The sequence below is a fragment of the Pteropus vampyrus genome, unplaced genomic scaffold (assembly GCF_000151845.1).
Source record: "Pteropus vampyrus isolate Shadow unplaced genomic scaffold, Pvam_2.0 Scaffold472, whole genome shotgun sequence".
Taxonomy (NCBI): Eukaryota; Metazoa; Chordata; class Mammalia; order Chiroptera; family Pteropodidae; genus Pteropus; species Pteropus vampyrus.
Window position 1 is genome coordinate 1766480 of NW_011889253.1, and position 72089 is coordinate 1838568.

At 40.9% G+C, this 72089-nt stretch overlaps 1 protein-coding gene and 2 pseudogenes across 2 annotated transcripts; 2 read left to right on the plus strand and 1 right to left on the minus strand.

Moving 5' to 3' along the window:
• Positions 1-7478: 7478 nt before the first annotated feature.
• On the plus strand, positions 7479-8021 carry LOC105307052 (annotated as a pseudogene).
• A 667-nt stretch (positions 8022-8688) lies between these two features.
• LOC111732601 lies at positions 8689-8807 on the minus strand (annotated as a pseudogene).
• Positions 8808-32943: 24136 nt separating this feature from the next.
• Positions 32944-44299, plus strand: ZIC3 (Zic family member 3). 2 transcript variants are annotated; one of them, XM_023524568.1, is made up of 3 exons: positions 32944-34561; positions 35688-35851; positions 43714-44299. In XM_023524568.1, the coding sequence occupies exons 1-3, from the start codon at positions 33496-33498 to the stop codon at positions 43861-43863; spliced, it is 1380 nt and encodes a 459-aa protein (XP_023380336.1). In that variant the 5' UTR covers positions 32944-33495; the 3' UTR covers positions 43864-44299. The 2 variants fall into 2 exon arrangements, with proteins under 2 accessions (XP_023380336.1, XP_011380726.1); XM_011382424.1 differs by lacking the exon at positions 43714-44299 and adding an exon at positions 36627-37567 and having other exon boundaries at positions 32997-34561.
• The last annotated feature ends 27790 nt before the right edge of the window (positions 44300-72089 follow it).

The following is a 72089-nucleotide window of genomic DNA, read 5'->3' on the forward strand; positions in this document are numbered from 1 at the left end:
GTACTTGTTCCTTGCCAATGACCCACTGCATATATTTCCACAGTAAGAAAGACAAAAGGTCTAGGGAGAAGCCAGTGTTGGTAAGAAGTTCTACTAGATAAATCATCTCTCTTGCCTCCAAATATCCAAGTGGTTGAAAATAAATAACACTACCTGCCACACCTATACCTAATACTGCACTCATCACTGGGTGTTCCCAAACACATCCTGTAGTAGCAAAGAGACCTGTTACAGACTGAATGCTTGTATCTCTTAAACTTCATATGTTGAAATCCTACCATCTCCCTAAAGGGATGGTATTAAGAGGTGGAAACTTTGAGAAGTAATTAGGTCTTGAGGGCAGAGCCTTCATGAATGACATTAGTACCCTTATAAAAGAGACCCCAGAGAAGTATTTGTAGGCAAACTGCTGCCATTAAAGGTAGAAAGTGGCAAGAAATGTATTACTTTTCCATGATGAGAAGGGAAACTATTCTTCTATCTTGATTCAATGTAGCTGGGCTTACCTGAACCTTCTTTCCATCAATGGTAGACTTTAGCTCAGCACTTACAAAGGTAATGTTTTTATGACAAATGACTCTTATCTACATATGTTATGAAGATTTGATCATTAAAGTATTTATGAGATTCTTTGAAGCTGTTTCTACATCTTTCTTACCCACTTCCCCCCACCTCCCCAAAAAGCAACCAGTTTGTTCAGTTAATTCAGAAGGGGAAAACTCAGACTGGCTATATTTTCGTTCAACATGCCAGGTGCTATTCTAAAAGCTTTACATATATCAGCTCATTTAATTTTCAATTCAAGCCATTGAGTTAGGTCCTGTTATCATATCCATTTCATAAATTAAAAATCCAAGGGTTTGAAAAGTTCTTACTTAATAAAAAACCAGACAAGCTGTCCTCTAGCTGTATCCTTCCCACAGGGCAAATAATCTACAGGGTGAAGAGAAAGTGTTCACCCAGAGCCTGACCTCCCTCCACCCTACTTCTAGGCCAAACAGGGAAAACGAGACCCCAGATTTTCCTAATTTATGTCTGGGACCCCAAACGACTCCAAACTCACTTCTGGGGCCTAAGAGGGACTCTTCTTTATGTCCATCCTCTCCAAGGTAAAACAACAATACTGCTAGTGTGAGTACCCCTAGGTCTGAGGAATGACCAAGGGGTGACTGTTGAAGTTTTTTGATAAATTTTGGAAATAAGGGTACTTGCATGTACATGAAGCCTCTGTTGTGAAGGGTGGAACCCAGGGTAGGAAGAGGAGAGGGTCAAGCTATAGGACAGGGGACTAGGTCTCTACATGTGGCCATGTTGTAACCCAGAATTCAGAGTAGAACAAGAAGTTTAAATTCCAACCCAACCTTCAGATTGTTATAAAGATAAATTTGTCCATATAGGAGGATAGAACATATTTTATTGGCCAATTTGCTAGTTTGTCCCAGTTAAATCTTGTCAAACCCTGTAAATTTTAAGGAAAGGCTTGTGCCCAGATATAAACTAGACACAGTCGAATTCTTCCCAGGGTCACCTCAAATACACCTTCTTCCAGGAATTTCTTCCGAAGGGCATGAACCAGAGCTGTTTTTCCTCTCTCCTCTTGTGCCAGCCTTTTCCCCAGCCTGCCTGGCCACACTGTCTAAGCTCCATCTGTCTTCTCTCATGAGACTGTAAACTAAGAACTAAAACTGGTCCATCTGCTTGCCCCTCAAAGCCCAGCACAGTGTCTTCCCGAAATAAGTGTCTGGAGACGTTTGCTGAATGAAAAGATAAAAAGGGAGAAAACGAGGCTATATTCCTTAGGGAGAAAGGAAAGAATATTAAAAAAATCAAGAAAGTCCTTGACATAAAGACAGGTGAACTGACAAGAGCTTCCCTTTTTGCAATGGAAAATACCCAACACATAAAAAAGTAGAGAGTAGTATAAAGAATATCCATGAGCCCTTCTCCAGCTAAAGCAATGAACTCATGGCCAATTCACTCACTCTCTCTACCCCAATCTTGGATTACTTTGAAGTGAGCCTCGAACAAATCATTTCAACTGTAAGTATTTCAGGATGAAAAGCAAGAGTTTGTTTATCAAGAATTTGGTATCACCATGCCCAGCTGAGCAACCACTGGAAAATGACATGACCTGAGTAGAATTAATTTTGGCAACTGCAGAGGTTTGTGACACAGGGACTCGTGTAAACTGATAACCTGTGTGTGAGCAGAGAAGACAGTTTCTTCTTCTTCCCACTGTGATTCTCAGAGGCAAGGAGCTGGGCCAGCATGGGGCCCATAGCTGTGGCTTCTCATTGAGCTGGTCATTTTTCTTTGCTCGTTGCAAACCCTATATTTACTGATTTTAGACACCTTTGTGCGCATCCATGCTGACTTGTCTTAATTCTGTCAAAGCCTTCTCCCTCTCCCCTGGAGCTGTCTGGGAATTCTGGTTCATTGTTACTGGTAGTTATTTACTTCCTTTGTGCTTAACTTGTTGAAATACAAAAAAGGAGTTGGACAGTGTTAGACAATATGGCCCCCGTCACGCCACATTTTACATTGAAATCATCTTTAAGCACTTTGCTCCTTGACACAGATGGTCTCCATATCCTAGGAGATAGTCTTTTGGCATGAAAATGAAAAAGCTGTGCCCCCTGTGAATCAAGAAACTTGGTGAGTTTATTCTGGCTCAAATCAAATGGACACTTCATTGTCTTGGGGCCTCTTAGTTTTTCCTCCTGTGGGAAGCATTTTTGACTCCTCTATTAAACACTCTTATGAGTTTGCACTCCTCTTTCCTACCTAGTAGTGGGCCCCCATTCACACTAAGGCTCCTCCCCTTTTCTAAGTTCCGAACTGGCTTTCCCTTTTAATATTGCCACATACAGGGTGACCTGCCTGAGTTCACTCCTCGCTTCCGCAGAGTTCTTCTAAGAAAGTCTGTGCTTCTTCCTCCCGTCTACATCTAGTCCATCCTTTCACAGCCTGCTGTTAATTGTTTTGTTCTTGCCCATTTTAGCTATACGACTGTCACCTCTTAGAAATCTCACTTTCTTCTTTAGTGACATTTTTGGTTTCTGCAGTAATTAATACCTCTCTTACAGTAAGAGAAGTAAGCAAATATATAATCGCTCTTTTAGTCTCTTTTCCTGACTTGTTTTATGCTTCACTGATTCTGAGTCTTATATAGCACATATTGTACTCATTCTATTTCCCCCTATTTAGGTCCTAGTAACTCTTTGCTTTCCATCTCTCTCTTATGGATTTTCCATCCCCTGGGCCAAACTGACATCAGCCACTTAATTCTCCTGAAAAAATTTCTTTCCACTTTGTTGATGCAGTCCATACTCTCCTTGGTAGCATATTTCCTATTGTAATGTATCCAGTGACTTCAGAACTAAATATTTAACTGCTGTTTCTTTCCTCCTCACTAATAAGCTCCAGGAGGGCAGGGATGGTACCTGGGTCATAATGGTCCTTGATAAATATTTGTTGAAAAGGAAATAGAATCAAAGAATGAATGAAAATTCTTGAATCAATTTCTTTTGGCATTTTTCTATTTGAAATTTGACCTTGAATTACTCTCTTTTAGTTTTATTTTATTTATTATTACAAATCAAACCGATTGTTCCTTGGGAAAAACTCCTCTTATTCTACAATTCCACATACTTTAAGTCAGACACTTCTTGTTTGTTTTTCAGCTATTATGTTTGTCTGGATACTGCTTCTTCTTATTATTATTTATTAGTTATTATTATTTATGCCTACAGTATCTGGTCTTCCTAGGTGGTCTCCCATCCAAGTACTAACCAGAACCGATGCTGCTTAGCTTCCAAGATCAGACATCGGGCTTGTTCAGGGTGGCATGACCGTAGACCGTGGCTCCCCTGGGTTATGAACCCAGGACCTTCTACACGTAAAGCAGACGTGCTAACCACTACACTATGGAACCACGTTCTGGATACTGCTTCTTAAATTCACAATTTTAGAGGAACAGTGGATTCTTGTTTTTATGGGGATATTTTTTTCATCCGACTTTAATAGCATAATTAATTGGATCAGGTATGCTACAAAGTAAAACACTTTATGTAAATTCACCATTCAATATTAACTACTTTTTAGTAATACCTATAACTCTCTAGGCTCTATTGTTTGGTGCCAGGAAATATCTAATTGTGTGTAGGTATGTTAGTGTTATATATATGTGAGTTCCACTTAAGAATTATGAAAAAGACAAACAAACCCAAGTTGTATGAACCTGAGAATAAACGATGTTTGAATTTCTCTCTTGCTACCTATCATGTTTTAAGATATTAAGTTAAACTTTCCAAGATTAAGAGATTCCAAGAGGAAGAATTCTGGTGATTTCAGAAGCAACTATTTCAAAGGCTTCTTCTTACTAATAAAGACTAAATATAGGTGAATGGAATCCAGCCACTGCATGTTATGTTCAAATGAAATCAGGCTTGAACACAAGGCAAAAAACAGCCAGATCTTAAGACCCAGAACTATCACAGTATCATTTTCTGTTTCATTTTATTGGTTAAATCAAGTCCCAGCTCCAGCCCCAGCCCAAATGCAAGAAGAGGGAAATACACACAGAACTGAATACTTAACTATTGCCTTATCCACCCAGTCTGGTGTCTCAAGAGAATAGAAGTGAGTCCTCTATACTAGCCCCCTGGGTCACTAAGAAAGACAGACTGCAGGCAGCACTAAGCAGAAACTTCAACCATCAGATCAACACTTGCCACTCCACATGCTCCCCCCACTTCACCCTAGGCTCATTGATCAATTCCTCTTGATTTATAAACTCTCAATTCTACATACATATATTGCACGATCATGGGTACTAAGTATTATGCTGTGTTTTGGAAATTCCAGATTGAATAGCAGTGGTTTGCATACTTGAGCATTTCATAGTGCAGCCAACAAAGAAGCGGAGTTAGTATCTATCTTCCCAGCTGACCTCATAAACTAAATCAAAAGCCGGGAGATATTCAGGCTAGATGACAGCCACGATAGCCACTTGACCTAACAGACTGAGCCCTTGGTCACAAAAGGACATCTGATTAGTTTAACAAGGCACAATTTTTATAAGGACATGAGGCCGTTACTAGTCTGTGGCTTTACTATTTAGATCAACATTGTCTAGATTCTGAAACTATAAACTAGTTACCTTTGCCTTGTAGGACCTGGTTCCATTTGCCTCATTTGTAACAGGTGCCAAACAAACATTTATTTTTAAGTCGAATTGAATTATTCAGTGATTTTTTTAATGTCTAAGAAATGCTGTTTACTACACGTGATACTTAGAACACTACTATTAAAAAATACTCAGTAAACTTCTCAAAACACATAGATACATACCTACATATACATATATGAAATAGCTATTAGTCCTACATTGTTTTATTTTGCTTTCAGGCAATTGCACTTTTTAAAGTTTCCAGACACTTCAAGAAGCCAATAGGCACCACTTATACTCTGCGGCTATTCATGTTTAATTCTTCCGGCAGTCATTTTGATAATATCAGACATAATGAAATTGCTTATCAGTAACATGGGTCTAATTCCCCCTATGCAAAATAGTCTATTTTAATTCATTTTTTGAATTCCTGACAAAGCTCTTGAGGCTGTTCTTTCTATAGGGTCATTATTGAAGGAAGCTTATTTTCATGCTAATAAATTCTTATACAAATGGATCTCATACAATAACACAGAATCCCAGCTAGTCTTTCTCAACAGTTGTCATGAGGAGTTATCATACTACATGTTACATGAGTGAACAAGAAGCTGGCAGTTTCTGAACTATACTAATGGGAGTTATGAAGATGACTCCTGGATCCCTGATAATCTGTCATTACAACAAGGATTTAGATTAAATAAAATCTTATTAAATCATATATGAATAAACTGAGGGCAGAACTGTCATTATCTCTAATATAAATAAAGTTTGGAGCATTTTTTTTCACTCTTTAAAGTGACATGAGCTTGGTTCATGGAAGAAAGATGAACCCCCAAGGATCCTCAACTAAAAGCATTACTTACAGGAGAAATCTGTCTTCTATTTGAGTTGGAGAAAATCAGCCAAAGAGAGATGCTGAAAGTCCAGGAAATGGAAAGTAAGTTGAAAAAAGGAAAATGGGAAGGGAATAAGTCAAAGCTATCTCCATGGTCTTGATCATTCTTCTTCATAATTGGATCCTTTCTCTTCTCCACACTCTTCCTTTCACATGTGGAGCCTGACAGCCTAAAATTGCAGGGAGAAGAGTGGCAGTACCATTAATAGCTAAAGGGAAGAAATGTCCAGTCTACTCTGTCTTTCAGCATAAAACTTGGAAAATAAAAGCTATTTTTCATAAGATCACCAGAATATCTTAAGGCATCCAAAGAGAAAAAAAGACCAACTGCAAGCTTAAACTTACTGTGAAAGTGTGCTTTATTCCATTTTCCTGTCTTGGTACATCTACATCCTTATAAAGGGATTTATGCTGTACCAACCACTATTCATGTTAGAATCCTTGGCTCAAATAAGTAGAAAAAGATTCAGCCCTAATTCTCTTGCATATTTTTGGTTGTGATTTAAGTCAACCAGATCTGCGATTCATTAACTGCTTGTCATGTTCGATATATGGATCAGGAATTGATCAACAGTTGGCAAATTTCAATAAAAGGAACTCATTTCTGAAGAAACGAGCTCATTGCCATGCCAACTATCGATCTTCCCTGATGGAGGCTCAGCAGTCAGTCACAAAATGGGCCCTATTAGGCAGGCCCTACTGTCTGTCCATAGGAAATCACCGAGTGCCAACCTCAAGTGAGTTCCTATAAACAACTTAAGGTTCACAGTGGAAAGAAGTGGGCTATACATGTTTGCAGGAAAGACTGCTTCACAATTGCACGGGACACATCCATTCCACTGAGCACTCAAGAATCATGTCATTATAGCTGATATGGAATGCAAAATTATTAAAATATAGCATTGCATTCTGCCTTGTGTAGTGCTTCACATATTATAGCCACAGAGAGAGAATGAACAGCTTAATCTATTTACCACTTCATATTTATAAAGTGTAAATGTAAATAAATCTGTTTACTGCATGTCATTATGTACTCACTTCTTAGGTGTGAGAAAGATTAATAGAGCATTTATCAAAGAGAAATCTAGGTCTGTACTGTGTTATAGAACATAAAGGCCAAGGGTTATTTAAAAAAAGAGAGAGAGAGAGAGAATAAAAATCAAATAACTTTTTGAACTTTTTTGAAATTCTGAAAATTCTTTTAAAGTTAAGAAGTTATCTGGCAGTGCCCTTAGCAGTCCCAAGGATCAGCAGTGTTTGGACAGAACAGACCCAGGGACACCCCTTTTCCAGCCTCCAACCACCCTCCAACCTCTTTTCCAGTAGCATCCTTTGGAACCTTCTCAGCCATTCTTGGCCTTGGCAACCAGCCAACATCATGTTTTGAGCTTAATTCCTTATTGCTGAGCAACCATGAGCTCTCAATTCCATCAAAATTACTCCACTGAGGTGGAGGCCTCCATCAACCACCAGGTCAATCTGCATCTGCGGGCCTCCTACACCTACCTCTCTCTGCACTTCTATTTTGACCTTAATGATGTAACTCTGGAAGGTGTGGGCCACTTATTCCGTGAGTTGGCCAAGGAGAAATGTAAGGGCACGGAGCATCTCTCAAAGATGCAAAACCAGAGTGTCAGCTGCGCCCTCTTTCAGGACCCGCAGAAGCCTTCCCAGGATGAATGCAGTAAAACTCATGATGCCACGGAAGTCGCCATGGCCCTGGAGAAGAACCTGAACCAGGCCCTTCTGGATCTTCATGCCCTGGGTTCTGCCTGTGCAGACCCCCATCTCTGTGACTTCCTGGCGAGCCACTTCCTAGAAGAGGAGGTTAAACTCATCAAGAAGATGGGCGACCACCTGACTAACCTCCGCAGGCTGGCCAGCCCCCAGGCTGGGCAGGGCAAGTATCTCTTTGAAAGGCTCACACTCAAGCATGACTAGGAGCCTTTGGAGCCCAGAGGTCTTTGAGGGGCCCCTCTGTATTCACCTGGTGTTGGCCTTGTGCCTGAGCCTCTTCCTGCAACCACTAGGCAGCCTTCTAATCACCCTGGAGCCCTCTTCCAGGCCTTGGACCAAATTGAAACAAAAAAGCTTTCTGCAGAAAAAAAAAAAACTTTTAAGAAGCCATTGGAATATTTGAAAATGTCACAGATTCTAGTTCGAGGAATTCCATTTGCTTTTATAGGAACTAAGACATCTTTAAATATAGAAATTGCATTTCACTATATTGTTACCAAGTAAATAAAGTGTTTTTACTATTTGTTCAACAAATACTTATTTGAGCACCCACAATGTAGAAGGTAAACTCATAACTGTAACTGCTACATGTTGAACATGTTTTTGGAATCAATCTCCCGTATATATTGAGATGAGAGGTAAAGTTGTCCTTTTTAAGCCTTGTTCAACAATCTTCAAGCCTTGTAGACATAATTTCTCCCTCTTCAGTCAACTAAACTCAGAAATCATTTCATGATGGTGAGAAAGGCCCACACCCAAAACAGCATCAACTCTCATATATGCGGTGAATTGATTTTTTTTTTAAGCAAGGCAATCCTTGGTTGACTTCACAGATTGCAAAGACCTTGTCAGCTTACGATCTCTTATTTATTTATTTACTTTTTTACTCCTACAGCACCTGGTCTTCCTAAGTAGTCTACCATCCAAGTACTACCCAGGCCCGACCCTGCTTAGCTTCCGAGATTAGACGGGATTGGACTTGTTCAGGGTGGCATGGCTGTAGACCCGTGGTGAATTGATTTTTGACTAGTGTCCCGAAACCATTTATTGGGAAAAGGACAGTCTTTGCAACCAATAGTGGTGAAGAAACTGGATATACACATACAAAAGACTAAAATTGAACCCTTACTTTACACCATATACAAAAATTAACTCAAAGTGGATCAAAGACCTAAATGTAAGACCTATAACTATAACACTTGGAAGAAATCACTGGAGAAAATCTTCATGCCGTCTGATTTGTCAATGACTTCATGGATGTGATACCAAAAGCATGGGCAAAAAAAGAAATAAATAAATTGGATTTCTTCAAAATTAAGAACTTGTGTGCATTAAAAGATACTATCAAAACAGCAAAAAGACAACCTACTAAATGGGAGTAAATATTTGCAAATCATATGTCTGATAAGGCACTAATATCCAGAATATGTAAAGAACTCCTACTATTCAACAACCAAAAACAAACAAACCAGCTCAAAAATCTGCAAATAATTGAATAGATATATTTCAAAAGTAGATATACGAATGGCCAATAAGCTTACGAAAAATACGTATTATTACCCATTAGAGAAATGCAAATTAAAGCCACAATAAGATACAACCTCACACATACTAGGATGGCTGTAATTTAAAAAAATAATAATAATAATTGTTGGTGAGGATATGAAGAAATTAGAACCCTCATGTGTTGCTGGTGGAAATGTTAAATGGTGCAGCCACTGTGGAAAGCAGTGTCGGTTTCTCAAAAGGTTTAACATAAAACTACCATATGACCTAGCAATTCCACTCCAAAAGAATCGAAATCAGGGACTCAAACAGATATTTGTACATAGGAGCATTATTCACAATAGCCAAAAGGTGGAAAGAGCCTAAGTGTCCATCAACAGATGAAATGGATAAGCAAAATGTAATATATACATACAGTGGAATATTGTTTAGCCATAAAAAGGAATGAAGTTTGTTAAATTGTTACAACATGGATGAACCTTGAGACATTATGCTAAGTAAAATAAGCAAGATACTAAAAGTAGAGTAGTATATGATTCTACTTATACAAGGTACCTAGAATAATCAGATTCATAGAGACAAAAAGTAGAATAGTGGTTATCAAGGGCTGAGGTAAGGGGGAGTGGCAAGTTATTGTTTAATGGGCACAGAGTTTCAGTTTGGGTTGATGAAAAAGTTCTGGAGATGGTTGGTGGTGATGGTTGTACATCAGTTTGAATGCACTTGATGTCATTAAATTGTATCCTTAAAAGTGATAAAAATGATAATTATTGCTATGCATATTTTACCACAATAAAAAATAAACTTCAGAGATTTCCTGATTTAAAAAAGAATCAGAACCCTCTACTAGGTATTTACCCTAAAGACTCGAAAACCCATATCCAAAAAGAGGAATACAATAGAATATTCCTTGCTCAGCATCTTCAAAGTGTGTTTAAATGATCTCATGGTCATCATGAATGTAGAGTTATACAAATAAATAGTAGTCTGTCCATGTTTTCAGGTGTTAGAGGGGAGGAAGTAGGAGATGGTAACGAGTCGAGGGGATACAACAGGGAAAATAATAAAAGCCCAAGAATTTTCCATATGAAAGGTATTAAAATAGCAGACAAAGGGGAAGAGAAAGAAAAAAATTAAAGAATCTGGGAAAGAGAAAACTCATGGACGTTTGTACCCTATCATCTAGAGGGAAGAAATTAACAGAGCATCACTTTTATTTAGAATCATAGTATTATGATGCTGCTCTCTCCCTCCCCTGTGATCTCCACCTTAAAAAATGTTTTTGAGTTTACTGGCTAGTTCCCCTTATAATTTTCAGTTTGAAAAGTCTAGGTTAAAAACAGTCCAATGAGTTGACTCCATTTTGCATCATCATCCCTGTCTTCTGAGTTCTATATTGAGATTTCCTGACTTTCTTTCAAAATATTACAAGATTGACTAGAACGCATGTTCATCCTAGAACATGCTTTACCATTAGGAACAATGAATTACTCCTTCCTGGCATCTGTGTTAGTGATGATTCTTCACCAACACCAGCACGCATACCATTGTGTGGTTTTGCCAGGGAACAGTTACAGTCAGCAGCACCGAAAATCAGAATCAACCAAATCTTGTAGCTCCTGGTTACATAGGGCTGTCAGCTGCATCTGCAAGCAGACCTGCATGGCATCCATTCTCCATGGCTGATCCTGCATGCCATCCACAGTCCAGTCAGGCCTCACAGGGACCCAGAATTTAGCTCCAGTGACAGGTTAAATCCTGCTAGAACAAACTGTATGAGCTGGTGCCAAATTCCTTTGCTATACAGGAACTCAGCTATAATAAATAGTCCTTGAAATTCAGCCATCAGTGGGACTTCCTGCCATATGGAGTTTTTGTGTGTATGTGATAGTATTTCTTGTAACACAAGTTGACCTACATCATTTGGGGCCCTGCAAGGCTTCCTTTCTAAGCATGAATGTTTGAAGGAGACTGGTTACTCAGATTATGGCTTTGAAAGGGCCCTTCCATTTTTAAATATTTGGTATAAAAAGTAGTGTTAAGATACACAAAAGTGGGGCATCTCAATTTTCACAAAGAAGAGGTCTGTAGGTATTTCTAATTACAAAAGGTAAAGAAGACTTCAATTTGTCAAATACACAAAAAAAAAGACAACAATGCTAAAACCTTTTGGAGACTTACAAAGAAATTGTACAAATTATATGTCTCAGTACAACCTCATCTTAACTGTAGACGCCTATTTCCAAATCTTTTTGCAGTTTTCGAGGAAAGGCAAATTCGAAATTTCTCCACATTCAGATGTGCCCCATTCATACAGTCTTTCAAGACGGCTTGCACCCATTGCTGCTCTACTCAGAATTTTCATATTCTATGAGACCTTGTCTTTGCTAGTTGCCATTTGGCACCTGAAATGAATCTATTGTGTCAACAAGAATAGCTCTTATATCATGAGTACAAGGCACACACTGAGCTATACTCTGAGGAGAAAGTAAGGAGAAAGGCACAGTTCTTATCCTTCCTTGAGGAGCTCACAGGCTAATGAGGAAGAGAGCCTAGGAATTATAATCCGTTGTGACTCATGGTGCAGAGAGGGGCACACAGTAGATACATGGAACTAGTCATCGGCTTATTTTCAGATACACAACCAAGCCAACAACAACAACAACAACAACAACAACAATAACAACAACAACAAAAACCAAACTACAGACTTTTTAAAAAATTTGTGTATCTACTCTACATTATTTCTTTAAAATGGGGTTGAATACTGGTAGGCTCCTACCTAGTAGTAATTTAAGCCAAAGCCTCTCCTGTGGTTTTAGTTTTTAATTTTAAATGTCTGAAGAGTTTTCTTATAGACACACAGAAAGATTTCTTTAAAAAGCTTTAAACATTTACTCAGCACTAACTAGGTGCCAGGCACTGTACTAACCCTTTATTCACCAACATAATTCTTTTTACAAATGGAGAAATCGAGCCTCCGGAAATTTAAATAACTTGCCAAATTAACACAGTTAGTAATTGGCAGGGCTGAAAAGGACTTTCCACTTCTTATGAGCATATAAGGGTTCCTCTTTTATATAAATGTTGAATTAACATGATTACAAACTACTGTTCTTCCTCCCATTACTGAGGCAGGATATCCCAGATTAAAATTTGAAATGCATTTTACCTAGGGAAATATATTATAGATGGTATTCAGGTGTGGTTGAAATGAAGTGGAAAAATAAGCAAGAAATTAAATCTCGGAGAAAAAGCAAAGTCAGAAACCACTGAACAATAAGGTGCCTCACACCCCTATACTAGCCACACAGATTTTTTTTTTTTTGATAAATCCAGCGGATTATCATCCCAGGTGTCAATGACTGTAAATATTGACCCTGGAAGTTTAAAGAACCCTGTTGCCTCTCTGAGCCAGTCAGAGACTATTAACAACAAAGTGCACTTCTCCAAAATTGTATTCAAAGCAACTGTCTGAACTTACGGAACACAAAGCCATGGACACTAGACTCACATGGCCAAAGCCACATAATTTTACTTGGTAGCGAGGGCAAAGTCGTGGTATTTTTAGAGCCTTTTACCCTAACCACATTGTTTCTTCTCCACGGAAAATCCAAAGCATAAGTCTAATACCAGAAACTAATATGAAAACAAAATTGGAAAAAAGAAAAAAAAATCCCAAACAGAGGAAAACTCAAGTGCGGATATATTCTTCCTGAACCCAATGAGGCCACCTATCTAAATACTCTACTGTTCAGTTTAACAGAAATATAAGCCAAACTACAATCACCTAATGCCAAAATAGTTTCCAATTTTCTTTCCTTTCCTCATACTCACATTGCGAATTTTTGGCATGAAGAAATATAACAGCTATTAAAACATGACTGAAAATGTGCTGTGACTCAAGTAGGATCACTTAAAATTACGGAGTCATTGATTCCAGAATGAGCTGTTTGAAGTGCATATTACAGAGGCTTAATAAGAACTTATGATACAAATGATACAAACTAAATCCAAATGTAAGGAGTACACAGAAATCTTTTTCTTAATTGAGAAATATTTTACATGATTCTTTACTTCTATGTTAAAAGAATATCCCTGTCAGATGGCTCTGAGATGTCCGGGAGACAGATGTGCCCTCCCTTGGAAAGAATAGAGAAAAAAGATCCCACCTGATTTTTAACCAATGAATTCTCTAGGGAACCAATACCACTCCCTAAAGTTAGTCTAACCAAGGCCAAGTAAAACCATAGGAGTTCAAAGTCTATATACCAGAAACTAATATGAAAAGCATAAGTCTATATACCAGAAGCATAAAATGCTGTCCAATATAGGTGCAGTTAAGGAATATAGACTCTTTGACTATGGTTGACAGATTCAGCTGGAATGTGGGATGTACACCAGGAAAGAGGTCAGGGCATTCTCTGCAAGCCACAGTAACCTGCCTCTATTTTCTCTGTTAGGCTGTACCTCCCTTTCCTCTCGATTTGTGAAGTAATGGATCATGGAGATTTCTTGCCTCTTAGGAAAAATCTTGTGCTCCGAAGTAATCCGCAGAGCCTAGAAATGCCATGACTCCCAGGCCCATTCTGGCTCCACCTGACCATTCTCTCAATGCTAACAAAATGGATCTTAGGAGTAGATGAGTTTGTAGAGATCATCCAGTCTAGCTATCTCAGATTTGCACATGAGTTCAATAGAAACCCAGATAGCTTAAGTGACTCGTCCAAGGTCACTTGGCTAGTTTAAGGTACCCCATTCAGGTGCCCAGTGTTGTCTCCCTTCACCACCTTCTTTGTCTTCAGATCACATTTCCAGTATGCTGCTACTGGCAAATCTCAGGCCCAGGGCTGACTCTAGGCTTTGTGAGTCGTTGTCATGCTTCTAGGTGCCTTATTAGGGGTGGGAGTTGAGCTGAACTGTTGATAATTAAAGAAAGAGAAACTGATGGGGTTGCAGGAGTTCCATACATTTTCCCAAATCCCACTATGGATATAGCTCAAGGCCAGCCCGATGGGTCCCCCTCCCCACCCTCTACTTCCAATTCTTTAGATTGCATTTTGTGACTCCTCTCACATGTTCTGGGCTGCTACTGATAATCCTGTCATCTTCACTTCATCTGAGAACACATTGAATGGAAATGAAGGAAGTGACAGTCTTTCTGTTAGTCCACATCCCCTTGGGGCAAGGTCTTTGGCTCCCCTGGGCAACCATAGGCAACTGGATCAGAGAAGATTTGCTCTATTATAGAGAGGGGATACAAGCTTTGCCCTAATTAGGTCTGTACTGATAAGGAGTCAGCTAGGGTATCTCCAGGTGGCAATGCAATTGCTCTTTAGGGATCTGAGAGACAAAAGTATCTGTCATCAGTTGGTATGATGGCAGGTAGGATAAGGTGCTATAATCATAGGTTCATGTTTGGAAGGGATTTTAAAAGTAACTTTATTTGACTTATTTCACTCAGCATAATAACTTCTAGGTCCATCCATGTTGCTGCAAATGCTATAATTTTATTTTTTTAATGGCTGAGTAATATTCCATTATATATATATATATATATATATATATATATATATATATATATAACCATAATTTATTTATCCAATCATCTGTTGATGGGCACTTAGGTCGCTTCCATATCTTAGCTATTGTAAATTGTGCTGCCATGAATATTGGAGTGCATAGATCTTTACGAATTATTGTTTTGGTTTTCTTTGGATACATACCCAGAGAAAGATAAATACCATATAATGTCACTTATATGCAGAATCTAAGGAACAAAAAGAACAAACTAATAAAAAACAGACTTACAAATATAGTGGACAATTTCGTGACGGACAGAGGGCAGAGGGGTTAGGGGATGGGAGAATGGGGTGAAGGGTTAAAGAAGTATAAATTAGTAGTTGATAGTTGGTCATGCGGATGGGGAGCACGACAGAGGGAATGTAGTTAGCATTAATATGATGGCTAGGTGGAGGGCTAGGGAAAGGAGGGAGCAACTGGGGGGATCGTTTTATGAACTATACAGATGTCTAACCAATGTACTTACTGTATACTTGAAACTAATTTAAATAAATAAATTTTTAAAAATTAAAAAAAATAAGTAACTTTATACAACATATTTTCCTCCAAGATTCCACAAATATGGTGAAGCACATTTACCCCTGCTAGCCACTTTCCCTGCTTTGACATTACAGAGAAAGACACTCTTATCAGAGATTATTCATATCAGTAGCTATCACTGAAAACCACTGTTGTGTGCCACTCACTCTATTTCATTTAATTCACCTGAAAACCCTAAAAATAGGTACCATTACTAACCTCCTTTCATAGATGTGAAACTAAGGTTTAGAGTTCTTAAGTCATTTGTTCCAGATCAAGAAGCTAGTTAGTGGTAAGATGTAGAGATTCAAACCTTCTTAAAACTGTTTGATCAAAGCCTGTGCACTGACCACTGAACTTTTGAGAAAGAGAATGAGCAAATGTATGAAGTGTGTGCATGGGAGGTGATTGTTGTGGAGTGGAGAGGTCAGACTGGATTTTCCATAATTCCAGCTTGCATAGAGGGGAGGAGTCAGTTAAAACTTCGTAAGAAATGGAACATTTTGAGGTGGATGAGATGGGGCACTGTTCCCCATGCCAGATGCACTAACAGCCAAAGCCACTGCTTCCCCCAGGGTGCCATTGAGTTCTTGTTCCAAAATCTCTCAGGACCTGAGACAGGCACACTTGTCAAGACTAGAGCCATATTTAATCACTTATTCACTCATTCCTCTGCACCATCCTGAGACGCTCCAGTATTCAAAAAAGCACCACACTTTTTCTACTTCTACCTTTCCAAAGCATAAAAACTGTGCTCATTTCCCCTCTCAGAGCCTAGGGGCCCTCAAGGACAGGTTGAATGCAGGCTGCTTGGTCAGAGAAACACCAGCACCATGGTACTATCATGCACACTGTAATTTCCTTCCTAATGCTCCCTGTGCACATCTTCTGGAACGTCTACAAGGAACTGAGTGTAGACACTCCTGTTTACACTTGATTTCCCAAACGTTGCAGACCCAAGCTGGATGTAGCCTCAGGTGAGTTTGAAACAGCAGCAGGGTAGCTGGGCTCTCTGGAGTACAAGGAATTTTCCAAACAACTGTGGTCACCAGAGGCGGTGATTCTCAGACCTCCAGGTGCACCTGTAACTCTCTCACAAACTCTCTGCATACCCCAGTGGGCTCCAAGACATTGTAGAGTCATGCTCCAGAGGCTGCTCTAGGAGAGGTCAAGGAACTTCCCAGCCTCGGAAGCAAAGGTTAGTGGGGGGACAACTAGCTGACATGGATAGAAGTAAAAAAAAAAAAATTACAAGCGCAAAAGACAGAAGTACCAGTCGGTGCACTGGGCAAACAAGGCTGAGCCAGCGGGTTGCTTTTTCATGGCCAGATTGGCAGAGAGGAGCCAAACTAGGGATGGTGGGAGAAGGGATGGTCGCGCCAGGGCCTTCGAGGGTCGTCAGGCCTCCTGTGCAGAGTACCAAGTGTTTACTCCAGGCGTGCTCGTTCCCGATGTTCGATCCGGGGAGAGCAAGGGACATGTTCCTCCCACCTGCCTCTTGGCCTGGGATGCAGTGCGCAGCACGGAAGCAGGGGAAAGCGAGAGGAGAAGACACCGGCTGGGAAACAGCGGCCCGGGGGAGGGGTGGAATGGCTGAGTAGTGGGAAGCACGCAGCACCGGACCAGCATCGCACCATGCGGGGGTTCAACAGACTGTTGGAATCTTCGCTTATCGCCAGTCTCCAGCGTGTGGGGCAGAAGAGGTCCCATCGAAGTAATGGTCACACGGCGCGAGAAAAGAGCTGTTTGTGTGAGGTGTTCTCCGCGGGTGCAGTTTTATAACCAGACAGAGATATCCGTCCGGCACTGGAGAGCGAGCTGGAGCGATGTGTCTGCAAGCTCTTGGCCCACCCGGAGCTGGTTGGGCCCAGGCTGAGATTGGCCTCGGATTTGTAGCAGGAGCTTGGATCGCCTTATTTGTATGATCCCTAAACATATAAAGCTCCCGGTTTTGAAGAGGTAGCCCAGGAGTAAAGTGGCCCTCTGTTCCCCAGAAAGGGGGTGCGGTCAGCCCTTTTAGGTCTAAGTCCCAGGAAGGCCTGGCACAGACAGATGGGACAAATGAGTCCCCACTCTACCCTACTGCCCCGGAGCGGCTATTCCTAGCCTTTGGAAACGCTGGTCGCTAATCTCAGGGTCTGAGGTGAGTGGCCCTGCACTGCCAAGTCCCCAGCAACCTCTGGCTGCTGCAGTGGAAAACTTCCCTCAGGCAGCGCTCTGGGAACAGAGAAGATAGTGGAAGATTAAATCCATTTAGAGGACAGATGAGCTCAAAGGAAGTTTTTAGAAGGCCTTGTGAGAGGGAAGTAAAGGGGATAAGCAGGAGTCTGTCCATTTGTTCATGTCTATGGCAAGATACCAGGCACTGGGCGGGATGTATTAGAAGGTCCCTTCTTTTTACTTTGGGAGAAATTGAGGCTTGGACAGGGGCCAGGATTAGCTTATAGGAGCCTACGTAAGACTGGAAGCCAGCTCCTAATTCCGATTTGAATGATGTCTGACACTGTCCTTTCTCTGAAAGTTTGACATCACTGCATCCTGTCACACCCACACTTTTCAACCCTCCAAGCGAGGAGCTAGATCAAAAGGGCAGAGGCCATCTCACTTGCTGGGTTAGCAGTAAATCTTCCCAGATCCGTGGCCTTGGGCCTTGATTGCCAGCCTCTCCTCTTGGTTTGGCCTAAGACAACAGCCAGCTCCGGGCAGTGGCGGTGCAGGTGGTCTCTGCGAGCCTGGGAGAGAGCGTGGCTGCCAGAGGTAAACGCAAGGGCGGCTGCTCGGGCAGGGGTATGGGTTCAGCCTGAGATTCCTAGCTTGACCCTGGAAGTCTGAGCAAGGACTGGTTGAGTACTCAAGCGGTAGTGTGGGGGCGGAAGGGGGGCTCATTCGGGTCCCTGGTAGCAGACAGCAGCGGCTCGGGAAAGACCCGGGGCTGGCTTTTCTTCCGGCTCTTCCTCCGAGGTTCGGGTAGCCACAAGGCTTCCCAGAGGACCGTGGCTTGTCGCCTGTGTGCATATGAGTGATCGTCTCCCTGTTATGGCTGTTGGCAAACTGCCTATTACAGCCGTGGAGTTCACACTTGAACTGCTTTATGCCTAGAAATAGAAACCAAAACGCTCGCCTCCATCCCTGGAGCCCGGGTGCAGTACTAAAGAAGGGTAATAACGTGTTCACTGGAGGCAACAAGTAATCCTCCCGCATCAAAAGAATCCATTATTTTCAGGATTTCTTTTTTATTTGGATATACCTATATACCGAGAATTCACCCCGCTCCCCCTTGCGTCCAGCATTTCAGAAATTTCCATGTGATTTGCCAGAGACTGACACCGCGTGGTCTGGTAGTCACAGCGAAATCCCAGTCCTGTCAACTTGCTAAACCAAGGCTGTATTCCATGGTGGATGGGCTTCTGTGGCCCCTGATGCTTACAATGGGGCTACTTTCTTACTTGCAAACTTTGTCAAAGGCTGTGGCAAAACTCCACCCTTTGCCTTACAAAATACAGAAGGGGAGCAAGCCCAGAAACAGGTTTCCCAGCAGGCTCCTCAGGCCTCTCCCGGTGCACCAGGCAGCAGCAACCATCCTCTTTACAGAGAAGGAGGCACCCCTCATCCTGCCGGTGGCCCTACGTGCATGAATTTGGGGAACTCTAAAGAAGCTACCGACCTACATTGCCAGCTCTCCACGAGTAGGGGCCGTGGATAGAAGATGAGGCAAGCTTCTGGGAGCCGTAAAGAGCCAGGCAGAGATGGGTGAGGATTCCAGCTCGTCAGAGTCCCAACTATCGTGTGGGCCCAGCCCCGGAGGCCGGGCTGTAAGGGGAGATGGGGATTTCTTCTTTCCTCATTTTAGAGTAAGCCTGAGGATCTAGTCGTCGCTGAGGAGACCCCTGGAAAGGACCGGAGCCGGCAGCGATTTTCTTTCCAACGAGAGAAAGCCTAGGGGTTGAGCAAAAATTGGGCGGAGCTGAGCTCTCTCCTCCCCTGGCCTTTGCCTCTTGGATGGACCCAGACCCCAAACAGTAAGTCCTTTGCAGAATGCTAGAGAACGAGACTGGCAGGTGAGGTAAATAGGTGTGCCTGGGCGTAGGAGTGGGGCGGTAGTCCCGTGGAAATCGAACAAGTGCACGTAGGGCGCATGTAATTGGAGACTAGGGGATATGTGTATTAGTGTGTGAAGAAGAGACAGAGGCACAGAAATAAGAGCAGAGGGACAGAATGAACGGATGGATCACATTGGATGCCTATTTCGAAATGCAGAGTTTGGTTTATTCTACAAACGCCTAAATCTAGTACAGCTTTTCACTTGTTCATTCCCCAAGACCTAAGCCAAATCACACTCTCCTGGTTCAAGTTCTAAATGGAACTGGAAACAAAAGCAGGCAAGGATCCTGGTGCTGCCGGAAAGGAGGACCACTGAGCCTCCTCCCCCGTCTCCCCTCCCGGAGCCTGGAAGCCAACGTGAAGATCAAAAGCTTCCACATCACCCCAGCGGGGCGCGCCCCCAGCCCTGAAAGAGGCTGACTAAAGAGAGGGGATGGAGGAGGGGATCCGTGAGACTCTGGAGCTGAGCGACTCCTGTTGACCTTTTTTTTTTGCATCCAGAGAAGATGCGGGTGTGGGCCTTTTCTCCCTTGGGTTCCCTGCAGCTGTTTAAGAGTTTATATTTGGCCTTTCAGGGCCACCCGCGCCTGCCCTGTGGCTCCGTGGGCCATTAGACCAGTAAGCATTCCGAATGGGGAGTTTGTAGGCTCTGCTCGGCCCGGGCCCACCATTTCGGTTCTACCGGTGGGTGTCTCTAACCGGGCCTCGCTTTCAGGGCTAGGGTTCTTGGAGCACAGCTGGGGTCTGCGTCGTGTCGTGGACCCTCTAGGGCGGTAACAGCCTTTCTCGGAAGACTGGGGAAGTCCCGCGAACCTCTGGGTATGATGAGTCAGGGAGAGGTGGGCAGAGAGGGGAAAACTGCAGTTTGCTAGAAACCAACTTCCTAGCCTAAGTCTGAGCAAGGCGAGACAGAGAGACCTCTTTCATGGGGGCGACTGTCCCTGACTCCTCCTCCTCCCACCAACTCGCCTGTCTCATAGCTCTGGAGAAGAGGCACATCCCAAGGGGCCCCACGACTCCCTGTGGTCGAGGGGAAGCATCAGGCTGCGACGGGTCTTGCTTTCACGGAGCAGACAGACCAGGAGGGCGGCTACTGAGCTGATCCAGGCCAGTGGCTGCCGGGTGGAAGCGATTGCGCGGCCATGATAAGCCGGGTCCCCAGCCTTGACCTGAGCTGACGTCGGAATACCCCTGCTAAGCGACTGACACGTGATAAAGCCGGGGCCACGCACAATGCGGCGGCGCCTGGTTAGGGCCGGGCGGACGCTCAGGGAGCCAGGCCTGCACTGTCCGCGGCCTCATCATTCATTTCCCTGGACGTGCTGGTAAAAATGCATCAAAACAGGCTGTGGAGCGCGGTATAAAAGCACAGCGGGATGAGCTGCTTTCCAAAAAGGATCTCGATGATTGGACCGGGCTCGGCGTGATTGACAAGAGCTTAGTTTGGTAAAGGGAAGACACGCAAGCTTTCACAGCGGGATCTCTTTTCTAAAATATATCACACTAGCCTTTGAAAAGCGCCGCACACTATAAGGAAATAGCGTTTCACGGCTCGCTTTATGGTGCGATGACATTTCTATAAAACACAGCGAAGATCAAACAAGAGAGAGAGAAATAAAATGTGTTGCAAACACAATGTTTTAATTAGTTTATTCTGCGCGTTGCTTTTATCTGAAGTATACATTGCGGGTTCCCCTTTAATTAAACAGCCCCTCTCAAGCGACGGCGGGCAAGGACAGGAGGCGAGGCGCTGCGCTCCTTCGTTCTCCTTAAGAAAAACGGAAGGGCTGGCCCGCCCCAGAGCGGAGCTCGCAGGCCCCTGTACCCTCTGGGCCAGGATCAGGCGGCTGAGGCTTTGAGGCTTGGGGAAACGGCGGGACCCGAGCACCCCACGGAGGCAGAGGGGAGGGAGGGGAAGGGGAGGAGGTTTCTCCCTCCAGAGAACTGAATGTACCGAAGGCCGTCGGAGTAGCTCGGCTCCGCGCCAATCTCCAATCCCTTCCCCCCGGGAGTCGCCTCCCTCCCTCCCCCCGCCCGCGGTCAGCAGCAGAAGTCCTTCCTCCTCCTCCTTCCCCTACCCTCGGCCCTCTCGGGTCTCCAGGTTGGGGGCAGGGAATATTAGGAACCATATCAGCTCTGGAGTCTCTGCCCACACCTCGGCTTTCGGGCTCCGACTTCCGCTACTTCACCCTCCCTAGGTCCCAAAGTAGCGGATTCTCTGATTTCTGACCAACAGGAAGAGACTTCGCAAGCATCTGCTTACTGAAAGCGCGCGGTGGCCTCAGGCGCTGTCATAAGTGGCGCCTGAAGAAAAGCGAGGGGGAAGCCAACTGTAGGATGTATTGTGAGCCTAAGCAAGGCTTGTTCTTGCACTCACACACACGCTACGCGCTTACTTCTTGGGATGCTCTACAGACTTCGGCTCCACCTAGAACCACCCTCTCCTTCCCACACATGCCGGTGGCCTGGTTTCGGTCTCAGCACAGCCCACCAGCCTAGCACAGCCCACCAGCCTGGCACAGAGCCAGCCCATGCAGCACTCTCAACAATATTAGCTGCTCAGGCTAGAAGGTAGTGATGGTAGGCCTGTTGTAGCCTTAAACACATAGAGCATTGTTTGTTCATTCTGCTGGTAAGAACACAAAACAAAATATAAATCTGTGGAGTCTGGTGAGGAGGAAGAATAAGAAGTGCAGATGTAGTTTTACAGACAAACCCCAGAACACAACCCAGTAAATTGATGGATTGGCCATAAGATCTCCTCTCCTGTCCAAATTTGTTCTTCTACTGAAACCTGGAATGGAAGTCAAGGTGTTTAGCCTGGAATTGGGAATGGGGATGAAGACAGCCACCACATGTCTGAAATGCCTTCTTTCCACCTTTTCTCAAAGGAAAATTTCCTTCTGGCACCTTTGCACTAACAGACGTGAGACAGAAAGCAGAGTGAGCTGTGGGATACCTCTGAAGCCTGTTTGACTAGGCAGAGGTCTGCAGTGTTGCCTCTCTTGAGAAAAGGGGAAGATCTATTACTTCTCCCACAAATATTTTTAAGTATTGAAATTAAAATATTGAGATTTGTGTAAATGTCTGAAATTTATGATCTTCAATATCAGGGACTCTTTTTTAAATTGTATATACTATTTCCATGTAATAATATAGATAAACAGCAAATGATATGTTTGGATGAAACTTTTAAACAACTGCAAAGATCATTTGATAACAACCAAAATAATTCATTTAACATGTGGTTTGAAATCAGAATTCAGAAAATTCAATATTACAGAGTATATGCACAATATGCTTCCTCCATTGTATTATCCTTTAAAGCTTCTTTTTCTTTCATTAAATGATATGTGATGACAGAGTGGTGCCAAGACAGCTTCTGGAGCAATTTGCCTCCAAACTTTTCTGAGCACTACACTCAAAATAATGATTTAAACCTACCACAGCTATAGAATAACAACATAGATCAAGAAATGAAGCTCATGTATGGAACTGAGCTATAAATCACTCTCCTATAGCTAGTCCGTCTGTCTGTCTGTCTCTCTCTCTCTCTCTCTCTCTCTCTCTGTATTTTGGGGAATTATGGAATCGTGAAACTAATAATAAGCCTCAAATTGTTACCAAGTGATCTTTAAAATTACTTTTAAGGGGCCATAATGTAAGCAGTATTAAATGGAGTCCTTGATTTAGAAGACTGTATATTGCAGAAGACAAAAGTAGAATATAATGGAAGAAGCCACTCTCCACACTGGGAAAATAATGAACTTAAGCTGATTTCTTTCTTACTCATGAAAACATAAACTCTTCTATAAAAGTTCCATTTGGGTATTCATCCTAGCAAACTCCAGTAACATATCTGAATTGGAAAAGACATAGCCAAGAGAGTCATGTTTTTAAAAATAATAATAAAGAAGCTCTGATAATTACCCCAAACATTCAAGTAACCAATATAGTGTTCATGAAAGATTTATTCTAAAACTTCAAATTGCATCATCTGTTTTCTGGGTATTAAAATGTTTTGCTGGTCCATGTGCAGGACTGAGTCACGATATTATTTACTCATATCTCCCCTACAATACCTAAGACAGAGTCTTGAATATAGCAGGCAAGCTACAAATATTTTTTTGAATATTTGAATATGGGGTAATGTATTGCTTGTGTAAATAAAAAAAAATTGCTAAGAAAAAAATAGGTTAAGTTTCAAATCACTCTGCAACTTTAATTTTGTCCCTATCTCTTTCTACCTTCCACAATTTCAGGGAGATGTCCCTGCAGCCTGAACCAAATTATATAATCCCTGGACAACTCTATTTCTTGTAAGTATATAGAATTTGAGAGGCATAAGGTTTCCCTCACAAGTCCTGGGGAGTCTACCTAGGGTGAGGAGGGGAGGAAGCAAAGAAAGTATTCCTGGGGAACAATTCCAAGTGAAAGGAAATGTCTTCCCATTACCATCCCCTTTTCCTATCTTCAGGAAGGAGGTCAGGACTGGACTGGATAAGATGGAGAGAAGTGGGATCAGAACAGTCCTTTTCTTCAAGCATCTCCATTCCTCACTGTCTTTCAGTGGAAATTTTATTATGTAATAGCAGAAGTGTAGCTGTTTAGTTGAAATAAATGGGACCAGGAGCAAACTTTTTTTGTTTGTTTGTTTGTTTTTTAACAGAAACCCATGATTTCTTCCACTTTAAACCAGGACATGGCAAGGGTACACTTCTAGAAAGCATATAGTAAGGCAGAAGTTGAAGGTGAGGCTTTTCTTCATGGGAACATCTGGTGGGCAAAGAGAACAGATAGGGATAGCAATCTGAAATGGGGACCCCAAGTTTAATCTCATAGCACACCAAGCTGGTGTATCTTAGACCTGGGTAGTGATGCCAGTGTTAAGAATTTAAGCCTGGAAAGATTGCAGAGTGGGAGCAAAGAGGCTCCAGATATTGATCTACTCCAGCTCAGTGATTCCTTCATTAGAATCACTTGGGGAACTTTAAAAAATAGTAATATGGCATCCCTCCTTAGATCAAGTGAGTCAGAAGCTCTGAGGAGGATGTGGGCAACTGAATATTTCAAAGATCCTCAGCAGATTCCAATAGGAAGTCAGGGTTTCCAATCTCAGGAACCCTGGCTCCACTCTCTTTCTTCTAGAGCAGAAAGCAGGCAACTTCTCTCTCTCCCAAATTTGAGTTGTGACATTTGAAAAAGAAAACCAGATATTGCAATTTAGCTCTCTAATTGAGAACCACAAAAATAACAATTCAGGCTGGAGTTAAAGTTTTTAAGTGTGTACATAAAGGAAATGGGTCCTCCTCCACTCCTAGGGAGCATGTTAGAAACTGGGGAGGACAGGCAAGTAAGTGTGTACAGATTCCACAGTGATTAAGGGCTATATAAACCACCGAGAAGGCTAGTTTGCATCAGTAGGCAGTAGAGGCTTCCTGGGCTTCAGAAATACATAGAGGCTAAAACTACTTCAGGACTAAGCAGGAGCAGGTAAGAGATAAGAATTAGTGAGCTTTATATAAAGTGGGAAAGGGGTATTTAGGTGCTGGGGGTAGAGGGGTCTTCTAGAGCAAGGGTTCCCAACCCTCAGGCTGCAGACTAGTACCGTCAGTGGCCTGATAGGAACCGGGCCACACAGCAGGAAGTGAGCAGCGGGCTAGAGAGCAAAGTTTCATCTGTATATGCAGCTGCTCCCCAGCACTAGCAACACCCCCTCAGCTCCACCTCAGATGATCAGGTATTAGATTCTTAAAGGAGCACTGGTCCCCGGTGCCAAAAGGATTGGAGACCACTGTTCTAGAGTGTTCTTGAGGCCACTGAGGTAGGTTTGACCCTTGGATTTAATACTGAGGGAGTGGGAAAAGGGTGTGTTCTAGGTGTTTTTTCCCCTTCATTTACTAGGTAGATAGATAAGAACCTCTATTGAGAACTCTGTGATACAGTGGGGAAGCAGGAGAGGGAAAAAAGGGATGTTTGCTGATAAAATGTACTTCAGAAGGCCCTTCCTCCTGAGGAAAACTTGACCTTTAGCCCTAGACTGTTACAGCAGGGCTTCTGCACAGCTGGTTTTGACTGAAGCTTGTGTGTCAAGGTCAGGAGAAGGATAGGGCTGGGCAGAGGGACCACAGGCTCTGAGAACTCCTGTTGACTGTCAACGAGGGCCCATCTGGGATATTCTTGCTCAAATCAGGCTCTTTGATCCTTGAAGGACTGTCTGTTAAAGTGAGAGAAATGGGGAGAGAGGGCAAGGCACAGAGGTTTTTTGGAGACAGGTCAGCAGCATGGGACTTGGAACCTAGGGGAAAAAGGGGAGGGGCCTTTGGGTGTACATAGGGTGAACAAATTAGGAAAGGATGCACAGGGCAGACCCCAGCCTCCAGTCCCATCAAGGTAGCAAGAGGTCAATGTACCGGACTTCAAGGCCTGTAGTACATGGAGTCTCAAGGTCCCCAGCGCATGGTTCCTCAACGTCTGCAGTGTACCAGACCTTGTGGTTGGTAGTGCAGGCATACGGCTTCTTACAAAAGGTTAAAGGCCTCCTCTGAGGGGAGAGGCAGGAGCCCTAGGGCTGGGGTTTGGGGGCGGGGCAACAAGAAAGTATTAATCCCTGAGTTATTGCCCCTCCCAACCTTCTAAGAGCTGAGGGTTTCTCTAGGCAGGGCCAGGAGGAGGCTGTTTTTAAATTTCATGTCTTCTGCAACTATCTCATCAAAATGGCTCCTGGCCTTCCTGAATAAAAATGGCACTTTTACTGAGCTGGAATGGGAATGTCAACTGGGCCTTTCTGGAGCTTGCCTTTCTTTCATGGCCTTGCTGGGGTGACCCGGTCCTCAAGCTGATTTTCCACAAATGGTGTTTGTGGAAAACCCAAGGTGAAGTGTAATCTACCAGAGCTGAGTCTGAGGGGACAAGTATTGAGGGCAGCAGGAAATTTAACCTTAAAGAGAAATTCATGATAGGGCCAGAGTTAGGAGGAAAAAAGAGGGAGGGGGAGAAACATACCTAAGAGGATAAGCTAAGGCAGTAGTTGGCCAACTGGGTTGTTGGGAGCACCCTTGAATCTTTATATTAACCTACCCTTATCATTTAAAGGAGAGATATTCAGGGAGGGAGCCTAAAATTCTCCAAGTGTACTGGCTAATGGCATTTGTCTGTGGTAAAAAGGGAGGGGAGTGTTTCTGGGAGAGAAAGAGGAAAGGAGTAAACTCCTGGCCCTCACTGAGGAGGAGTAGTTGAATTGGGGATGAGTCCACTCTCAGGCATGGGAAATTGGGGTCACTTCCTTTGGGCTTCCTGAAGGCAGGCTGCTCATTCGCCACCTTAGCTTAGACTCACATACCTTGCTTGGTTTGACTTCTGAAGTTTCCCATCAGGGCTCAGTCATGCAGGAAGGGTCAGTAAACTATGTATCTGTAGCCAAAGAAGAAAGAATAAAACCAACCTCAGGGGCAGAGGTCCCCTAGTCATGGATACAGATAATCACAACTCTTTCTTCTTGTCCCTTCTTTCTCCTGTGGTTCATCCTCACTTGACTTTTTTTCACCTTTCTCCAAAGCCAAATTTATCCTTGCAAATAACTGAAGTGTAAGGCTGGAAAAAAAAATCATGTCATGCAAAATGAAGCCTGAAAAATAGGAGAGTGATGGTAAATAGAATCCAACAGTTAAGATTACCTAGTCTAGGAGTCAGCAAAGTTTTTCTGTAAAAGGTCAGATAGAAATATTTTAGATTTTGTGGGCCACGTTCAGTCTCTGTAGCATAATCTCCCCCACCCCTTCCTTCTCCTTCTTTTTCTACTTCTAACCCTTTAAAGATTAAAACATACACACATATTCTTGGCTCCTGGGGTCATAAAAATACAACAGGCTATGGGCCAGATTTGGCTTGCAAGTTGCCAAATCACACTCAAAATTGAAGTTAGTCTTATTTACCCCTACTCTGTCTTGTCTGGGGGTGAGAGAAATAAAAGGGGGAGAAAGGAGATACCTATGTTTTGTTTTAATATGAAAGCCCTTTCCTCCTATGCCCACCCCCCAAAGAAAGAACTAAATGAGTGACTCCAAACCAAATGCAAAAACAAGAGGCGATTTGATTTTACAAAATGTTATTCCTGAACTATATGAAGTTCCTTGGGAGTTGAATGGGCTGGGTACAGCATTTTTTTTAGATGGAATTCTTATTTTCGGTTTGGGCAAGAGAAAATAATTCAAGTAATATAGCTTCTGCCCCAGGGAGAAGAGGAGAAGGAAGAAGGAATGGTGGAATAGGCCTGAACCAGGGAAATGGAGCTTGACAAATGGAGATGGACAATGGGGGCCCCAGACCTAGGCACCAAGGATGAAAGTCACTGCTAGAAACCATGATGTGGTCCAGAGGTCATTTTACATGCAGGATCCTGTCTCAAGGCAGAGAAATGAATGAACAAATACCTCAGGATAATCAAATGCTTATCTCCACTTGTTTTGGAGCTGAAATCATTTCTATTTTAAAACTAATGGAGCATTTAGCATCTAGAAGAAACTGGGGGTCTTGGCTAAACATGTGCTCCAGAATGTTAGGCAAGCTTCACACCCCAAATTCATTCTCCTTATCCCATCTCTTCAGGTCTCTGTGGAAAGACTTGTAAATATAAATGAAATGCATCTTTTCATATTTCTGCCTCTGTCTGGGTCTCCCTCTTCCCTTGCCTGGGCACTCCCCACCTACAAGGGGTTCTGATACCAAAGGATTCAGAAGTCCTCTTCCAATGTGACTTGTCCTTCTGGCACCCAGAGCCACTGCCAGTGTACCTTAGAGCCTGGAGGCTAACATCTAGGCACCCCCAGAATAGTAAAGGTACTCGGTGGCAGTGGGACTTGGCTGGTCAGGACCACGGCTCACCATGAGCCTTGCAACCAGACATAGCTGGTGACTGACTGAACACTGCCCACCACCTAGAGTTTCACTTAATTTCCTGTATTTCCAAGGCTCTCTTCATAATTGAAAATCGGATTCTGGTAGCTCTAGTTCAACTCCCTGACTTTCTTCTCCAGGTTCAACCTGCGTCTCTGAAGTTCAAATCTGTCTACACAGCCTTGATTGACAAGTACAATGAAAATGTCTCATTCCTGTCTGGTTTGCATTTCATTACATTGAGTAGTGATATGCCTTGGACTGCAGAGGACAAAGGCAAAACAGATTTTTTAAAAGGGTTAACGATATCTATTTATTTATTCTATGTTGAATTGTAAATATATTTAGGGCTTATAAAATATTTGTCAAATGATGGGACTGTAGTGAAGACTCTGATGCAGCTAATAAAACCTGGAGCCCAAATGAGCGTTTGGCGAGTGCGTCCGAAGGTCCCGGAGCTCCATAGAGCTCAGCCCCTGAAACCAATTAAGAGCTTTATCTTAGCATAAAAATAAAGAGGAATTAAAAACGCATTCCTTTCCCAGCTTTCTTCCCCCTTCATTTTTTATTGTGATTTGTAGTTTTTCTTTTTAAAAAGATCTGGGACTCTGAAGAAAGGGTGGGGATTTATGTAAAGAAAGTGTCGTTTACCAGGAAAAAAAATGCCAATAATGATGACTTTCAAGGACATGTTTCAACGAGAAACACTGTGCTCCACTAGGAAAGAGGCAGGGGCACCAAATTTAGTGTCTTGGAATAATTCCCTTCCTGGATTCAAAGATTCATTTATTGAAATAAATCAGGAAGCATTGGCAGAACGGAAATCCGCTTGCTGGGTTTAAAGGGTCTTTAAAATGTTGCGAGTGTTAGATTGCAAGTCTTTTCTAAATACAAAACAGAAGAAAAGACTGCAGTGTTTCCCTTGGACTTAAAGAAAACTGCTAGCTTTCTGACTTAGGGTAATTTTATGTCCGCCACAGCAAATGTGTTTAGAAAGAAATTCTGCCCGATAGTACGTGCTATACGTGTTTTGTTTTTTAGGAGGCTTGAGAGAAAAGTGCTGCCAGAGGGGGCTCTGGGTTGTACGGAGAAATGGACCCTCATGCCCCTCTGGACATTGTTTCCCTCCTGCCTCTCCAAGATAAATCTCAAAATTCGGGCTCAAAAAGCTTTGCTCATTTGGTAATGATCCATTTCTCTGATTGTATTTATTGCTTCAGATTTGGACAAGAAAATAAATCTTTTTCCTATTTACTGTTTGAACTCAGTGTGAGGGAAAGAATCCCATTATATTTCCTATCCATACAGACATGTGGATATTTAGACCAGACCACATACAACTGGGGGACGCATAAAAGAGATTTATTGGTTAATTTACGCCGCCTAATACACATGTAAACCCCAGTAAGCCAAAGCTGCCGAGGGAGCCTCCGTTATAGCGTAAAATAAGAATCATGACCCCTGGGTTTGAGCTGTCTTGCCCTGCCCTGGCTCGGCCCGGCCCAGCCCAGCCCAGCCCAGCCCAGCCCAGTGAGTCCTTTCTCCACCTGAGAAAGAAAGAAGCTAGAGTTCTCTTTTGCCTCTGTGCAAGAAAAACTTTTCTCTTTTGCGCCTTCCTTTTTCAGTCACCACTCCGCTCTCAGACCCAGCTCCCAAAAAGCCCACTGTCTCCCTAAGTTGTTCCTAGGGTCTCCTCTGAAAAGCAAGTTGAGGGGTGGGGGCTGCAGGTAATCAGGAAAACTTCGATTATTATTATTGCCTGACAGGAGTGGTTTGCTTGGAAAGCGAGAGCGCTTTGTTTCCACATGCAGTAACTTGCTGTATCTGGAGATATTATGCTTTCTATCGTGTTTTAAGGACAGGGTTCCCCGTCCCCCCAAAGGAAATCTCCACCCAAACCAACCGAAATAGAATTTGAAATGGCTTGCCTCTGCCTTGCTGTTTATAAATCCCTCAGCCTCGTCCTTTTAGGGGGCATCTTGGATCCCTGAGCCCCACCGAGCCACAGAACCCCCTGAGTTGCACCCTCGGGCTGGGCCGGGTTGCCCCAGGAATGGCTCCACCGCCCGGGGTTTTGGCCTGGCTGAATTGCCTCAGGTCTGCCCTTTAACAAGCATCTCCCCTCCCCACTCCTCGGTTGATGATCTAATTGAATTATGCCTTTTTGTTCCAGTGACTACAGAGCACGTGCTGGAGGCAATTAATTATCGGAATGTGGCCATATCAAAACGGGCACTGGGCATCCGATAGGTCAGCGGCAGCAACATCCCCCTGTCCTGGGCTCGGGACCTCCCCCCACCAAAGAGGCAGGCTGGGCTCCCTCTGACGCCCTCCTTCCTCAGCCCCTCGCCGGCTGCCAGCCTTGACTGCCAAACGCGCAAGGCCCCTGGTTCTCCGGGTACCTGGCGGGGCTACCCGGAAACCCTTGCTTCAGTGCTGACCCGGCTGGGGCTCAACAGCCACTCCCTCCCCGTCCCTGAGCCTCGAGAATCGCTAGTCTCTGGACAGGCGCCATGAGGAAATCCAAACTTTTTAAAACCAAGTAACAACCCAGGGTCTGTGGAGGTTGGTGGGAGGTGAAGAGAGGTAAAGGGAAGGAAGAGTATAAAGGGGAAAGTGAAAAGAAAGGAGGAAAGGAAAGAAAAGCAGCTCTCCCTTTCTGTAAACCCGACTCCAGGGAATTCATTTGCATGATTTAGGCGTATTTGTTCTTCTCAGAACCCCCCCTGTGCCTGGAGGCAGCCTCCCCCCCCCTCGGCCCCCCACCAAAGAAACCCTCTGTTGAGGGACACTGAAACCATTCTTGGAGAGCCTGTTCTCAGTAAAAGTAATAATTTAAGCTAGCGGTGAACTCACCTTCCAATCTGGGGAGAGAGCTCTGGATGTAGAGGGAAAATTTGGGCAAGTTTGATGGGAGGGGGTGACTATCAGCAGGGTCTCCCCCCAGCAAACTGGCAAAGAAAGGAGGTGAAGTCTTGGCCTGGCCAGGCGGATTGGGGGACAGGAAGTGACAGGCTGCAGTTACAAAGCGCTGCTTGAGGCGGTCTTTCTAAGCGCCTCTGAACTTGATCAGATGTTATTTCCTATAGAGAGATGGCCGCCAGACTGTGAGGCTGCCTCAAGGTACAGACTTTGGGGCTTGGCCCTGCTGGGGATGTGACGGTCACAGCCATCTTTCTCTCGGCCTTTTCTTTCCAATCTCACTCTCCTGCATTCTTTGCCCTGCCAGACCAAAAAAATGAGTGGATTTATAGCCCTGTCTGAAACTGGTCATTATGTCCAGAAAGACCGTGCACCAGACAGGAGGTGGGAGTGATCTCACACACAACCCTGTAAAGTAAATCCTTAAGGGGTAAGAAGTCCCCGAAGTCACTACGCGCTTTTCCCGGTAGAAATAGAAGAGAGCAAAGCCTTGGCTGTTCAGAGGGAAGAAAATTCCACCTCGCAGTCTTCGGTTCCGCCCCCCACTTTTGCGTTTGAAAATGTTGAGAATTCGAAGCCGATTAGCCCTGTGGTTTAAAAACGGCACGGATCCTGTGTGTGTTCAGTGAGTTTGCTATGTAGTGTGTTTAGTTTGTTGTATGCATGTTTTGTGTATACCGGCTAAGTGTATTCTGTGCATATTTAGTATGTGCGCTTTTGTGTGTGTTTGCTATGTCATGTGCCTGGTGATTTACTGCTGTGTGCCTGTGTACTGTTTGGTGTGTAGTTTATTGTTATTGGGTTGTGTGTTTACTGTCGTGTTTAGTTGTGTGTGTGTTTAGTGTGTTGTGTTTGCTGTGTTGTCTGGTGTGTTGCAGGGGGTGGGCGGGGGCAGCGGTGAGTATAGCCACTACTCACAAACTAAAGTCAACGCTTGGCTGAGACGGAAGGGAGGTCGGCTCTAATGGTAATCGTTTCTCCTCGTTTGGGCCTCAGTCGGTCGGCGGCAGCTCAGAGCACAGACGGAGAGCTGACCTGCCAGGGTCCGGGGTCTCGGGACCATCAGGGCCCACAGTGGTGTGTGGGGAGGACGCGGCCAGAGGGTGGTGAGCGTGGAACTGCTGCGCTCTCCTGGGAGCTGCACCCTGCGACCGCGGAGGAAGCACATACTTGGGGGTGGTGAGGCACCGCGCCGACGGTGGGAACAATCCTTGCGGGCAAAAGAGTTCATTTGGCCCAAGCGGGTACAGCGAGTGAGAGCAGTGTTTGCTCGCTTCGGGATTGAGGGAAGCTGAAGAGAAGCCCGGCTCCGCCCTGCCGGTCGCGGGCTGGAGCCCGGCTTCAGTTCCCCATAGCAGCGCGAGCCTGGCGGAGCCCACTCGCGGGTGCCGGGCCACAGCCGCCTCACCTGCCAAACGGCCGGCCACGGTCCAATCAGCGGCGGTCGCTCGGCCGCGGCTGCCATGTTCCCCACTCCGCGCTGTCAATCAGTGTGGCAGCGACCAATGGGCTGCAGGGCCGGGGGTCAGGTGACCTTGGGCCAGCCGGCTCCCCATTGGCGCGCGCTGCGCGGCCTCCCGCTCGGTTTATGTGAGAGGAGTGAGTGATTGACTTTATCAGTCCAAGGACATTACTCTGGAGGCGAAGAGGCTTGGACTCGCGCGGCGAGCGGCGCGGACCGAGCCTGCCTCTTTCTCGCTTGCTGGCTGCGAGCTGGCTCTGCTACTTAGTGCAGCCCAGCCCGGAAGCCCGAGTGGAGGGAGCCTCCTGGTCCCGCAGTTCTGCGCTCTTCGGGAGAGGAGGGGTAACCCGGCCAAGATTGCCAAACTCCACCCTCCACTTGTTATTTTGCTTATTTTTCTTTGTGCGCGCCTGTTAGTTTGTTAAACCAGATCTAGTCCCAGAGTCTTTCTCCTCCTTTCTCCCCTCCTCTTCTTCCCCTCTCCTCCCCCCTCCAGCTCCTTCTACTTCCCCTCCTCCCTCCTACTCCTCTGCAGGAGACTCTCGAAGCGACGGAAAGTTGCAGCCCCTGGTACTGCCTTGGAGGTCTCCCGGCAGTGTCCATCCGCCGCCACCCTTCTCGGACTACGGAACTTCGGAGATCTCTTCCTTCGCCCGCGCCCTCGCTCATTGCAGCCGGATCGCCTGTCCCCAGAACGCCCCACCCATGACGATGCTCCTGGACGGAGGCCCGCAGTTCCCCGGGCTAGGAGTGGGCAGCTTCGGCGCTCCGCGCCACCACGATATGCCCAACCGCGAGCCGGCGGGCATGGGGCTGAATCCCTTCGGGGACTCACCCCACGCCGCTGCTGCCGCTGCCGCCGCCGCCGCCGCCTTCAAGCTGAGCCCCGCTGCGGCTCACGATCTATCTTCTGGCCAGAGCTCAGCGTTCACGCCGCAGGGTTCGGGTTACGCCAACGCCCTGGGCCATCACCACCACCACCACCATCACCACCATCACCACGCCAGCCAGGTGCCCAGCTACGGTGGTGCCGCCTCCGCCGCTTTCAACTCCACGCGCGACTTTCTGTTCCGCCAGCGCGGCTCCGGGTTTGGTGAGGCGGCCTCGGGTGGTGGGCAGCACGGGCTCTTTGCTGGCTCCGCGAGCAGCCTGCACGCTCCAGCTGGCATTCCCGAGCCCCCAAGCTACCTGCTCTTCCCTGGGCTGCATGAGCAGGGCGCCGGGCACCCGTCACCTACCGGGCACGTGGACAACAACCAGGTCCACCTGGGGCTCCGCGGGGAGCTGTTTGGCCGTGCGGACCCGTACCGCCCCGTGGCCAGCCCGCGCACCGACCCGTACACGGCTGGCGCGCAGTTCCCTAACTACAGCCCCATGAACATGAACATGGGAGTGAACGTGGCGGCCCACCACGGGCCTGGCGCCTTCTTCCGTTATATGCGGCAGCCCATCAAACAGGAGCTGTCGTGCAAGTGGATTGACGAGGCTCAGCTGAGTCGGCCCAAGAAGAGCTGCGACCGGACCTTCAGCACCATGCACGAGTTGGTGACACATGTCACCATGGAGCATGTGGGGGGCCCGGAGCAGAACAACCATGTCTGCTACTGGGAGGAGTGCCCCCGCGAGGGCAAGTCCTTCAAGGCGAAGTACAAACTGGTCAATCACATTCGAGTGCACACGGGCGAGAAACCTTTCCCATGCCCCTTCCCGGGCTGCGGGAAGATCTTTGCCCGCTCTGAGAACCTCAAGATCCACAAGAGGACCCACACAGGTAAGGTGGAAGGCAGGCAGGCGCGGATTCACTTCGGCACCGCGCCATTGAGCTGACTTTACGCGTTAGGGAGTGGGGTGGTTGCCAAAGAGGGGCGGCGCCCCGCCAGGGCTGTTCGGAAATGAAGCCCCTGTCAGTATCCCTCCATCTCTTGCCCTTCCCGTTCTGCCGCGCTTTTGCCCATTTCTAACTTCCTAGGCAGACGGCTCTGCGGTCTGAGGAACTAATTGGAATCTTCTCGCGCCCAGGAACAAACTGGCGCCGCCTCTTTTTGTCTCCCTCTCTGGGTTACTATGAAGGGACTCCGAAAGTGTTGAGAGCGTATTGCTTACAAGAGACTTAGCTTTCGGCACACATTCGGGAAAGGCAACCATAGAAATGCTAATGAAAGCTAACTTTCGGTTACTTCCGTTCTTTTTTACCTCTTTTTACCCGTGATTGGCACATCTCCTAATTAAGTGACTGATACTTTTGTCAAACTATTTTTATTTGGAGTTCTATGTTCAATTCAGTCCTCTGGGAGGAAAGCTAAAGTAGCAAAGGCACCACAGTTTTGAGGTTTGTTCAGAACATCTTGTAAAACTGTCTGGGGGCCCGGGATTTATATAGTTTTCTCTTTTCGTACGTTAAGTACGATGACCCAAGCTTTTTAATACTGGGCTTAGGAAAACCGTTGCATTTGAAAGAGGCAAATTAAAAGGTACAAAGAAGGAACTGAACTGAACGGGGTTGTCCCATTCTCGGTCTATTGTCCCTCCCGGGCTTCGTTATATCGCCGAGGTAGCGGCGGAACGTGGCCGTGCGTTGGGAGCCCTGGGCCAGGTTGTGTGGAACCACAACTTAGGGGAAACTTTGGAGGAGCCAGGGGCTTTCCCATCCTGCGCGAGAACAAAGGGACAGGCAGGTTCTGGGCCGGCCCTGCCCTACCCCCGCCCACCACTCCCCAACCCAGCAGGCTCAACCAGCGCTCTCCATTTTTCTCCAGGGAAAAGAGATGCCACAGCCGCCCCCAGTCGGCGCTCCCTCTCCGGGAAGATCTCCGGGCGCTCTGTCTCCCGCTGCTCAACTCAAGGAAGCTCCATGCCCTGACCATATTTCCCCCACTTTGCGTTTTTGCCTTTTGCAGGTGAGAAACCTTTCAAATGTGAATTTGAAGGCTGTGACAGACGCTTTGCCAACAGCAGCGACCGCAAGAAGCACATGCACGTGCACACCTCCGACAAGCCCTATATCTGCAAAGTGTGCGACAAGTCCTACACACACCCGAGCTCCTTGCGCAAGCACATGAAGGTAATTACCTCTTTATTAGCGGTCGGCGGTTTATAAATACTCGTCCCAACACTGGGCGGCGGAACAGAAGCGCTTGCGCTGCCAACCCGGTGTCCTCCACGTTAAATCGTATTTACTCCAGCGGTGACACCTTGAACGCATTTTGGGGACCCGGAGGGGGGCGGGGGCGAGCACTGTGGGGTGGAGGAGGGAGCGCAGGGAACAATCGGTTGTTTACTGGGAAGCTCTAACCGAGCTCGCCAGGGCTTGAGGTTGCTGTAGCTGTGCCTCTTCCCGGCTCATCCCGCAGTGGGAACCAAGAGTGCCCGCGCCGAACCCGGCGATGGGTGGTTCGTTTGCTCTTCGGCTTCTGATAAAACAATAGGGCCAAGGAGCGCTGTCTGATTCCCACACCTTTCTCTTTACCTGCTTTCCCAAGCCCAAACGGGCTTGGTGAAACCTGGGCCCGGAGTATTTTATAGGCACCAGAGGCTAAGTGCTTATCCCACTCCATCTGCGGAGAAAGCATTTTTGAAGAGACATGAATAAAACAAGAGTGCTTTATTCCTTTTCCATAATGCCAATACTAGGACTGAAACTGTTTTGTTGGCGAACATCTCCGGGTTTTCTAGACATCGGTAATATGGAAATTAAAAACGAACAAAAATCAGCGTTTCACTTTTAAGTGGGTCACTGGGCGGTCTTGCTCTTACAGTGCTCGAATTCTGCTCTTGTTTTTGCTTGCACAATGCCAGTTGGAATTATATTCATTATAATATATACATGTTAATTTTAGGTTCATGAATCTCAAGGGTCAGATTCCTCCCCTGCTGCCAGTTCAGGCTATGAATCTTCCACTCCACCCGCTATAGCTTCTGCAAACAGTAAAGATACCACTAAAACCCCTTCTGCAGTTCAAACTAGCACCAGCCACAACCCTGGACTTCCTCCCAATTTTAACGAATGGTACGTCTGAGGACAAATACAAACACAAACCCTAGAATGGACCAAATGTATTTTTAAAAAACTGAGACCAATCAGATGGAAATGGAGTTTTAAGGCAAGAGGCCATATATAGGGCTGCATCTTGTTCATTGTAATTGTCCAGGAAGGTTTCTGAGTAAGATCCAAAAGTAGCCATTCCCTTTTCTCAGGATTAGGAAATATGTTTTGGCATTTGAAGGATTTCTTTTTTAATATTTTCACTGCTTTTTCCTCCCCTTTCTCTTGCTCTCTGCACACCCCATCCCTAAACTACTTCAGTTCATTTTAACACTTGTCCTATTTCTTGAGAGGAAGTTATAGACGGCTTGGTGGTGGTGATGTTAAACTGATGGAAATTCTTCGCCTTAGTGGTGATTGTTTAAACTCTCACAGTCTTAAACCGTGCCAAAGTCCTGTTATGTCTTGAACTTTTCCTCAGAGCATTACTCTTGTGAATGTATTTTTGTCTAATGGGGTCAAAACTGTTGTTCAGTATTTTTTCAGGCTGAGGATGTGATGTTACTCTACACAGATTGTGACATTTAGTATTCAGTTGCCTTTTGTAATAACTTTTTTTGTAAATACATATCCATTGATGCCATATTTATCGTTGTAATTTAATTATTGCTACAAGTGCCGGGAACTGAACAATATTTATGGATAAATGTTTTCTAACAAATTCTGTACAGCTTTTGATTATAACTGCTTTAGCATTAAATTTTATTGTTTTGAAAGAACAAAATTTACAATTTTTGAACCTCTGACTCCTTTCTCTTGTTTTGTAACAGCCTCCTACAAAGAGGAGACGTGAGCAAATGAGTCTTGTATGTTGGTATTTATAACTCACTCAGATCCCTTTTTTAATTGTTAAATTATTTTTCTATTGCAGTATAGATTCCTTACAGTGTTAGTTTCCATCTGGGAAGACCCTCCTTTCTTTATCTCTAGCTCAGATAGTTGTTTAACTGCGAGTTTAAATGTGTTTGTCCCGAATTTTCAGCATGCAAATCAAATATTACTGATCAATTCAGTTAGTGACCATGACATCTCAATCTTGTACTTCAAAGACTGAAAACCTGGATTTAATCACCCCTGCCCTACATATATAAACATAAGGTAACCTAATGAGTTTTATGTCCCTTAGTTTATTATCTCACATAAAAATGAGCATTGCAGCAGGATGCATGTCTATCGAAAGATCACCCGTATACCTATATATATTTGTATCTATGACTTATCTATCTGCCTATCAAATCTATCTAGCTCTCTATATATTTTAAAAAGTAAGCGTATGTCTGAAACCATGGTGATGAGTAAAGCCAATTGAGCGGTGCTTATGGTTAAAGTGCTTCTTAAAAAAAACATAGTCCATTAACAATTTTGGAAGGCAAAGTCTGAATCGTTTTGCTGTATATAGTTCAATTCATAATTTTCACAATTATTCATAACATTTTTATAGCGGTGTAATAACTGCAGCAGTTCTGAAATGATATGGAAAGAAACACTTGCAAAATATGTATTTTTAAAGTTCACGGTTTGTAGGCAAAGATGTTAAGAGCATTGTTTCCATTAAAATCAATAATAATGAAAAATGGTCGTTTGCTTTGTGATATTAACAATCCACTTAATCTTCAGCGAAGCAACTCATTTGGACAAACAGTTCTTTTACATTTGTTATATGAAAAAGAAACTGATTACTATTTGGGGAGGTTGGAATGTGTAGAGTATTGAGAGACTTTTTATTATTAATTTAGGATGTTCTTTAATATTGAGATCCCAATCTGTACATGAATAACCACCTTGCAAATCAGTAAATAGAATGATGGAGATAACGAATTATAAAGAATTTAGAAATATAATAATAGGCTTAAGTACCTCCTCTTGAAGGGGCAATGCTTCAGGTTTTTTGGTGGCAGTCAATTTGATATTTATTATACGTAAACATTTTGCATTCTAGAATTTTCTTTATTGTTATTTTTGAAGAAATAAAGTCTTGGCACATCTTATTTATGTTATAACATTTTTTTTGTTTTTGGTGCCTGATTTTTTTTCATGTTTAAATAAATCAACCTTAAATTGAAATGCTCAGAGAACCGATGATTAAATTTTGATTACCTTGATACAGTTGAAGCAGGCTATTTTAAGTTATCTACCAATCTTTATCAATAGTTAATTATTGACAGTTTCTAATTGCTAATTGGATACAACTTTTTGTTTGTGGAGAATTGGGTTGGGTTTTTTTTGTTTTTTGTTTTTTGCCCTTTCCACCACCAGTAGACAAGGCAAGGGCCTGCATGCCGGGAACAGAGATTTGGGATGACTTCACAGGTGATGAGCAGGTAACCTGGTCAGTCTACCACTCCTCTCCAAACATTCCAGTCTTGACCTTGACATTCAGGGTGCTAGACCAAATTCCTGTTTCAAGATTTTTCCTTCACTTCAAAACAGTGTTTTAAATGCTCAGGAAGTTTTCAGAAAATGTATATTCATAAGATTGGTTCTAAATGTGTTCCATCTGAAGTCTAAATAGTGTTTTTCTTTTGAAATATTCATTGAACTTCAACAGTTTACTGTTTTCTCCATTAATTCCATTTCTGCCCCAACTTAACCTAACCTTAAATGAGAGTAAATCTGGTTGGTTGCCAGATTCTCTCAGAAACTTGCTACTCCCCCCATTACAATATATTAAATGTCTCATTAGGATACATAGTTTCATCCTTAGGCTTGAACTTATTCTATCATAAAACTTTACAGTAGAGTATTGTGTACTAAGGGAAAATGCCAATTATTAATGATGATAACCAATATGTAAAATGTAAAAGTTTTGTCCCTCTACACGATTTCCTCTAATTTGGTTGTAGTATCATATTTCCGAAATAGTCTATGTCCTCTGCCCTTGTCATTTGCAAAGAAAAGCTTACTCTAGTAGAAAACTTTTAACAGATTTTCTTCCTACAACCTGGATCTGACTCTGGGAGTGCATATTTACATTCTTGAATTTTCATTAAATACCTTAAAGAATAAGTATTCCTTCCCCCACTCCAACAACAACAAAAAAAACCCCTTGCAACCCTAAAGATGGGTCAGCTGGAAACCATGAATGTTAGTTAGGCTCTTAGTGATCTTCTTGCACCTGGTAAGACCTTTGTTAAAAGTCCATTATCTTTTTCAAAATGGGTGGTTTAGCTTAAGATTTCTACTGTTAGGTAGGGGAAGAGGGAAGTGCCTATTTCCACGCAGTCAGGACAGAAGTATGGCCTTCCTCCAGTTTGGAAGGTTAAAGATCGGAGTCCAAGCTAAGGAGGGCAGTCAGTCATAGCTACTGCCATCAGGGACCGCCTCTGTTCACAAAGCCTATCAGGAAAGTTGTGTTCAGGACTTCCTCACCCCTGCCCCTTCTCGTCGCCTACTGTCTCCTTGCCTCTTCGCCCCTAGCTCCCTCTCCTTCCTATAAAACCCTTCAAACGAAAAAAGTCTAAGGGTCTCTTTCCACTTAAGTTTCTGAAAGAATCGCCACCGGCGTCCCTGAAAAGCGGTTCCCCGCTTAGCCGATAGGGTTGGTTTTCTCCCAGGCTGTCTGACCCTCCAATCTCTAGTCGTCTTTGCCCCAGCACGAGACCAGGCGTATTGGAAGTAAGGGCTCCTGCTCGGCGTTCTTCAGGCCCCTCGTTGGGGCGCCCAGGTTCTCTGTGCACACGGCAAGTTATCGCAAGTCCCTATCGAAGGGCGGGTGAGGGGGGCGCTTGAGGGGACCTCATTTCCTAGGGTCAATTCTCTTGCGGTCTCGGCCCGCTGACCCTTTGACCTCCACCTACAGGGCCCTTGGCGGCCGTAAGCCGGCGGTCGCCCGGGCTCCGAGGACGCTTCGCGCCCCATCGCCTCCCGGCCTCATTAGGCTGGCGGGCCTGTAAAGCAGGAATCAGCCGCTGCCTAATCCGGACCTGGGGTCAATACGAGCCCAAACAATGGTGAGATCCGAAGGCCACAGCATAGCGCTGGCCGCAAGCTGTGTTCCATTCATTTTCTTAAAGGGGAAAGGAGGGGCGGCGAAGGGGAGAGGTACTGGTACACCCAAAGGCCGCTCTGGGTTCCCGGGGCTCTTAAGCGAGCGTCCTCTCTGCTGGGCCCTCCGGCCTCTTCGCACTGCTAGGGATTGGAAGGGGTGCGAGGCCTGGTCGGCAGCGCGCACGAGGGGCTGTCCCCGCTCGGGGAACAGACTTTGAAGTGGGTTTTTAGCGCACACAAATGAGAGCCGGGCCAGGGCAGGAGCGGGGACCCGCTGAGAGGAGGAGGCTGGGCCCGAGCCCCAACCCCTCCCCCGCTCCCCGTCGCTCCGGCCTTTTCAAGCCACGGCCGGGGACCCGCCGCCCCCCACCCAGTTCCCGCGCCGCGCGCAGGCGCACACTCCTCAGCCGTCGGGTAGGATTTTGCTGCGTGGGGTAGGGGGATTGAAAGCGTCTTTGCAGCACGCCGCGGCCTTGGCTGAGCTAAGAGGGAGGGGAAGAGAGGGATGTGGGAAAGGGGGGTTGGTTTGGGGGCAGCTCTCGAGTCGCGAACATGGCGGCCGGATGCGAACCCCCGCGGAGCGCAGCAAAGCGCGGTCTGCCGAGCTGTTGTGTGATTTAAACTCCCTGGTTATATTCCTCACTTCTGAACGCCTCACGGGAGAATGTAGGTTGTGGCAGCCAAATGCAAAATTGTTTTTTTTTTAAAAAAACGGAAGCAAAGAAGTTCTTCCAGGGCATTCTGGGAGTGGGAAGTTGGCGAGCCTTCTTGAGATTGGGGTTCCCAGGAGACTTGGACCTGAAACCCGCCAGAGACCGACCCACCTTCCCATCCTGAGTTAAAACATTTCCCTCCGACCTTCATGAGCGGGGAATGCCATTTTGACTTATGCCTGAGTCAGAATTCCAGAGCACCTTCCAGTCCCTAAAAATGCCAATGAGTGGACACTTTGTTCTCTTCTAGGACAATGGTGGGGCCTGTGAGGGAGGAACTTAAGGCACCATTTCCAAATGAAATGCCCCAGCTTATCGACCGAGACGTGCCATTTCGAGTTCGAACCAAACACGTTGCTCAGACCCCTGTTTTCTGCATATCTCAATTAAATGTAGGCCTATGAAAAATGGCAGCTTTTGTGTGTGTTCTAAGAACTGGTGGTCTTAGGTTAAGAAAAAAGCCACAATCCCGTAAACTTTAATTCAGCTTTTGCACAACTGCCTTTATGTTGCATGTGAAAGAACTTCTGGTAGCTCTGAGATCTTGAGCTCTTGTTTCCTCTGCAGAAAAATGCTGCGGATTCACCTTCAGAAGTGTCTCTCATAAGAAAAAAAAAAACGTGGGATAAAACAGTGTAGTTATTGACTCCTTGGATCCTCTGGTAAAATAAGCAGCACGAATTCTTTCAGGTTGCGTGTTCCTGAAGGCCAACAGCTAAACGAAAAAGCCACTTCGGGGCTGCCCACTGTCAGGCATTTGGGCTCTCGAAGGTATGGGGTAGTTCCTGTGGACCACCTTGGGGAGGACCCCAGGTGGGTGGGCAGGTCATTAGCAAAGCTGGCCCAGATCTGGGGGAAATGTACAAAACAGTGCTTTTATCTGAAGAGAACAATTGATGGGGTTGTCTTTCCTCCTTTTCACTGCACAAAGAAAGAATAAGGCTTTGGAGCAAGAATTTGGAATATGCATTTAAGTTCTCGTGCTTTGCATTGGAAACCTCTGGGCAATTAAAATAAGCATGCTCTGTAGTATTTTCTGTCCTTATATGTGATTCCTTCAAGTCAATGGGGCTGCAGACAGTTTGGAAACTTGTTTTGAAATTGCCACCAAACAGATTTATCTTTCCCTTTGGATGAAGTTTCCTTCTTTGGCTCAGCCATTCCCCTCCATCCCCTCACTGAACTACAGTTTTGACAACCTTGAGAGATAAAAGGAAGTACATGATACTTGCTGTATACTTTATTTTTCATGCTGTAGTTTGAGCTTTTTTTTTCTGGTTAAAGCTCTTGGTACCAAAAATGTGGAAAGTGAAAAGTTAATTGACTTGAAAAGCTTTAGTTAATGGTAACACAGTTTGCCTCTTTAAGAACTACAGAGCCCAGATCGTCTCTTAAGTTGACTTTAAAATCAAGCTAAAGATGCACTGGTCAAATGTCTCCCCTGGATATCTGCGGTGTTCTTTGGGTCATTTGATATGGTAAAACTCTGGTTGATTTTCCTAGGAGTTATATGAAAGGAATTTCTGCAAAACTGGATGAATGATAAATTGGTAGAAATCTTATATTTATTTGAATGACGATTCCAAAGGGCATTGCTTTTCCCGCTGAGATTTGGTTTCTATGATAACTATTGAAATATACAGCTTGAAAAACAGTTTGCAGAAAGCATTTAAAGGAGGGAGTGTTCAGAGCATTTGGACTAGTAGTAATTTAACACATGAGCAAAACTTCTTTAGAAAAAACTTTCTTTGAATAATATTCGAGAAACTTCTGTTAAAAAAATCTGTTAAAACTACAAACAATATATTTATTTAAAAATCATCTACCGAAGCATACAATTTTATATATTTTTAATGTGATAACAGTTCAATCTGTTTACAAATCTTTTGAATAGAGAGCAATGTGTACTTTACGTGTAACTATGAAAATAAACTTCACCAGCTTGCAAGTTTATAATGTTTGATCTCTGATAGGGCATATATATTATCTAATGTGTTTTATTAAAATACAACCTATATAAAGACCATTTGAACATAAGGTGTTAAAAATAAAAGATTCCATTGTGTTTTATTATAAACTAGCATTTAAAACAACATAGCCAGTAAGATTTTTATGAATTTTTTCTAAGTAAATGTAGCCTGTTTTGACCTATCTGCAGTTCACTTTTTGTTTTTTTGCCAGTGTTGTCCTGCTTGGTATCCGGGACAGTCTCTAATTCCTGATGAAGAACTTGATACTGACGTTGGTATGCAGCAGCCAGCCCTCCATAATACTACCTATGCTAAATGCAGGGTTAATGCCGAACCTACTGTGCAAGAAATGATTTACTGATGAGGTTTCCAAAAAAAAAAAAAAACCCACACCAATTTGATTGTCTGTTACCTTGAAGTGATCATTTTAAGAGTAGTAGCTTATTCCCTAGGTATAAAAAAGACTATTTTCTTCTTTTGGTATATTTCATTTTGTGTTGACCAATCATTTGTAAAATGAAAAGCAAAAGAGTCCCCCCCCCACCACATTATAAATTGGAGGATGGAGGTGAAGACTGGTCTAATTCATGACCCAGTGTGTATTATCTCATATCTCATGCATTGTGTTGACCTTGTTGAAAATCTCTTTCAAATATCTGCATTCCACATATAGAACTGAAGTGTTTAAAACTAGAAACATGAATGTTTGTTTTATTAATTTCATATGTTCATGTTCAAAAAGCAATACCCAGGGTCCCTACAACTGTTGTTTGACTTAAATAAAACCATTTAAATTATTTTTTGTGATTATTGTTTTATTACAGTGACAAGTATAGCCCCTAAATAACCTTGATTAACCTGTTGAATTGGGACAATTTGTATTGTATTCACATTGCTCATGATATATAGCTAGGCTTTCAATGAGCAATAAATGGGAATAAACAACCCTCTGAACAAACCCCAATCATTTTGAGCTCACAGTGTTTTCCTGGAGGGACTCAGATCCAGGTGCTGGGGAGGTCAGGGGAAAAATTCAGAGTCAGGGGTTGATTAGGGTATTTAGAAGAGAAGACTGGAGGAAAGAGTTTGGAAGAAAAAGAGCATTTGAACACCACTATTTGGGTAGGAAAGAGAGGGAAAGACAAAGCTGAAAATAACCTTAAAGGAGAAAGGAGGTCCTTTGGAGAGGAGACATTGCAGCATAGCATATTACATGTATATTATTCAGAAGCCTCAAAGAGGTTCTTGGGGCAGACAACTTGCAACCATTGATTAGAACACAGAGAATCGTGGAATATAGGTGTTATTAAAACATGAGTTGTCATTAACTGTAGTGTTAGAGAAGATGAAGACACTTCAGAGAATTTCTTGGAACTCTAGATACTTGATTTCTCATTTTAAATTTAATATCTGTAATCTAATCTAATCTGTGAGTAGCCATCATTCTATTTATTTGACATGATTATGCCATGATGAGGTACTGTAAATTGAAGCCTGAGAGAGTATATTGCTATTGGTTCTTTACATCCTGTTTTATTAAAATTTCTGCTAAGTAGACTGATGATACTGTAATTTTTAAGTAGAGGGAAAACTACTCATCTCTCTTTGATTTTCATTGTCCGTTTAGATTGAGAGTAGGAGTACTGACCAGTCAGGAAGGACTATGATTCTTTGATTCTTATCTCCCTAAAACTTGACATTTTTATATCCCCATAATGATGTTGGTAGAATTTTTTGTGTTGTTTTATTTTTAAGAACAAGAACTGCGTTCTTTCAGACAGGCAGTGGAGTATTATAATGGGATTATTTAAAAAGCCTTTGGAAAAGTAAACTACAAAGTTGTGCATGAGTCAGCTGCACTGTGATAATAATACCTCCTAGGGTTATTCTAAGGATTAAACAAGAAAATGTCCATAAAGAGCCTGGCACAGAATTGTCCCTGAACAAATGTTAATTCCCTTCTTTTTCTCTTGCAGGTAGCTTTTTCGTTGTTGCTTTTGGGTAGTTTCTTATTTTTAACGTTTTGGAATACTTTACTAAAAACATATAGTGATTTGTACTTGGGTGCAAACTAATGCAGTTTTTGGAAAATAGATGGAGACTTAAGGGAGTATAAGAAGTACTGCATTTCATAAGCATAATCACTAGATCAGGCATGTGAGCTTATGAACATTGCTATGAATATTTAAACACATAAAATTAAAATGTTATTAAATGTCTGTTCATTATCTTCCAATAAGTACATTTATTCTTAGATAAAAATAAGTTGTGTACTTAAAATCTGAAAACATAATAATTTAATGGTTTACTTTTAATTTGATAAAATTTTACTTTCGTCAATAGCTTGATTATCATCATATTTAAGTTAAATGACAATTTTACAATGTGAAAATTGGAATTAGAATTTAACAAAAAGATTAAATCTTATGGTATCTTTAATTATTCAGTCTCCCCCTACTAAATTTATGTTAGTATTATGCAGGTGTGACTATAGAGTAATGATACTGATTTTCTTTTGAGGCTTGGAAGCTAGCTCTGAAAGCAATTCCGAAAGAGAAATCCCTGAAATGTTTTGACTAATGTCAGCATCCTTGGAATAAGCTTGTGGACTCCCTAGATGATGGCCTCACTTAGGATAAAAAAGAAAAAAAAAAGAAAAAAAAACAGCCACCAGTCTTATTAGTTTACAACCATACTTTTGGTTTTATTATGTTTTAAAAGGATATCTTGATTATTTTATGTTAATAAAACTAAGGCTTGACTGAAAGTGTAGGAATGTTGAATGTATTTTTTCTCAGTTATAGATCTATTTATGCAGTGAAACAAACCAAAAAACAACACACTAAGCTCTTCCCAGATGAACTGTCTGAGTGGGAAGTATTTCTTTCCCACTGATTTTGGGGACTTGGAGCTTCTCAGAGAGTCTGTACTATTAAATGATAATGGCTTTTGTACAGAGGGCTGGGAGACTTCATCGTTCCTTTCTTCACTGGTGATCACCTTTGTTTATCTCTTTTTTCCTGACCCTGCCCTGTTAAATGGCGGCGGGGAGGGGGGAGCGGGGGGGGGGAGTTGGCCATTTCAAACTTAAATTTTGATTATTGGTTGTTTGTTACCGAGTAGGAGCAAGGTTATATTTAAATGACCAGTTTCAAAACTGATGTCTAGTGCAGTGCTACAGTGCCTCCCATGGCCAGATCCTCTTACAGATGAACTCACTCTATAGTCCTAAGGATCAAGTCAGTCAGCAGAGTCTTTTCCCATAGAACAGGGATAGGGATGCAGGGTGGGGGCAGAAAAACAAAGCTGTAGATTCTTAGAGAAGTGTTCCTGCTCCTGTTGCCTTTTATTGTACTTTCCTTATGGGGAAAAAGTCTTTTAAAAAAATCAAGTCATCAGAAACTTCGTTAGCAAAATGAGAAAAAATGTTGTTGCCAAAAATTCCCTCTGTAAATGGGCCAGAGTCAATAATAGAAGGCTAATTGTGGTACAGATAAATAAACGCATTTTAATATCTTGATATAAATCCAGTGCATAAAAATTGTTTACAAATGATTCTCTAATGTTACCCAACCAGAACTTACACAGAAAAGTTCCACTCATATTTTTTGCAGTTAATCACTGACAGAGTAAGCAATTGGTTGGGCAGCTAATAACATTTCTTTGGCGACTTCACTATTCTTTACAAAAAATATTTAGCCATGGTATCTACTGACATGTGACGTCTTATTGGTTGTGGCGATAACATAAACAGGTGTTTCGTTAACTTCTGACCACTGACACATTAAATGAAGACATTCAGTTTAGCAACATCAGTGATTTCAATTGATTCATCAATTGCCAGTATCCAGCAGCCATCATGTTTCACTCTGCTAACAAGCTGATATCCCACATCTGATGCCAACAACTCTGGTCTTTCAAATGACATATTTGATAAAGAAATCTTTTCAAAATCGTTATGCACTTCAGCATTTGTCTTTTCCTCCAGTATCTGTGCATCTGTTCCATCAGGAGTCTATGCCTTGATCATTTATGAGCCTTCCATGATTTTTGAGACTGATTTGCAGATATATCAAGGATGTGGAATGAAGCTTCTTCCATTGAATGTTATGTTGTTGAACAATGAAATGCAATATTTATGTCCAACGCACTAGATTTAATCTTGTGCATGAGACTACCAGAAAGTATTCTCACGAGACTTTCTGATAAGACATTATTGTGAAAGAAATTGAGGGGTCTGGGGGAAGAAGTCCTAATTAAGGAAAAACATTAAGGACATCTTTTTTTTTGTTGTCTTTGCTATGGGTACTTGAAATTTCACACCACCTTCACAGTGTTGAAAAGCTTCAGAGTTTTGAGGTGTCTCCCTGAACTGATAAAATGAAAATTCACATGGTCCAACTGGTTAAAAATAGATGCAATTCATTCTTTAGTGAGCCCTGTTTAACTGCATAATTTGCTTATATGCATAAAACTAAAGAAGTCTTAATCTCTAGTTTGCATGTGTCTAGATTGCTTGCATCTGGCTCCATTAGATTCCCTGTAATTGCATATTGACTAATTGCATAATGCAGCTATTTGAACACTGAATTTAAGCCCAAATGCTTCTATTAATCCTTATAATCACTTTGAGTAAGTGAATAGTTGGAATACAGTACTTAAAAATCTGAACACAGGACAATAACCAGTTTCCTATTTTAAAAGAAAAAATTTCAAAACAACTTCTAATTTATAATTAACCAGTATGGTTTTCTATTGGGTAAATATTAAATCAGAAAATGAATTAGTAAGCAATAAATGCAAAATTTTGATACACAATCAATATTTTATGAAATGTACACTTGTTTCTTTTAAGTGTTTTAAATCGAGCATTCACATACAACATAAATATGTTAATTAAGATTAAATCATTTTGAAAAGGTAATTGTGCATTTGTTTTCAATTTGCAATCAGTTCTTTAAATGTATGGCCTCGGGCATTTTTATTGGGGTGGGGGAGGATTGCTTCTGTAGCCTGCACAAATTGAAACTTATTTGATGCATATGTGGTGTTTAATATAGGAATCGTGGCTAGTATGTGCACACTCATATGGTAATTTCGATTAAAAGTATGTGTTCAAGTAGTCTGGTGTTCAAAACTGAAGTTTCTGATAGAATCAGGATGGAGCACTCTTTAGCTAAAATAAATGATATAACCCATCTCTTCAGTGCTATAAAAATATAATTGCTGTGCGAAATGTAAATTGAGTGGCTGAAATATTTATGTTAGATTTTTAAACGTATTGTCTAGAATGAAAGAAGTGGGGAACCTCACTGTTCCTCAAGTTGAGCAGTAACCTCAAGCACATGTGGTGTGTCTCAAGCTTTTTGCCCTCTTAAATGGTTAAATTCAGGACACAACCTGAGGACAGTTTCAGGAACTTTTCTGCTTTAAGCTTTGAAGGATGTTCCTTGATTTTGTTAGGCATTCTAAAACTCAGAAGTTAGCTCTATCTAATCAAAGCCAAAACTTAAGTCTTCAAAAAACAGTTAATATTAATTGTGAAATTATTGTGTATATTTAAACTGGTTGATTCATTAAATCAACTGGAGATTCTGGCATTGTGTTTATACCGACAAAATGAAGTGAGGAGTTGAGAAATTATACAGATAGCTGGGTGCCTGGCTTGGCACAATGTCCACCAATAAATGAGTATTGAATACATAGATGAATAACTCAAAGTTTATTTACATGAAATATACTGTGTAACTTAACTGACACTTTATTTTTTGCTTATTTAGATATTTTCAGAGAATAATGAAAGTCAGAGGGCTGTCTGAAGTGTGGCTTGTGAGTTACCTGTATCAAAATTTCTTGGACCCAGCTCAGATAAACGAAATCAAACTTTTCAGTATTAGGACTTTGGAGTATGCCTTTTAAAAATATGTTCCAGGTGAATCTGATATATACGGAAGTTTTAGAATTGCTGTTTTACAGAAAATGACAAAAAATCAAAACTCTTGAAACTCTTTACTACCAATTTGTCTGCTTGTTCACCAATAGTCTTTTAAGAATCAGTATGTTGGGCCTGCTCAATTAATAAACTTCAAAATAACTTTTGTGTGAGGCAATTTTTTTCCAGTGTAGACAAACTTCTCAATTCTTTCAACTTCATTTTGCCAACATAGAACTGCCAGCCATTCTGAGACACATAGATGTAGATCCCAGGACAAACTGGTATCGACAAGCAGGAGGTAGATTCCTCAGCATGTGTTTGTTTGATTTAACATTTAACTTAAATACAAAACCCAACTCTTTTTGTATTTCTAATCATTTCCCATTCATTATGTCAAAAGTCCTCCTCCAGAGTTCTGCAGTTTTCTGTGTCAATGATCATGATATACGTTATAAGTATTGTGCCATCTTAAGAATTCTAGCAGTTCTTGAATCAGAAAATAATGTCCCTGCCTTTTCTGTAATGAGTAAGAACAATAATTTTTTCACTTTCCCTATACTTCTATTAGACAGAAATTACAACAGCTTTAGTTGGAAGGAAAAGCCAACTCTAAAGTTAATTTTTAGCATTACGAATGCTAAAAGATTGTTTTCCCCCCATTATATTAAAGAAAATGATTTTCTGAATGCAGCAAGTAGAGATATTTAGTTCATCTGCATTTTCTAAGCCAAAGAGTGCTCTCTGCTGAGTCTTCTCAGTACAGGCAGTTCCAACAAATAATGAGTTATTTTCCAAAATATGCTTTTGAAATTTTAGGTTATTATTTTTAAATTCTCAATTTATTTCTCTCTAGAATCAGTGATAGAGTCCCTGGATTACCACACAGAGGTAAAAAAAAATCTTCTATTTGAACTTTAACTCACGATATAGTCAGATGATAGAACCATAATAGTGTTTGGTGGCTCAACTACAGATGTGAAAAGCACACCTTGGTTCTGCCTTCCCCAGCCGCCTAGACAAAATGGGAGCATTAATAGTGGAGGTAGAAAAAGAGGAAACCATCACCTTTTCTTCTCTATCATCCCCTTGGGGTTTGGGTAGGGCTGAGGAGAGCTCTAGAACTGGGGTGGGCACTGAACTAGGTTTCTGATATAGGACCCAACCTTTAACTGCAGATAGGGAGTGGAGAACTAGAATAAATTGGCATCTGTGTTGAAATTTGTAAGGCAGAGACTTTGTAAGGCAGCATCTTCCCTCTTTTCAGAATCACCGCCCCGCCACCACTCTTTTTGCCATTCGACTTTGAAAAGCTCTCCCTTATCTCATTTTAAAGCTTTGGTTTCAAAGTCAGATGAAAAGTAAACCAACTGAATCTACTCAAATTAGATAATAATATAAGCATGAAGGCAAAGCATTTTAGCAGTAATCAACTATTTTTTTACTCCACAAGAGGAACTGTACTCTTGATTTAATTTTCACATTTTTTCTTTCAACACCAACCAATTATTTCTCATTCCAAAAACAAAAACTGCATTCTCAACTTTGTATTTTGGTCCCATTTGCATTCAAAACATGCACATTTCCTCAAAACAACATGTTAATTCATATCAAGCCTCTTCTATCATGAGGACAAACTACAATAATGTTTACAAAATAGTGTTGCAAAAAAGAATTGTACAAAATCAGAAAGAAAGCCCTATTTTTGTCTGTGGCTTCTGGCGTTTTTAGCTCTCTTTTTTTAAAGTTGCTGTTTCCTTAGAACTTTTTGAGTGCATTATTTACTTAAATGTCAAGTTTGCTAAATTCAGCTCATCTAATAAAAGTAGCTCAACCTGTAACATTTGTAGTTTTGTGGTTCGTATTTTATGCTAATTGTGTAAATCTCCCAATTTCTTATACTTTGTAGTACTGATTTTGTTTTTCAATGTCAAATTTTATGCTAAAGGTGTCAGAACAATTTTTAGTAAGACAAATGATGAAATAAATGTAATAACTGCAATAAGTTGCAATAAAAGTCATTTATCTCCAACCTGATGTTAAAAAGAACACAGGTATGACAAACCAGGATATTTCTTACTGCTTTAGAACTCATCTCTAAATTCCTACATATTAAGAGATGTAATTGAAAGGCCGCCCTTACAGGCTGCTCTTATGAAATGTCCTTATTCTTTCTTGTCCCTTGAATTCTGGAGAGGATTAGGGAGTAACTGATTGCGAATGTTGTATACTCAGTAACCTTCTTAGTGGTGCTGCCTCCAAGTAGTTTCCATTGGCAGTTTGTGAACTTCCCTGGATTTTTAAAGACTCTCCTTATTGTTCCATAAAATGCAATTTCCTTTGTCTTTTCAGTTCCTTTTCTGTTTTCAGAATAGGGCTTAAAAGTAAGATAAAAGGCCAGATACTTTTCCTCATAAAAAGTTGTAATGACAGGTCTCACTAATTAAAGTGTAACAATGGGAAGATTAGCCTTTCAGTTAGCTTTGTGTTGAATCTATACAGTATTTTCAAAAGCCCTAACTCAGAACATATTGGAGCACAACATCTTTAAAATATAAACATTCACACATGGATTTTATTATAATATGCACACCAAAAAGAGGCACGATACAGTAAGACTTTCAGAATGCAGTAAACAGGAGAACTTTCAATGTCAGTGTAAACCTTTTTGGCACTAGCCATTCTACTACTAAAACAGGAAAGAGCTTCGTGAGAGTTAGGGCGGCATACTGTGGAGCCAGGCTCTATGCTAATTTTTTATAATGGTGTTTCCTCCGTATCCTTAGTAAAACATGTGCTTTTTACTGTGTTTCCTTCCCTCAATGAAAGAGCACAACTTCAATCCTGTATTAATAAAGTAATATTCCTTTCTTGTGGCTCCAGTATCACCACAAAGTGCCTAATGCATTTTTGGAACATTAGTAATCCCAAATATTTGAAGCTTTGGAAAGGCATTTGATGTGTAAGGCACGGTACACAGTAGGTCCTCATCATTGTGGGTCACAAGACAACATTTGTCTGAGAAGCATATAACCATGCACTTTTCTGGAGATATAAAAATAAAGATAATCAAAACAGCAAGAAAAATCCAATAGGAGGAGGGCTGATAGGAAAGGTGAGGGAGTTGAGTAGGAGAAAAAATACTCACGTTTGCATTGGTTTTCAAAAAAAGTTTAATTTAGGTTTTTAATTTTTTTTTTAGATCAGTGATTATGCCCTCATTAACAAAAAATACATGGAATTCTTTTTGTTTAAATTTCTAGGTTTAGTTCAAATTCCTGAATTTAATACAAGTTAAAAGTTGCTTATTTTCTATAATACGCAGGTTTAAAAAGAGGTTCCTGATTCACACTTTGTCATCTTTAATTTCAGTATATTCGTCTGAGGCATTATTCAGGCTAAAGTGTCTGAACCAGGTAGAAACATTAGGCATGTTTTACTGTATGTCACCCTTGAAGATATAATACTTTGGCTTTGCTCCAAGTTGAAATAACCACAATTCTGTTAAATGTTTGTGTTCCTTAGAAAAAAATTAAATACCTAACAGAAAAGTCCCGTGTAAGGTGACTGTAGCTTAGTCACAAGAGGAGAAAGGAGACAAGAATCAGAAGAGAAAAGACAAAAAGGGTGCCAAGTAAAACTATGTTCATTTTGTATTATATTGAGAAATTACCCTTTCTTCACTTCTTTGGCTCCAGAAATTGATATAGGAAGATAATGTTGACATTCCTTCTCAATGTTAAACAGTCTCCTCTTTCTTGTACATCCACCTCTTTCCTTCAAGTTCTAATCACTCATTCAACTGGATTATTATTGCGTTTCCTTACTAACTTGTCTTCCACCCTTAAGGCTCTCATAATTCTCATTTTACACCCTAATGTCAGATTAATCTTCCTAGCACCTAACACTGATCCTGTCATTTCTGTGCTCAAGATCCTTTAATAGCACCCATTGCTTGTCAAATTAAGTACAAATTTCATAGCTTGATACATAAAACCTTCCTAAATTAGACCCAACCTTATATTACTATATACCTCTCCAAAACATCCTATGGTCCAGTCAAAATAGACTTCTTGGGAAGTAGTTTAAAATAATAGCTAGGAGAATATTCTTCATGTGTCAGATTAGAATTGCTTCTGTGTAATCCAGCTGTGTGACCCCAGGGCATCTGCTTACCTTTCTGAATCTCAGTTTCCTCTTCGATGTAATGAGGATAATACCAACACCTGCCATATAGGGTTGTGAGGACTGAACAAATAATAAATTTTATAGACATTTTTGAGAGCAGCAGGATTTTTTTTTATCATATCTATCAACCACTCAATGGTTATTTGTTGTGCAACAAGCATAGATACAGCTAGCCCTGGAGGAGAATACAGAACTGGCTCTGAGATAGTCTAAAGAAGCCTGGAAGATGCTCTCATTGGCACTATTTCAGTAGCTCATGATGAAATGGGTGGTGGTGGTGGTGACAGATATTTATATTCAAAGTTGAATGATAAAAGAACTCAAAAGTTCAGGGCAATATTAAAAGAATAGTCTCAAGACTATGTGTAAACAATTGGTAGGTGAACAGGATAAATAATAACTTCATGATTCATTGGAAGGAGACATCCTAGTGGTACGGTATGTCTGGTCGGGGAAGGCTTCCAGGAAGAAGAGGGATTTGAACTGAATAGGTTTTAGATAGGAGGAAAAGTGTGAGGGGGCTGGAAGGGACACACTTCAAGGGGAACAGGTCCTGGCTTTGTTTGAGGGAGCTCCATGTCTATGGCCTCAATGAGCTCCTTTTGTCATAAAAAGCCTTCAGTCTTTGTTCAGGAGGAACCTTGCTTCAGAGTGAGATGCTAATCAATCTGTTTGGTGATGTAAATTGGGTTTCAACAAACTATTATCCAATGTTAGAGAATTTCCCTCTTTCTAAAGATGGATTAAGCTTGGATTTCCCCCATCCCCCAGAAGGATGTGGCTTTTTGCTCTGGGATTTCCCCTAACCCCCAGAGTAGATTTGGAATTGAGGTTAGTCTGTGACAAGAGAGGTGTGTAGGTTTGACATTTTCCTTAGCCTTAATTTGGAGGAAAGGCTGCTACAAAGAACTGAGGTGGAACTGGCTTAGTGCTGGCTAGCCTAGATGAAAGATGGCCCTGCTAGGCATTATTTGAGACTAAAAATGTCAGCCTTTGAGAAATGGACTATGGACTCCTGGTTATATATCTGGGTCATGGTATATGGAAATGAGAAGTGGGATTTCCTCAGGAGGAAATGGAGAGTCTCAGTGTCAACCACTCTGGGATTGGAAAGTGGGCCAATGATCTTAGATGGCAGGACAGAAGGAGTTTCTCCTTTTGCTGGAGCCAACTGGAGCTGAAGCTAGAATCCTAGAAATGAGAATTCCTGAAAATTCCTGTTGGTGTGGAGTGTGAACTGGCACCTGTTATGAGGATACTGCCAGAAAGTGGACTGGAAATTGAATGTGGATTGTAAAATATAAGCTGTTAGTTGTAAGCTACTACCTCAGTTGCCTCTATGCCATTCTCCATTCATTCTGTAAAGTTCTGTTAAATATCATAGCCTAAACTGAAGAAATTAGGGAGAGCAGAGTCCTCTCCTTAAGATAGGAGTAGAGGTCCTACCAAAGGCTCTCTCTAAGTTTCTTACTTCCAGAGATTCTGATTCAGTAGGTCTGGGATGGAGTTATGAAATCCGTAGTTTTAGGAATTTCGGGTGATTCTGATGCACAGTCAGGTTTGGGATGCACTTCTCTAGGCTTACAATATTACCACTGCTCCTCAGTGTTTTTTGTTTTGTTTTGTTTTTTTTTTTATGAAAAGTTAGAATACTTTTAAGTTGATGGAGAAAAGTTGTGAAAGTGATGTACAGGATAGTTTTCTATATTAGACTTTGAATCATTTCGATATTTTACAATAAGAACGTAGAGGTAAGAAATTCTGCTCTGGCTCCCCTCTCTCACAGAGCTGACAGAACCAAATGAAGGGTGGATGGAAGAGAGGCAAGATTTAAACAGCACAAACTATCACACAAGTCTCAAGTACTCTTTAGTTATGAGCATTACTTTTATAATCCAAAAAGAATATGTAAGTGGGAGTTTTAAAAAATAAAACCAGAAAAAATAAAAGTTATGAGAAAATATATTTTTGTAAATTAATTTCATATTACTCTATGGAGGATGAAAATCCTTTTATTAGGCAAATAATCACTACCTGTTTCGCCTATGTATAGAAATCGGATTCTTTATGGTATTATCCTTGAATGAGACCCATATAACAAAGAATGTCCTAGAAATTCCAAAAATGTTTATATGAAAGTAGTTTGAGAAAATTTGACACCTACTACAAAAAGTTTGGAAACTTCTAAGGTTATGTCTGCCACTTAAGTGCCATATACTTCAGACCATCAATTTTTTTCCCTTACATATGTCATACCTTATCAATGACTAGATGTCACAGGAAGATACTAACCTATTTTATATGATTTGAAATTGTTTCTTTTACTAAGACTATTGAGGAATATGCAGTTACCTTTTGACTTTTATACAGTATTTCAATATTCTTTCAGGTATTTTAAAAAGAAACCCACAGGTAGATTTCCTACCATTTAAGTCTCTATTGTGAGCTTTTCATACCACCAGGTTTACTTGACCTTGAGTCTAGTGGATAGAAATCCAAAGTGTGGACACTTCTCTTTCCCTTCAAAGACTCCAGGAACCATTTGAATGATAATATTGTTAAGCAGTAAGAAACAAACACTCTTAAACTGTCTTCTGACCATTCTTCCACCACACTTTCGTATGCAGAGCATTTGTCCATTCATTCCCAGCTGCACTTCCCTGGACCACTCCTGAGGAAGCTTTTCTTTGATTGTTTTACTCCCCAGTTCTTCTTATGAGAACTGCATTAGGGAACTCTCTCTTTGGCCTAGCAGACGGGCTCAAAGAAACTTTGTTTGAGGTGTGAGCTGACCTTTCTTGAAATTCGAGATCAACTCCTGCTTGGATTTGAACTTTGAAGACCCAGAAATAGGAAGTTTCCATATAAGGATCAAAACATGTCAGAGTAGAATTGATTGATTTGGGCTGGCAACCCTGGCAGGTAGGATTACTGTGCTCAACAGCTCAGAAACGTGTATCCTGAGCCCTGAAAACCACCTCATAAATGTTTGTTGACATATCCCAATGATGACTGGAGAGAGTGTAAGGATAAATCAATGCAACCTATCTTCATCACTGGAAAAGCAAATCAAAGCATGTCCTAGTGAATATCATTTTTCATTCAACAGTAATGTCTGAGAAACTTAGATTCACAGCAGTGTGGCAAGCAAAAATAAATATAGTTGTAGTGGTGCCTGCAGGAAGCTGGTGCCTAGCTAACATGGTGGTAACCAGTGGAATCAGCAGCGGTGCCTAGTGTAGGGTACTGGTGCCTGACAGAGGTTGAGAACAAGAAATGAGGAAAGAAATGTTATATGTCACATGGCAATAGATCTGGACAGCTAACAGGGCCTTGATGATGAGCAAAGGTGAGAGACTACTTAGAGACTAGGGCATTTTATATGAATACAGGCTCCCACATAAGCAGATAGGGACAAAAGTCAGGGAAGTATAGATTATCATGACCCTATTCTGCTCACAGGCTGGCAAAGCTTGAGGAAATTCAGGTTACATAATCTATTAATTGGTATAAGAGACATGGTTTACACTTTTAGGAAGGTTCTGCACACGTCCTAGGGATTTACACACATGTCAATGAAAGATTATAAAAAGTGGCAAATGAGGAGTTTGGTGAGGAAGGCTTTGCTGGGGCCCAAAAAAGTAAGTGGGTTCTTATAGTGGTGCAGGTGAGTACTGAAGAATAAGTGGTATTCAGAGAGCTGGAAGGCAGGAAGGGCCTTCCAGATATGGATCTTCATGACCAGAGAAGTTTAGCCCATTACTATGTGGGGTCCAGGGAGTTACACCTGGAACTGAAGACTGAGCCAGGCTGTGGGAGAGCAACCGACTGCCCAGCCTTCCTCTGGAGTTGGAATGTGTACCAGTGGAAAGCACTGAAGGCTTTGTGTTGACACACAGCTGAGGATTAAGGAGACTCTGTATAAGACAGAAAAAGGGTTTATGAGCTGGGACAAGAAACTACAGGCTGGGAGATCTGCTAGGAGGCAACTGCAATAATTGAGGGATAAAGTGTTAAAGGTCTGAACTACCAGGCAAAGAAAGTAGAAATGATAAGAAAGAAAGAGGAAACCAAGAGAGGTAGGGAGATAGAATTGATAACACTAGCCAGAACAGAGAGTCTGAGAACTGGCTCCCAAGAAAGAGCTCAAGATTTGAACCTGACCAATTGGGAGACAGATTGATAGAAAAAGGGAGGAGCTCCTTGATATTAGAATTACATTTTTTGAGTAAGATTAACAACACATTTGGTTGTCAGAACTACTAAATATAGCCCAGTCTTCCCTTCCACCTTCCTTTTTTCTCTATCTCCCCCTCAACACAGCTCTGGGCCTGGTTAAATTTCTACAATTTATAAACACATGTTGATGTTTTTTATTTTATTACAAATGAAATCATGACATACATATTGTCCTGCAGCTTGCCTTGATGAACAATGTGCCATGGATATCTTTCAGTGTTATTGCATGTAGATTTTCCTCAATCTTTCTAATAGCTATATAACAATCCACTGTACGGCTATACCATTGTTTATTTCACCAATACTCCATTGATACATATTTTTTTATTTCCAAATATATATTTTTATAACCAATGCTTTAATTAATATTATGTTTATATACTTGGGCAAGTGTTGAGGATAAATTCCTAGAAGAGAAATTGTTGGGTCAAAGGATATGCACAATTTAACATCATTTGATACATATTGCAAAATTGCTCTCCAGAACATTTATCTGATTTAATTCTTCCATTAACAGGTTAATCAAGGCCTCTTTGTGGATGTCTGTGGCAATTTGTCAACCTTCTCTTCCTACAACTGCAATAAATTGTAGTTTGTCCCATTGGAAGGGATTATATTAGTCAACAGAATTCTAATGAATGAAGGGTTTCTTAATTAAAATAACCAGAAAGTCATTACTTGTAAATATATAAACAAGTTGATTATAGCAAGAGGCTGAATACTTCTAATAAGCATGTGTGGATATTAAATTAACCATGGTTCACAAACCATCCATGGATGCATGGTTGATTGGAAATAACCACTTCACACTGGTTACCCAATTCTTTTGCCAACTGCCAAATGGTATTCCCGATTTATTTTTTATTTTTTATTTTTGTGGTTTGACATAACTCATGATACTCCCAAACACATGTATGTGTCAAGTAAAAGTGTGGGTTTTTTAGTGGGTATTTAAGACGTTTAAATACTTAATGGAAGATTAGAAAACTAGCTTTTCTTTCCTTTTTGATTCAACCGATATTTGTTCAGTGTGTAAAATATACTAGGAGGGTAATTTATTAATTGCTTTAGAGAATACATGGATGAGTAAAACTTGGTTCTTGCCCTCAAAATGTTCATAAGGAACAGATGGGAACATAGGATGAACATAAACATAAACATAAACATAGTTATAAAACCAAGGCAAAATGAGAAAGGTGCTTAAAGAGAAGAACAAAGAAACTACAATGAGAACAAACATACCTCATGAAGGGAGAAATAAGGAAAGGCTTCATATGGGAGAAGTGCATTTAATCAGAGCTTTCACGAATGAGTAGGACTTTTTTACTGAGACACTCTCTTTTGGAACCTGAAGGCCACAATGCTGTGGGAAGCCAAAGCCGCATAAGGAGTCCACGTATAGCTGCTTCTTTCAACAGCCCAGCTGAGTGTAATTTTTTAGTTAACCCAGCCCAGGTGCCAGATTTGAGTGAAATTTCCAGTAGAGTAATTTCCAGTGAGTGAACATCTCTCTGGACATTAGCCATTGAATCATCGCAGCCATTCAAGTCTTCTTAGCTGAAGTCTCTGACATTGTAGAGCAGAGGTAAGTCATACCTGCTGTGTTCTGTCTGCATTTCTGCCTCATAGAATTCATGAACATTAAAAGTGGTTGTTACACAGACAAACACACACACACACACAAATGGATAGGAGTCCAGCAAAGGAAGCCATATGAGCAGAGTCCCTGAGCTGGGAGAGCATGATTGTGTCCATAGAACAAAGAACAGTCCAAAGCAGTCAAGGTAGGCTGGCATTAAGGATTTGAAGAGGAGAATGGTAAGAGATCAGACTAGATCTGAGAATGATTAATTTTTAAATGGCAAGTAAATATATCCTATTTGATAGGCAAGAGCAATACAGCAAAAGTCGAATGTCAGGCTGTTGTTTTTAACCAGAAAGAGAAACATATTAATAAATGCTTGGCAAAAATAAAATTTCACATTACCTTCTTGCATTTTTTTCATTTAAATTAATAAAAAAGTTCAACCTGTCATTCATTCAATAAATATATGTTGAATGCTTCTACAAAAGTAAAATTACTAAATATATTTAAATTACTTTCTAAGTTTAAATGTTATTTGTTTATTATCTCTAACATTAACTTATGTGATGCCTATCATGAAAATGGTTTTCTGTCTTCCACCTAGTTTGTGGAGAAACAAATAGGTTATACCAATGGGATTGTGGTTAGGTTCTATCCATGACACAAGTGCAGCTCTTGTTAGTAAAAATAAAAATATTATTGTATAAAAATGAAAAATTTATTTTTTCGGTTCATTTTCTGAGTGGAGTCAGATTTTTCACTATTGAGACTGAAACATGCAATTCAACTAAATTTCAAAAGAGGCTATGTAGAAGTGCTTTGGAAATTATAAAAGGAATATTCAATGCAAGTTATTATTATTACTATTTCTGAGTTGTATTTCAGAAACATAGAGATTAACATCATATTGCCTATATTTCTTCTTTAAATCACTTTGGAGTTTGTGCCTTGCTAAAAAGAATATTGCCCTAAAATAAAAAAAATAAACGTATACATGACTAAATCTCAAATAAGAATTAAATATATTTCATGTAATCATGATAATAAACACGTGCAATATCTATAAAAGTAAATGTTGATTAGTAAAATTTATACTTTGAAATGGAGTGAATGCAAATAAAATAGAATCCTACTCTTTTTAGACTCTGTACCTTTGATTTGACGCAATTTAAATCCATACGTTCAGTAGAATACATGTATATGCTGGTATATATTAATATTATGTGGCTGTTTAAAACTATGTTAAAACTTTTGAAATTTGTCCCAGAACAGCAAATTTTCTCCTTAAGTTACAAAAGTAATAGCTCCTGTTTACTAAGTGTTTACTATTTCTATGTGTCAGGTACTGTTTAAAATTTAGAGCAACCCTAGGAGGTAAGTAAGAGTAAAGTGCAGATTATCTAAGTAATCTTTCTAAGATCACTCAATTAGTAAATAGGATTCAAATAAAAATGGGGTCCGAACAAAGGTGTCTTGAACCCCAGATTCTGTACTATTAATGACTTTGAGTTACTTAAAATAAGAACCTCTCACTGGGGGAAGGAACTTTAGAAGTCATCTAAAATAAAGTAGAGGGACAGGTGCTAGTAAAATGGTAGGAGGATGCCAAAGACAATTTCGCCTATTTTGAAAATTGCCCAGGTTCAGTCCTGCACCAGGCAATATGGAGGAACTATGGTCCCGATAGTGTGGAGTAAATAAACATTATTTATTTCTCTTTGTCTTTCTATTGCTCTGCCATGGACAGTGTTCAGGATACACTACCCCAAAATATGGGACCTTGGCATATTGAATATTTCAAGCTGAAGGAATTTGAGAAATAGCAAGTACAGGATACATGAAGGATTTTCTGACCTTGCCCTGAAACAGGTCATAAGACCCTCATGAGAGATGTTACCTCCCTCTACCTGGAGGAAAGGAGCATCCTTATCTCCAAGGGGATGCTGAAAGTAATCTAAATGAGCAGAACTTGCTGTTTCCCCCAGTTTACTACATTTAGTTCATACTCTTTCTTATTCTTTCATATTTTCCCACAACTCTCCACTCTTCATCAAACCTATCATAAAAATACTCAGTTTTAACTGCTTCTTCGGGTCTTCATTTCCTTATGAAGACTCCTGCATTATGTAAAACTTACATTAAATAAATTTGTATGCTTTCTTCTTGTTAATCTATTTTTTGTTACAGTGGCCTCAGCCTATAACTTAGATAGGTAGAGGAAAAGATTTTTTCTCCCCTTCACACCATGTGCAGACAATGAGAAATCTTGTATAAGAACAGGAAAAGGAAAGCCTTGCTTTCTGGCCAGAGGACTGTGATGGAGGGCCCCATAGGGCCAGGAACTTGTCAGGAAGAGAGATCCTGTAAAGTGGTATGTGAACTCCTGGGCACACCTCTGAGTTTCAAAGCAAAGACCACTACACCTAGTCTCAGAGTGGTCACTGAGTGGTGTATATACAAGACAGGTCCAAATAACGCTGCAGATACTATGAAAACTAAACTGACTTTGGAACCACAGTCTACAGAATTTGTTTGGAACTTGCAGCTTGACCCTAATAGGTTTTATATCTTCTAAATTTGCTTTACAACCCCCCCCCCAAAAAAAACACAAAACTACACCATTTTCTTTAAAAATCAAACAAGACCCTAAGTCTCATAATTTTCAAAATGTGCAGGATATAATCCAAAATTACCCAGCATATGAAAAATTAGAGCCCTCAGCTTGCAAGGGGAAAGCAAAATGATTATCAGGTTCCAACTACAAGATGACACATCTCCTTTTCTGCCTTCTTTGGTTTTAATTGAGCATTTCATGCGATTCCATTTTTTCCTCCCCTCTTAGTATATCAATTATACTTCTTTTCTTTTTTTTTTAATTTTTTTAATGGATGCCCTAGAGTTTGTGGTGTATGTTTATAATTAATCCCATTTCAAATAACAGTTACCTTATAACAGAGTATTCCCATTTCTTCCCTCCATCCCTTATAATACTGTTGTCAATAATTTCACTTATCCATAAGCTATAATCACCAAATACATTGTTGCTATTATTATTTTAACAAACTGTTATATCAGTTAGAATAAGGGGGATAAAAAAGACTTTTTTTTTACCTTCATTAATTTCTTCTTTAACACTCTTCCTTTTTTTATATGGATTTGAGTTTTTGACCTAAATAATTTTCCTTTTCTCTGAAGAACTTCTTTTATAATTTCTTGCAACATAGGCTGCTGGTGACAAATTCCCTCAATATTTGTTTGTCTGAGAAAGTCAAATATGCTTGAAACAAATGGAAAGATAGAAAGTTTCAGCAAACAAAATATAAAGAACTAAATGGAAATTTTGGAACTGAAAAATACAACAGATAAAAAATTTACTGGACGTGTTCAATAACTGAATGAAGTTTTAAAAGGAAAAGTTGAGTGTACTTGAACATAGATCAATAAAAATTATCTAAAATGAACAAAATAGAGAAAAATGATTTAAAATAATGAACAGAAATTCGAGGATCTGAGAAACAGTACCAAAAAAAAAAATCTAACATTTGTTTTATTAGAGTCTCAGAGGAGAGAAAAATATTGTGGTACAGAAAAAATGCCTGAAGAAATGATGGATGAGAACGTCCCAAATTTAGCAAAGGGCATATACTTACATGTTCAAGAAGCTGAGTGAACACCACCCAGGTCAAACTCAAGGAAATTCACATACAGACACATCATAATCACACTACATAAAACTAAATATGAAGAAAAATATAGAAAGCAGCCAGAGAAAAACACCACACTACATATAATGGTACAATGGCAGTAGATTTCTCATCATAAACTATGGAGGCAAGAAAGACATGTCATAGCATTTTAAAAATGCCTATAGAGATGAACTGTTAATGCAAAATTTTATGTTCAATGAAAATATACTCCTGGAATGAAGGTAATACGAAGATATTTTCAGATGAAGTAAAATTGAGAGAATTCATCTCCAGAATACCCATTCCAAAAGAAATGCTAAAGGAAATTCTTCAGATGAAAAATGACACCAGAGGAAAACTTGGAAAATTAGGAATAGAGAAAGAGCACCAGAAATTGTAATTATCTGGGTAAATATAATAAACAATTCTGTTAGGTTCTTTACAATATTTTGAAGGTTTAAAACAGAAATTATAACATTGACTTATGAGATTTTCAATGTATGTAAACGAAATGTGTAAGACAAGTACAGCGTAAAGTGAAGAGGGTAAAGGGCCTTATAAAATGGTAAAGTTTCCACATTTCACTGAAAGTAAAATATTGATTCTAAGTACACTGTGCAAGTTAAGTATGTATATGGTAATCCTTAGAGTAACCACTTAGTCTATTGCCAATGGCTGTGATTATCCGCCCCTCATGAGAGCTGAGCTTGGTGCTACCCAGATGTTGCCCTGAATCCTCTGACTGGTGCTATTCCTATTGTATCCTATCCTGCAATGGTGCCAGGATCAAGAAAGACATTCCCAGCAAAATGCTGATGAGACTAAAAAGCATAACTGGAAAGCTACCTTTAGCTATTCCTCTCTCTGTGATGGATGGCTTTTTGCAATGGGATCCAACCACTTCTTCTGCCCCTAGAATTTCCTCACAATTTTCATTTTAGATTCTGGGATCTCACAACCTCTCTCTGCTCAACACATACATACTTCTGGATCATTTCCAGGGTTGGGATCAGGAAGAGGAGTCAGCAATCTGTGCACTTCTCCATCATGTCAGGAACTGGAAGGCCAACTTTAATATCATTGTTATAAGAGGTTACTGAAAAAGAAAACCTTCAGAATTGGTTTATGAGAAAAATTCCAAATTACAAAGTCAGAACCAATAATCTACTTGTTCATTGAGTTTCTTTGGGAAATGCTTTCTGTTGTGCAATAGATGATTGACTGATGCTTATACCATGAGGCATACTCTCCTAACAACACATTGTTTTTTATCACTCTTAAAAAAATATTGTGTATGCAAATCTGTAATTTTAAGACAATTAAAAAAAATCCAATTTCATGTTTCAAATTTTTCTAATTATTAAAATCACTGCTAGGAAAAAACTTCTAAGTTTATATTATTTTATAGTGAGAAATAAAAATCAAATCAACGAATAATAATGAAAAATTACTAAATGCAATAACTATCACTATGTAATATTACATGTCAGTGTAAATTTTCTCCCTACCCTTCCATAGATTGGAGTAGTTAAAAAACAAATTTTAACTTTTAGGGCTCTTGTAGTCTAAAATTGTAAGTAGAAATTTTAAAGAAATTTAACACTCATGTATATACAAAAATCTCTCCAAGTTTCGATTTTGTATGAAAAGTTTCAGAGTATATATCTAAATTTTAACCCTGGGAATCAGGCTGTACAGAATGTCTCCCTGGGTTTAAGAAACACCACTATAATTAAATTTGGGCAGCTGCTGTATATTTGTAGTGTTCTTGAAGCTGTAAAATGCTAACATATTTCAGGCATATGGAACCAAAGCTGTTCTTACATTACCTTAGTGAATGATTCAGGTAACAAATACAGTGAGAAATATTTCAACTTTAAATATTTGACTAAGCATGTATCAATTTTAGTCTTGGCATCAAACCCCATCAGAAAGAATGTGTTTCCAATGAAACTCTCTATATAATAAAACAATATCTAAGACCCAGCCCATGATTGATCCACTTATTTCCAGAAATATTTGATGCAACAAAATTCTTGTCTACCTCACAGACTTGACTTGTTCTCCTTCCCAACGAATTTGCACATTCCACTCTCAAAATTCTAGTTTCTTGCAAGAGACCAACCATTCCCATTTCATTCATACATCTAAATTGTGTAGCATTTGAATATCCAATTCAGCTAACCATATATTAATTTCTGGAAGTGTGTCAGGAAGATATAATCTCTGTTTCTATTAACATTTAAATTTGATTATGTATCTTTAGAACTCATAAGCAGACAACCATAAAATAAATGTGAAATTAAGTACTTGAAACACAAATAAGTTCAGGCCACATTCTTGGGAGGAAATGTTGACCTAGAAGAATCTAGATAACCATGGACTTTTTGCAGAAACATGGCAGAATGAGAGACATCCTCAGATCTCTCCCCTTGAAACAACGATAAGCTGAACATATAAAACTCAACAAAAAACACCCAAACTACACACCACCAAGTCTGAGTGTGCGATCCGCGCATAAGAGCTACCATAGGTCAGAACTGTGGATATTGGGCAATGGATTGGGAGAAATAAAGAAGCTACCTCTCGCAGCCACCGGAGCTCCCTGTAGGAGGATGGGGTGGGGAGAAGGAGCAGCAAGTTTGTGCGGCGAGTTCCCTGAATATTCCTGCCTGGGATAGCTGTGAGCTCCCCGTGGCCAACTGGTGGCAGGGCCCAGTCATCAGGGCATAAAGCAGAGAAGCGTCCAGCAGAGAAACAATAGTTGATTTTTACCAACCACGGTGGCAACCGAGGCTGAGTCCCAGCCCCTAACCCCAACCAGAGGACCACAGCCCCCATACCTTCTTAGACTGATCACCGCAGAGCCTCAGGGGAATCTGAGCAAATGCTGCCAAGACTGTCACTGACACTGACAGGGACTGAAACTGAGGGTAGCAAGAGGGGTTAAATATCTACAAGAAAATTTTTAAGAAAGGCATTTTAAGGCTTTATATGAAGCAGGGATCCAAGAGGCTTAGATACCACGTAATGGAAACCAAAAGAAAAGTGCCTTCTTTACAACAGGCTAAAGAGAGACCTTTATATAATAAATCTTCATTATGGAAAAACAGCAGAATACACTTCCTTTAATGCCCAGGCGGAGAAATAGTCCATTAAACACCATGAACAACCAAGGTAACAAGGCATCTCAGAAAGAAAGAGAAAAATCTCCAGAAAATAAGCTTATAGACATAGAAATATGCAGCTTAAATGACAGAGAATTCAGGATGGTACTTCTGAAAAAAACTCAATGAGTTCCGAAACGAGTCATATCAACAATTTCAGGAATTAAAAAAAAAAAAAAGAACTGTATGAGCAGAGCAAGAAGATTGAAACCATCAAAAAAATAGAACTTCTGGAGATGAACACACTGCAAAAGTTGAAAAATGAAATAGCAAGAATGGGAAATAGAGTCAACCAAAAGGAGGAATGGATCAGTGATATCGATGACAGAAATTTAGAAATAAATCAGAAGGAAGAAGAGAGAAACTGAAGAATGAAAAATAATGAAAAAAGAAATTCAAGAATTAGCTGATACCATCAGGAGAGGAAACATAAGAATAATGGCGAAGAAAAGGAACAGGGACTAGAAGGCGAATAAAAGGAACAGGGACTAGAAAACATTTTCAGACAAATAGTAGACGAGAATTTCCCAAATCTAAGGAATGAACTGGAGCTTGGAATTCAAGAAGTCAACAGGACACCCAATTATGTCAACCCTAAAAGGCCTTCACCAAGACGCATTGTATTAAAATTACCAAAAATCAACAAAAAAGATAGAATTCTCAAGGCAGCCAAGGAGAAGAAAACGGTAAATTATAAAGGTAAACTCATTAGAATATTCTCCCACTTCTCAACTCAAACTTTACAAGCCAGAAAGAAATGGAATCAAATATTTAAACCACTAGGTAAAAGGACCTACCAGCCTAGAATAATGTATCCAGCTAAGCTCTCCTTTAGATATGAAGGAGAAATTAAGACTTCCAAACATACAAAAGCTGAGGGAATTCTCCACTAAGAGGCCTGCACTACAGGAAATACTGAAAGGGGTCAGCTCACTTAAAACAAAATGACAAAACAAAATACATAATTAAGATTAAAATGACTATCAGGCAAATAGAAGCAGAGGAGTATAACCCTTACTAAGAACAGGACATTATAAGCTTAAATAATAAGAAGAGAATTGTTATAACAAGATAGTAATGAATGTTCAGCATACATAGGGACAAATTGAGATAACAATGACTGAAAAGGGGAGGATTCAAAAATCTAAATTCGCAAAGGGGAATGGAGATAAGGCATGTGCAGAAGAAAATGGAAGACTATATATATATAAACTATCCTTTTCATATTCTTAATGGTAACCACACACCAAAGATTCAGTACCGAAGTATATAATAGAAAACAAGAAGAACTAGAGGCAAAACCCACAAAAGCCAACCAAAATAAAGAAAAGAGAAACATAAGAACAAGGAAGCAATAGAAACAACGAGCTGCCAGAAAGCAAAAGATAAAATGGCTATAAGAAGACCTCATATTCCAATAATCACCCTAAATGTAAATGGACTGAACTCATCAGTAAAAAGGCAAAGAGTTGCAGAATGGATCAAAAAACAAAACCCAACCATATGCTGCCTCCAGGAGATACATCTCAGCTCCAAAGACAAATATAGACTCAAAGTGAAAGGGTGGAACATGATATTTCAAGCAAATGGTATTCAGAAAAAAGCGGGAGTAGCGATACTAATATCAGATCAAATACGCTTTAAACTAAAAAAAAAAGAAAGATACTGAGGGACATTTCATAATGATAATAGGAATCATGCACCAAGAAAACAAAACACTTCTTAATATCTATGCTCCCAATCAGGTAGCCTCGAAATATGAAAAGCAATTACTAACAGAACTAAAGGGAGAAACAGACCAAAACACTATCATAGTAGGAGACCTAAATACCCCAGAAAGAAAGAAAGAAAACACCCCACTGTCGGATATGGACAGATCATCCAAACAGAAAATCAATAAGGAAATGATATCCTTAAATGACACATTAGACAGCGAGACATAATTGACATTTACAGAGCCTTCCATCCCAAAACAGTTGCTTATACATTCTTCTCTAGTGTACATGGAACATTCTCAAGAATCGATCGCATACTGGGACACAGAGATAACCTCAACAAATATAAGAGAGTCGAAATCATACCAACCATATTCTCTGATCATAATGCTTAGAACTAGAGATCAACTGTAAAAAGAAAGCAGAAAGAACCACAAATACATGGAGACTAAACAACATGCTACTGAAGAATAACTGGGTCAGGAAGAAATAAAAAGAGATATCAAGAGATACATAGAAACAAATGATCATGATGATACAACATATCAAAACTTTTGGGACACAGCAAAAGCCGTCATAAGAGGAAAGTTCATAACATTCCAGCCCTATCTCCGAAAACAAGAACGAGCCAAATAAATGACCTAATGCTTCATCTTGAAAATCTAGAAAAGGAAGAACAAATGAAGCCTAAATTCAGCAGAAGGAAAAAAAATCATCAAAATTAGATCAGAAATAAAGAAAATTGGTAACAAAAAAAATATAGAAAAAATAAATACAACAAAGAGCTGATTCTTTGAAAAGTTTAATAAAATTGACAAACCCTTGGCTAGACTCACTAAGGAAAAAAGAGAAAGGGCACAAATAAACAAAATCAGGGATGAAAGAGGGGAAATTATGACTGACATCACAGAAATACAAAGGATCATACAGGAATACTATGAAAAAGTATATAACACCAAATATAATAACCTAGAATAAATGTAAGAGTACTTAGAAAAATAGAACTTTCCTAGACTGAATCAAGAAGAACTGGAAAATCTACTTAGACTAACCAGCAGTATGGAAATTGAAATAATAATCGAAAACCTACCAAAAGTAAAAGACCAGGACCAGATGGCTTCACCAGCAAATTCCACCAAATATTCAAAGAAAATTTAATACTTATCCTCTTTAATCTCTTTCAAAAATCTGAAAAGGAAGTAATATTTCCCAACTTATGTTATGAGGCCAATATTACCTTGATACCAAAACCTGGTAAAGATAACACACAAAAAGAAAACTACAGACCAATATCTCTCAGAAAAACAGATGCAAAAATCCTAAATAAGATGCCAGCGAACTGAATACATCAACATATTAAAAAGATTATAGAGCACGAGCAAGTGGCCTTCATCCCTGAGGCATAGGGATTGTTCAACATATGCAAATCGAGAAGACACAGCATCCATTTATGATCAAAATAATTAACAAAATTGGTATAGAAGGAAAATACCTTAACATAATAAAGGCCATCTATAACAAACCCTCAGCCAACATTATGCTTAATGGTGAAAAACTAAAAACCTTCCCTCTAAGATCAGGAACAAGGCAAAGCTGTCCACTATTGCCACTTTTATTCATTATAACATTGGAGGTCCTAGAGAGTGCAATCAGACAAGAGAAAGATATAAAAGTCATCCAAATAGGAAATGAAGAAATCAAACTGTCACTATTTGTGGATGATATGATTTTCTATATAGAAAACCCTAAAGACTCCACAAGAACACTACTAGAAACAATAAGCAAATACAGTAAAATCCCTAGATACAAAATCAATGTTCAAAATTCCATAGCTTTCCTATAGTCTAATAATGAAGTGTCAATAAAGGAAGTGGAAAAAATAACTCTTTTTGCAATTGCAACAAAAAGAATAAAATATCTATGAATAAATTTAATGAAACAAGTGAAGGACCTATATAGTGAAAACTACAGGACTCTATTAAAAGAAATTGAAGAAGATACAAAGAAAAGGAAAGACATTCTGTGTTCTTGGATTGGAAGAATCTATAGTTAAAATGACCTTATTATCTAAAGCATTATACACATTTAATGCAATTCCCATCCAAATCCCATCGGCGTTTTTTAACGAAATGGAACAAAAAAATCATCAGATTTGTATGGAAGCACAAAAGACCCTGAATTGCCAAAGCCATCCTGAGAATAAAGAACGAGGCTAGAAGCATCACTCTGTCTGACTTCAAATTATACTACAAATCCACAGTAATCAAAATGGCATGATATTGGCAGCAGAACAGACACACGGATCAGTGGCACAGAATTGAGAGTCCAGAAGTAAACCCATATTTATATGGGCAAATAATCTTCGACAGAAAAGCCGAAAACATACAGTGGAGAAAGGGAAGCCTCTGCAATAAATGGTGCTGGGAAAACTAGAAAGCCACCTGCAAAAGAATGAAACTAGATTGTTGTCTGTTACCATACACCAAAATTAACTTAAAATGGATTAAGGACCTAAATATAATACCTGAAACAATAAAAAGTATAGAAGTAAACATAGGAACTAAACTCAAGGACCTTGGACTTAAAGAGGATTTTATGAATTTGATCTCAAAAACAAGTATATGGTACCCAAAGAGTGACTAGATTTCAATCATTCCACTATAAAACATGAGATTAACTTGGTTATGCTCGTACATACTCACTAGCCTACTCACAAAAAAGTGGGCTTGTAGTGGTACATTCCTTAGTTAACTTCTATTTATTGAGCAATTACTACTTGCCAGACACTGTTCTAAGTATTTTAGATGGCATTATTTTATTTGATCCTCACAGCAGCTGTATAACAGATACTATAATTACCTTATTTATAGATGGCAGAATTGAGGCTAAGAGAGTTAAAGTAATTTTTTGAAGCTGACATAGCTAGAAAAGAACAAATCTAGGATTTGAACCCAGGTCAGTTTTACTGTGAGGTCCTTCTTCTCAATTTCTACACTAATCTCTCCAGGTGTTCATTAACATGAGTAGGGGTTGGGCAATTTAATTTAAGAGACTGTAATTAGAGAAGTGAGGCCCAGTTAGTAGAGAACGCGGTTATCAAATCAATAACCATTAAATGCTGGAATTCCTCAAGGATCAGTCCTAGGTCCCTTCTTATTTTTTCCCTTACTCTTAGCAATCTTATTTAGCCTCTGAGATTCAGTTCCCATCCATATACTCATGACTCTTAAATTGTATCTGTAATCTAGACCTCTCCTTAACATTCCAGATTCAAATATCCAATTGCTTATCTACTAACCATCTCTGCATTCACCTGTACGTTGTGAACAACTTCCTAGTCTTCGGATCCCTAAGGGACACCTTCTCTGGCACATTTCTGCCTTTCTCTCATCCCTGGCTTCTTTGTTACATATTTTCATGTATTTTATTCCTTTCCTTCAAAGAATTCACATTGGTTTGGTGATTGTTTAATGTCTGTTTCTCTCACTAGGCGGTATATTCCTTGAGGACAGTGACTTTGCCTGTTTTGCCCATAATTAGATCCCCAATGTCTAGCATAATACCTCACACATAGGGGGTACTTGGTTAATACTAATTTTGTAGAGAGAGGGACAATGAATAGATGGATATAAGCAAAAATTTCAGAAAAATAAGGAAATAAGGATAGAATAATCAAACCAATATCATTCTCTTATTTTTTTTCTTCCCTCTTCCTCCCTTCTCTCTAGTGGGAGATAAATTATATCAGTGAGGGGCATCCAGGGAGATGTTCTGCAATAGGCACTATAGTTTTGAATTTGGCATTGAACCATGCTAACTTTGCTAAATCATGAGGTGAAAAGTTATAGTGTTTCTTACAGACTTTGGTATGTGATTTATGATGTCTGTCATGAAAATTAAAGGATATGGTTATAAGTGGAATTGAAATAATAGTAACAATGATGATGATCATGATCATGATTCTGATAAATGTACTATAAAATAATAATAATAATAATAATAATAATAATAATAATGGTGATTTTTATTTATAGAAGAGGAAAGTAAAGTTCAGAGAAATTAAGTGACTTGCCAT

Coding starts and splice junctions, on each gene's coding strand:
- ZIC3 (XM_011382424.1), top strand. CDS start 33,496: ATGACGATGCTCCTGGACGGAGGCCCGCAGTTCCCCGGGCTAGGAGTG. Junction 34,562..35,687: donor CCACAAGAGGACCCACACAG/GTAAGGTGGAAG, acceptor TGCCTTTTGCAG/GTGAGAAACCTTTCAAATGT. Junction 35,852..36,626: donor CCTTGCGCAAGCACATGAAG/GTAATTACCTCT, acceptor TGTTAATTTTAG/GTTCATGAATCTCAAGGGTC.